This window comes from Lathamus discolor, chromosome 5, assembly GCF_037157495.1.
Source record: "Lathamus discolor isolate bLatDis1 chromosome 5, bLatDis1.hap1, whole genome shotgun sequence".
Classification (NCBI taxonomy): Eukaryota; Metazoa; Chordata; class Aves; order Psittaciformes; family Psittacidae; genus Lathamus; species Lathamus discolor.
In genome coordinates this window covers 100,537,292-100,609,380 of record NC_088888.1, presented here as the reverse complement: position 1 = coordinate 100,609,380, position 72,089 = coordinate 100,537,292, and positions in this window count along the sequence as shown.

The following is a 72,089-nucleotide window of genomic DNA, read 5'->3' as shown; positions in this document are numbered from 1 at the left end:
TCTGACATACACTTCTTTTACTTGCCACCCTATTTATGGGTCTGTAGGAATGTGGAGGGAAAAAAACTTTACTGCTTTAATATTTCTTGTGAGCAAAATCCATACAGGATCCATCTCAGAATGTGAGAGCTGAGAATGAAAGGATGTGTCTCTGTGCCTGGTTGTGATGATTGAGTACAAGGTTTTCTATACTATCATTTAAAGTTACTGGACTTTTTTCCTCTAGGTGTCCTTTATGTATAATAGTGCATAGAGTCCTTCCATCTGAAATATTAAATACAACTTTTAGAGGAAAAATGACTGTTTAGTTATCTAGTTAAATGGATTGGGCTTTTTGGTGGAATTTTTGTTTGTTTGGGTTTTCTTTTTTAATTAAATATTTATTTAGATTGCATTTTTATAGTATTATAGCATAAGTCAAGAGATCATCTGCTACAAATAGTCTTCTGAGTACAAATAGTCTTTCTCTTGGCATATTACCAAGTATTCAGCAGAATGAAGGCTTGTTCTGCCATGTTTCCTTGGGCAATGGAGGTAGTAACATTTCCTTGATATTAGTAGAGGTGCACGGAACAAAGAAAAATTTGGTCTTTTCTCACAGACATCTGCGAGATAATATACAAATCATGTGCAAGTCCATCCTGTATCATAAGGAAGTTTACAGCTGGGCGCATGCAGAGTCCACATGCCTGTGTTTCAGCACACGAAGGGAAGTGTCCAACTGGATTAGAGGCAGGAGAAAGACAGAGGGAAAGATCCCTTTTAGAAAGTGATTCAAATGGGGCGAGAATCCAGGGTTGGCAGAGTATCTCACCTTTTTCCTGATGTAGGATCAACGTGTAAGAGGAAACCTTATGCACTGTGAAAGAACTTTATGAGCCACAGGGCTTGAGGAATACAAACTTTACATTAGAAAACTGAAGACCAGTTAAAATGTGACTGTTGTGATGCTCACTGGGGCTGTGAGAGATTCTGCTTAGAAGGAATGTCTAAAAGGGAGATTGAGCTACCAGCAGAAAAACTTCGTCTCTAATTAGTATAGTTTCTTCAGAGTCCCTCACCAGCTTTTCCCTGTGGCTTATCAAAGGAGAGATCTGAAAAACCTCTTAATCAATTCCACGAGATCTGGCAAAATGAGAAAACAAAAGAAATTCTGCCTTCATAAAGAAATTGCAGCTTTGATGATCATTTTTTTATCATTGACATCATAAGGGGATGCTGGTGTCAGAAAATGCAGCAATAAGAGCTTAGGCTAGCCAAAAAATTGTAATCATGTTGAACAGACAGCTCCTGTTTGGATTCAATAACTACTTATAGAAACAATTCAAATTACTTCTATAAGTGATGTGATCAATTAGAAAAATAAATCCAGTCTATTAGAGCTTTTTTAAATTCACTCTTCTTCAGTACTTGTGCAGTCAAAGGTTCATGTTTCAGTCCAGAAGCCACAGTTCATTTCTTCAAGACAGAAAGTTCATTTGGCCTTTAAATTGTTATAATTCAGAAGCACTGAAGCCAATAGCAATTTTGCAGATGATTCGAATGGAACATGAAGAGGTCTTTTCTAAAGATGTAGTGTACAATTTTGTGGTTGAATAATCACGGAAAAGACAAATTATGAAGTTAAAATAGTATTTTCCTTATGTTAAGTAATTAACCCATAACTTTTTGAAAAAAATCATAGCTCGGATTGCAGAGAAACAGATAATTTTGAAAACTAATAATTTAAGAAAGATGCTATAATTGGAATAGCTAACATCAGTCTTTGGAACACCAAATATTTGAGTTAAATGATTTTCAGAAAAAGTTTTTCCTAGTTCTATAACTGATACATAATCACAGAATATAAATAATCACAATTAAATATAAATGTATAATTTTTCATCAGGCAACATATTTTTAACACTAGCACAGCATGTTAGAATGCAAATAATAGGCATATGATAAAATGATACTATAACATTTGTGATTTTTTAGTACAGTTAGAAGTAGCTTTATTCTCAAATACAATTAAATTTACTTTTTATTTGCTCTTGGGATAAAACATTTACAATCAGAATTGAAGATTAACATAGTATAATAACATAACTGGGTTAAAATATGGTATCAGTTTTACAATGGCATGTTATATGCAGCTGTTTTGAATTATATTACCTTTTTATTGATGCGTTCAGAATTTTTTCTTGCAGCTTAGACATGTGGGGGCTTTTAAACCTACAAAGTATAGCAAATTGTAGATGAATTGGTCCATGAGGATGGTTTAAAAAAAGTCTCTTAAGGTATATTGTTGAAATTAGAACATGAAAAAAACAGAGGTACTGGAGGAAACTTTGACCTTCTGGAATTCCATTTAAACTACTGTAACAGTAGTCAGACTGTGAAGTCAGACTTTTGCAATATTTACTTCTTCATGAGACTTAGACTACTTAGACAATGCTAAGAAATAATTACATTAATTAGCTACTTAATATAGTTTTTTTTCAAACAATGATAATTCAGGCCTTGTCTAAAAGCTGCATTTTTTTTCTTGGATAACTAAAATACACATGCAATCCTGGAGTAAAAGTAGACATTAAATACAAGGTGCTGACTCTTTTAGGGAAACAAAAATGGCCTCATAACCTTACCTGTACCATTAAGTAGTAAATGAACGAGTCTTACCTTGATTGTGTCAAATTGGTGGGCTGGCATTATTTGCACTGAGATGTAGCTGTATTCTTTTACTAATAAAAGCAAATCTTCAGAAGTTGCAATCTGATTTGCCTTCCAAATTGGAAGCCTGCTCATGGAAATGCTGTAATTATGGGTATAGAATCATAAAATTTACATTAGTTGGTTTTCCTTTTTGGATTTTAGTGGCTGCTGGTATTTTTCAAGTTCCATTTTCTAAAGGAATCACAGTGTTCTCTAACATAATATATAAATAAGATGCACAGTATCTGTAGCAGAATTTCAAAGTTCCCAACATTTATCAACAGTAAAAATCAAAACCAATTTGTAGAGGGGCATAGATAATCCTTAACTTTATTACTGGTCCCTTTTCAGGAATTTCTGTAGGTGCACTGGTATTTACATCATGATACTGGTTATTGATACTACAGGATTAGGAATTTCTGAGGGCTCAGTCTGTTATTCACAAGGGAAAAGAATTTACAATATGAATAAAGGTGGTTCACATTAATAAGATAGGAAGATTTTTAATTTCACATTTTCGTATTTTAAAGATATGCAACTTGGTTTTGCATTATGGATATAGATGTATACATTTCATAACACAGTTTTACATTTTAAAAATAAAGAATGAAGGCATAGGAAGATGAAATAGTCTCCTAAAAAAAATAAATATTTTGAAATAAATTCTGTCCTTCAAAAACTCTGCCTCTTCCACTGCTAGTATTATGAAATAGCAACAAGAATAATGCAATGTTTGCTTCTCTACCAGTTTAAGTAATTTTTGTGGAATTTTTTTATATATTTACTATATTAGTTTGTTCCATTTTTCACACAAAAATAAAAGAAGAAAATCCTCCACTTTACAGAGAGGTATGACTATTTTCAGAGCTGTCTGAAATTTCTAATACAGGGACTTCAAGGGTATGAATGTTCAATGGATGCTGGGGAGGGACTCTTTGTCAGGGACTGTAGTGACAGGACAAGGGGTAATGGGTTGAAACTTAAACAGGGGAAGTTTAGATTGGATATAAGGAGGAAATTCTTTCCTGTTAGGGTGGTGAGACACTGGAATAGGTTGCCCAGGGAGGTTGTGAATGCTCCATCCCTGGTGGTGTTCAAGGCCAGGTTGGATGAAGCCTTGGGTGGGATGGTTTAGTGTGAGGTGTCCCTGTCCATGGCAGGGGGGTTGGGACTAGATGATCTTAAGGTCCTTTCCAACATTAACTATTCTATGATTCTATGGTTTCCTACCTCTGTAATATAATTCTATTGGTTCTGTTTATATGGAACATATTTGTATGAACTTTCAAAATGATAAGAGCTTTCTAAAGGTGACCAAAATACAGTAGTCATATTTTAAATATCTTTATTTAAATGTTTGAACCTTGCCAAAAGCAATTCATAAAAATCAAAACAGTATAGCAGAGAACGTATAAGTGTATGAAATAAGAATATTTCAGATTTTGGCCATCTGTTAGCATTACAGTCTGAGGAGCTGAAAAGATTTCTTTCCAAATTCATGTGTTGGATTGACCACTTAAAATCAATAAAAAATATTTCTGATTTATCTGAAATTTTACATAGTGAAGAGGCGTATGATCTGAAACAGGCCATCAAATGCAGGCTCGTGATTTTGCTACCACAGATATGCAAAGCACTGCTTTAATGGCCAAAACAGCACGTTTGGAAGTCTTTCAGACTGCTGCCACATTTCCAAATAAACTAATAGAAGCAGGAAAGAGACAAAAATCTGTTTGAAAAGTTTAATAAGAAGCAATGTAAAATGTCCTACTGCCAGAGACTGAACAACAATTTGGGATTTAGTTTAATTCTGAACAGAAGATTCGTGTTTGTAGACACTGGTAGTGATATGAAGCACTATGGGAAACATACTGAAACTGCATGTTTCTGTCCTGCTGACCTTGATGCTCACAAAACTATGGCATGAGACAAATTGGAAACATGCTCTGCACCAGTTATCCATTTTCAGCTTCAGGGAAAATCAATTACTGGGGAGAACAGGAAGAACAGAAGCATGAGGATTTATTGTGGCAGAACTTAAGATTCTCTCTGCTTGAGTGTCTTCTAAAGACACCACTGCAGTCACAAAGGTATGATTCTTGTTATTCTATGAGTTATTTGCAAAATCAAGAATGGAAAGAAGTTGTTTGAAAGGGAATATATACCGGGGAAAAAACCTCTATATATCTTCGGTTTTGAACTACTAGTAGGAGTTTATTTATATTTATTGGTCTGTGACTCCACTTCTGCGCTACAGAAATGCCATTATTTAAAGTCAGTGAAAAAACTGCACTGACTTAAGGGCAAAACAAATCTGATGGTTGTATGAAGCTTAATGGGCTGATCTTTCCTCTCCACCTGCTGAGTTAGGCACTGTCTGAAGGCACTTGATGGGCATCCTTAGCTGCTTGAAAAATTAGGTGCTTTCTCTCAGCTCATCTTCTAACTAAATTACATATGTGAATGAAAAGATGTAGACATCTCTGGGTATTTTCATGTTTTCTGAAGGAAATATCTGATACAGATGGGGTCAATCTCACTTTGAAAGTTCTTTTCTCAGTGGATTGTAGTAAGGAACGAGGTATGTAATCTACAGTAGATGTATTGCTTTTAGACATCTAAAAATACATAAGAAAAAACCTGCTTCTGTTTTACTCTGGGTTCCTTCTCTGAGGTCACTTGAAGATCACTCAAGATATAAAAGAGAGTATATTTGTAAAACTCTAAAACAACATAAAATTTGCAGTATACAGGTCATTGTTAATCTAAACCATTCCATTATCTTTGCTATGTATTCTTACTGAGAAATTCTGACTATCATCAGATTCATCAAGAAGATGCTTTTTTAAAAAATAGAGATATTATTTAGTGTGTAAGTAGATCTTTACCTGGGAATGGAATGAATGCTTTAAAGGAAACACTTATTTCTATGGTTTTTGCCATCACATACAATATCTTCTGAGTGCTACAGTTCCAGCAGTGGCATGACACAAGACACACAGCTTTTTTTGAATATAGCTTCTTGCATAGATATTTTTTCTTATATGAGCATCTCATAGTAGGCATAGTATCTCTGGTATGCCTCTGCCCTCATAGTTATACATGGCAGATAAGAAAGACCTGGAAGGCAATGTGGACAACTAAATTTATGAAGACCACTCTCTGACTGTAAAACATCTGCCTGAGGATCTCACCAAAAATATATTTTTGGCTGGCTAGCTAGCAATTACATGCAAACATGCTGTACCTGTATGTCAAATACAAACCAGCTGCAAGATCACTAGTGCTGATTCATCTGCAGAACACACCGTAAGCAATTCATTTGACTTATGATGAGACAGAGTTGAGTTGCGTGATGAAGAAACAAGAACAGTAAATTGGCTGCCAGTCAGCTATGCCTTTAACTGAATCTCCTTGGCTAACACACACACATGCTATTGAGCTATTACTTACCTACAGGAGCTTTGAAAGGGTGGAGGAAACAAACTACTGAAACTGTGTGGTGTCTTTCACACCATTAACTGATCAGAAATTAGCTTTTCTAAGGGTCAAGAAAAGCATGTGTTTGCAGTAATATTTATAGTCATCTGCACTATTTTAATGCTAACCATTGCATATGCTCTTGTTGGCAAACCCAGGTCCAGCTTGGTTTGAGCTCTTCCGGACTGCAGTGTAAATCCTGCTACGCTCTTCAACTCTATGGGATTAGAGGCTCACAAATCACATATTGGAGCAGAGGTCAGAGCCACGGTATTTCAGGGGCCTTAAACTGAGAGCCTTAGAATCTCTGGTCCTGCAGATTGCTCAAGTCATTCTGCATTAATGCATAATGTCTGAGAAAATGTTTTTTCCACCATTTTTGTGCTCAGATGTTAAACAGTTGTTAACTAGCAGCTGTTAACTAAGTAACTGTATTCCAGTAGAAATAAACACTGTAATCTCCTGCTCAGAAGACCTGTCAGTGACTCCAGGCAACGGGTTAGAAAGGAAACCATTAAAAACATACCTTTTGTTGCTAAAAGTTGTGGAAGAAATATGCAATATAATTATGCCTGTTCTAAAGGAAGCCATCTGTATAGTCTATTACTAGGCCACACTGATTATGCTCAGCAACCAGTATGTATTGTATTTACATATCATGGTATCCTTGTTAACTTCAAAGGATTTGGGTTTACGACCCTAAAGTCCTAATCTATAAGACCTTTGCTATTTCCTTTGGGACACAACTCTTCAACTAAACAGAAAATGTTATCAGGAATGTCTTTTCCTTTCACTCATATTTCTCTTTAATTCTGCTTTTCCTAACCTAGTCTTTTTTTAATTTCTTTCCTTTTTTTTTTATTTTTTATTTATTTCTTCACTAAATAACTCCTCTTTCGTTAACTGTGTTCATCCTTGGAACAGATTCAGCCTCTGCTTCTCTTACTTAGATATGCTAGGATTCTTAACATTTAAAAGGTTAATTTTTCTTCCCTCCCTCCCCTTAATTTTTATGTTGAGCCCCTCTACTACTAGGTTAAAGCCAAGGCTGGAACTAGAATTGTTGAAATACCATGAGTATTTATGATGTGTCTGGAACTTTCTGAAATACTGTGAGAAAGACCATTCTTGTGAGATTTCCAGCTCGGTTTTAAGATTCAGATAAGATCAGGATAACAATCCAAACTTTTTAGTGATATTTATCTAAATCTTCTGGTATTTCTTCATCACTATTAAAAAGCATATATAGACTACATAGTATATGCATCACTGGTGCATTTTGTCCTCCCCATCTTCTTATCCTGTATCTCATCCAGTTCAGGTCAATGTCCTTTAGCATCATTAATAACTTGAAACAACTTTAGCCCGTTGTTCTTGACACCAAGATAACAAAACACACCAACAGTTATAAGCCCAGACTCTCAAGGCACCCATTTTTGTTTCTGAGATGGTGAGCAAGTCACTGTCTATGTTGTCCCACCCTGGCTTCCTATTTCTGCTCTTGCATAGCTCTTCTGTAGCCCAGTATCTACATTTCCCTCACTTAGTAAAAGACAAGAATATGGATCATAGAAATCATATCTACCAAATTTTGGCAGGAGACCCACTTGCAAGTCATAGAATCACAGAATTAACGTATGGGTTGGGTTGGAAGGGACTTTAAAGGTCGTCAAGGTCGCAGGTTGCTCAAGGCCCCATACAACCTAGCCTTGAACACTGCCAGGGATGGAGCATCCATGGTTTCTCTGAGCAGCTCGTGCCAATGCCTCACCACCCTCACAGTGAAGATTCTTTTTTCTAATATCTAATCTAAATCTACCTTCTTTCAGCTTGTCACATCTCTATCTGTCCTTGTAAAAAGTCCCTCTCAAGATTTGCTGTAGACCCCCTTTAGGTACTGGAAGCTGCTCCAAGGTCCCCCTGGAACCTTCTCTTCTCCAGGCTGAATAAGCCCAACTCTCTCAGCCTGTCTTCATAGGAGAGGTTCTCCAGCCCTCGAAGCATCTTCATGGCCTCCTCTGGACTCTCTCCAAGAGAGAGCCCCAGAGCCCCAGCACAAAATCACCAGCAGCACCACAGCACTGTCTCCCACATAAGCCAGTCTACCGTGAAGGGGCTGTGACCGTCTTTCATTTTACCCCATTGCACACGTATGTATAAGCAATCATGAAAATCAGAATCATAAAAATGTCCACATTTTTATGCCTGCTTAAACTGTCATATCTCAAGACTGTGATCCTTTGGTACCATATCGATGTCAGATAAAATTGCTAACATAAGTGCATTCATAAAAAGCACCCTTGTCTGTTGAAGCAAATTTTGAGGGAAAAAATTCACCTTGGAATATAATAGTTTGAAGAGGACTGACTACAAGGTAAAATTATATTTCAGTTGCACATGTCATCATCACTGTGCCAGTCTCCTGTCGGCAGCTTGGCTGATTGCTTTACCTTTGGCTGTTATGAGCATTCTTTAATGAACTATGTACATTTAAGCAACCTGAATACCTTATGAACTCCTCTACTTATTCTTGGCAGCTTCTCTTCATGCTGAAAGGAAAGAGAAAATTTCAGTGTATGGGGTATCTTTTTGCAGCTTGTTCTCTTAAATTGTATTATACTTTAATCAGCTTCTAAAACTGATGGACTTGTATACCCTCTATTCTCAGCTGCTAAAAATTATTAGAAGGGCTTGACCTGTGTATATGGGTGATATTTTATCCACTGGTTTTCATTGAAATAGATTGTTCTTCATGAAGATAAATTAACTAAGCAGAAATACCTGAGTCTAATTTCAGCTACATTTGTTTTCGATGGTACAATATTTTTTTGTCTGGTTGCAGTAACATCCAACAGATATTGAATATTAGGTGATGAAGAGTGGGCACCAAAATTTCAAATGTTCATCTCAGATAAACACTTAGAAATCTAGCTGTCTGGCATACCTGTTAAGTCCATTTCAGTCCATAAAATAACACAAGTGGAAATTTCATGTCAGCAATGTTTACATGAGAACTCTGGTACATGCAGTTATAGCTGGATTTATGCAGTTTTTGTTTTCTCCTCTTCATCTTTTCATGCCTTCTCTTTGACTTTGTGTTGAATTTAGGACTTCGAAGCTGCTTTTTTTGGTGAAAGACAATGAAGGAAAAGGGCCTCTTTCTAGGCTCAAACTAGATTGTGATCTTTAAATCTGTAAGAAGAATCCTTTCTTTCGAATTCTTATTGATCTTAAGCAGAAGAGGAACAAATCATTACAGCAGAACCTTTCTTTTCCTCATAAACCCATTAATATAGCCTCATCTTAGGCTGTTATCTTATTATGAGATGACAACATATTAACACACTAATTTTTATGTGGACCAAACCATTTTGGCATTAACTTGTTTCTAAGACAGGTCCAAAACCAACTTCACACAAAAAAAGTCCTTTGTAGTTCAGCCTCACCAGAAGCATGGGGCTTAAACACCAGGCTGGAGAAGTACAATCTTGTTAAATGATGATCCTTTTCATATGTTCAAAGGGAAAACCAAGGCTTGGACCACATCTGCAGAGAAAATATCAGATACTGTTAAGGATAAACCCAAAAAGGCTTTTTGATAAGAAAGATGTTGCAGACATATCATGTATAATTCTCCAAATCATAGATATACCTTTTATCCACCAACATGGTTTGAAGTTTCTATATAATTCTTCTGCTTCAGCTTGATTTCATCTTTCTACCCCTCATCCACCATTTTTCTCCAATAACAGCCCAGCTGGTACAGTAGGATAAGAGGGATTGACCTGGGTGAGAGAAGAGTCATTCAGACTCTCTCTGGAGACTGTTCCAAAGGACTTGAGGGGAGCAGGCATGTTAATAGGTCACTTCCAGTGGGATAGTGGAAACCAGAAAATGTAAATGGGTTCACAGTTTGCAGAGATGAATTCCCTTTGCCATAAATCATTCAATGACACAGGCTCACATTCTGATTTAAAGGATGTTTTCTTTGTATTTCTCATGGGTTGCCAATGTTTCTTTACTCAAAGATTAAAATTTATCTGGTTTTGTATTCATTCAGAACAAGAATAGAGAAACACTTCTTATACAGCCCTGAGGATAACTATACATCATATTACATTGGAGAAATGGCACAAGCCGATGTAGAGATCAAAAGATACTTTACAATCTAGTAATCTTGTATGACAAACAACTAGTTGATCAGTATTATTTGTATGAAGAATCTTAGATTAAACCTGAAATGTGCTGTGCTATGCATTAGAAAACATGGCCTGTGGTGCAAAGGAACAATATGAAACAATCTATTCATAATAAAGATAAGGAAAAAGGAATGAATGGTAGGAATAGTAAAATCACCCACACTATGAATATACATTTAATAGTTTGCTGTTCTGATCTGCTGCATGCCAATAGGTGAGCTGGCCCTGTTGCAGTTAGGCAGTGTAAGCAAGTGAAAGAACAAGACAGAAGCACATTCAGTTTCACTAAAATGGGCACTAGTATTTGATATCATACAGAATTCTAAATGTCCTGATGAGATCATAATAAGATTCATCTGATTTCACTAGTTTGCTGTCATTCCTTTGTGCCAAAGCACTTTCTTTGGAATATTTTTAAGTCATTATTCAGAACTCTCTTTTCCTGCATCTGTAAGCGATTTGACACAATCTTGGTGTCAGCTGGCTAGTTCAACATCTCCTGATATGCTGAATGAATCAACAATTTGAAGTAATCAGCCAAAATGTTGTGACTTTATGTCCAAAGAGGAACAGTGAACTGGGTATGGCAGGAGGAAAGTCTCTTCCAATTCAGGAATTCATGTTGATCATTGCTACATAAGACATATTGTTATCTGGCAGAAAATGAAAATAACAATTCCTCAGGAAAAAAAAAAAAAAAAAGAAAAGAAAAAGAAGAAAGTATTATTTCTCTATTTCTGTTTTTGCATTTTTGAAATGTATTTTCATTTTTCTCAGTTTACTTTTATCTCAAAAATCTGTATTTCATGTGCTTCAGTTTAGGGATACTTAAATAAATGTCTCAAACTGCTTGATGATTTAATACAAAAATTCACTTTTGTCTGATATGCCTTTAAATGTAATCCATATACCAAATTATTCTACATAAGGTTCAAATACACAGCTTAAATTCTGACTCACATAAACCTTTGTATATATGCCCATATGCATGCTTGTGCACACAGAGAATCAAGATTCTAATATATGGATGTCTACCCTTTACTCAGAAACATCCATATTACTCAGAAACATCCATACAAAACAGGGTAATAGCAAAGCATCTAAAGGATTTCTTGGGCACTTGCTCTTCTCCCTTACTAGGATATAGAATTCTCTGTTAGAATGTGATTTAAAAGAAAATAAAGAAAAAAAAAAGATATAGTGGAGATGTGATTTATATTGTGCATGTATCACCAGTTATAGCAATATCATTATCAAAGAGGAAGAGTTTGTAGATTTTTTTCCAAAAGACAGTCAGATTCCAGATTCAATTAATCTTTCTGAAAGTTTATGCAGCAGCCAGATGCACTCAAATGAGTATACTCTGTTCTATGGTCTCATATGGTTCCTTCTGGGCTCCATTATGTCCCTGGTCTCTGACAAATACAGGCCTTAGCCTTAGCAGGTCCTTGATGAAACTGCAGTCTTAAATGAAACTTAGACCTGGTTCATCACCAGTTTTGAAAAATAGAAGTTACATCTGGAAATTGCAGAAAGGCTGTAATTCACACTGAAGATAAAGTTTGATGCATAACATAAATAGAATTGAAAAGTTTGTCTTGTTTCAACAGATTGGTCTATTAATGTATGGCCTGGTGTAGCTAGCTATATATAAATATAGATATCTACACATGTATTCGCATATATATATATATATACAGACACTGGTTACAAATAGTGCAGTTCCCAGAATGACAGTCAATTGCGGAAGTGAAATCCAGATTAAAAAGAACTGGTTTTGTCCAGCTCCTCACTGTAAATTATAAAGAAATACTGAGATGATACTTTTTTTTTTGTTGTTGGATGTTTTTAAAAAAATGTGTTTACCCCTGTTACTGGTTAGTAGCTATATCATTTTATCTTAACCTCTCCTCATTCAGTGTGCAAATATTCTAATTACATATCGAATCTAATAATGTGTGGAATTCTGGCTACTTTAAGAAGAAATTTCTGGCCTTGAGTAGCTGAAAGTTTCAAAACTATTATGAAAATTAAAGGAGAAAATAATCTACAAAATAATGTTACAGCTATATGCAAAATGTTCACTTTTATGTTCCGTCTGAACACTAACACCTCATTTGCCAGCACAGTCCCTGAAACACTGCTTGAAATGTAATGAAAAAAAAAAAAGCCATACCAGACTCTGTAAAGTCACAGTATAAATGTATATTTAAATAAATACTTCCAAGAAAGTTTCTCAACAAGGAATGATGTGTAGTCCTTGATGCTGAAAGTTTAAGAAGTGTTTAAATGCTGTATAGTATAGACTGGTAGAAAAAGCAGGCTTTAGGCCTAATGACTTTTCTCTAATTAAATAGTGCATAATTTCTAGCAGATGAAAGCCCCTTGCTGACTGCCATTTGCTGTGTGGTCATTCCATACCTTGTATTTGTCCAAACATTCTTCTGAATTATCCAACTGTTAAACTATTTGGTGTCAAAATGTTTCTGGATTGGTACTTAGAGTTTTTATGTTTCTTGCTTAACTCTGTAGTTTCTCCGTACATAAATACATCAACCTATATTAAAAACAGAGCCTTTATCTGCACAAGTTACTTGGGGAGTAACTTTCCCTCATCTGTAAGACAAGAAAGACTGTTGTTTTCTCTTTGATTTAGGGAGCTGATTTATAAAGGTTTACTTTTAAAGCTTCTGTTTCAAATGTGTTAACTCCAGAGTTTTTATATATTGCTCAGATTTGCTTAACCATATTTAGGGTCTGATTTATAAACTGTGTGCCTTTTGACTCGGCAGGAATCTTTGATTTAAGACAACATATTACAAGGAAGTTTTTTAGTATCTTAGTATTTAACTGAATTCAGAGAATTTATAAACAAGCAAATGTATAGTACGTGTTCCTGTTTTGTTTTAGTTTTCTATTACTGAGCTTTTAATGGAATATATAAGTATGAGAGAATTTTAAAAAGTAAACTAAAGCTGTTCAGTAATGAGAGTTTCTGGGGTGCTGAATGGCAGTGAATCACCTAAGAACTTTGGAAAATACCACTTTTACCTCTGCTACTGAATAAAGCCTTACTGTATGTATTCAAGAATATTCACTGTCTATATTTCCAATTTGCTTCTGAGTCATCAACATTTTGCAGATGATTTCTCCAGCTGGGGTTAGATACACACCCTTGTTTCTCATTATTGGCATAAAAGGGCCCTTCCAGAGATGTCTGGGATGTACGTTTATATTAGCTGGTTCGGAATAAACAGTAAAAAATTGCACAGAGGTAATAGCATGGTCTCTGTTTTGCTGCCAATTAACACAAAGGTACAAATATTTATATATGAAATGAATTATCTATTTTTCATTCTGTTTACTAACTAGAAACTTTAAAGCTTTAGAAACTGCTTAGAGTTTGATAAGGTCTGTAATATGAATGGCCAAAACAGCTTTTGGGGAGTAAAGATTTCATTAACCTCGTATGAGAGTTCTTATTCCTCAAAGTTCAAAGCTGCAATTTTAGGTCACAGGTGAAGATAAAGAAAAAAACAACCCAAACCCATAAGAAAGTAGTCCCATTATTATATCAGTTACACTGTGTTTTTAAAAAATTTTCTTTGTGTTCCTGGTCTGTCCACATTCCCTTCGTGATGCATTTGTGGACAATTTGAGTGGGAATGGTGGCCAGAGCAGCTGTAGAGCTAACCAGAAAAATTCTGTTGGAGCCAGGAAATAGTGAAGGATTCAGAAGACCTAGAAATATTAGAAAATGGGCCCTGCCCCTAGTCTCTTCAGGCTACACGAGACTGTCATTGCTACTTATTGCCTAAGTGATGTGCAGGTAGCAGCAGCAGCAGCAGCAGTTGCAGTAGGATCCAGGAAAAGAGATCAAAGCACTTTGCACCCATGCCCATTCAGCTCCCAACTGCAAGGTATCATAAGATGACAACTCTAGTTATAATGGTATTATAGAAAGCTATCATAATTGAAATTATTCCCCACAGATACAGAAATTAAAAAAGACAGCAGATATATGTGAGCAGATATGTGTGTTCAAGCAAAAGTATTCAGAACTTGAATACAACCACATAGTGCTATGACGTTTAGGGATAGGACAAGACAAATGGCTTTAAGACGGAAGGAGGAAGATTTAGATTAGGTATTAGGAAGAAATTCTTTACTGTGGTGAGGCGCCGGCACAGGTTGCTCAGAGCTGTGGCTGCCCCAGCCCTGGCAGTGTTCAAGGCCAGGTTGGACAGGGCTTTGAGCAACCTGATGTAGTAGAAACTGTCCCTGCCCATGCCAGGGGATTGAAAACCTTTATGGTCCCTTCCAAGCCAGACCATTCCGTGATTCTATGATGGTCATATGATTTTAAGAATCATAACTTATTTTTTGAATTTCAGTAACTAAATTATTGAAAACTGAAGAAACTGAGGACTTTTATCATGCAACATTTATTAAAAACGATAAAATGTGTAAGAAGCTTGTGCTTTGCAAACATATTTGTGGGTTTAAGTAAAATTGTTTTGGTTCAAAATGCAGTCTAAGAAATCTATTTTAAAGAGATTTTGCAACTCTTCAGTGAGTAGTTTTTTTACGGCTTCATCTCAATGGCATGACTTTCTGGATCTCCTTATGTATTTTATATATTCAGTTGTTTTTAAATCAGCCTCTGTCCTTGCCATTATGTTACATACTAATGAGTGTAGAAAGACAATAGCTGCTGTCACTTCAGCATTGACACACGCCATATACTGTTTAAGATTGTTTCCTTGGGGATGGATGCATTTAAATACTCTGGATATAAAAACTCTTTTGTGGATGACAAATATTGCCAAATGTTGATTTTCACTATGTGAAATAAGTGAAATAAGTAATAATCCATTTTGTTAAACAAAAGTACAGAGGCCCCCTATGTTTTTCCAGTCTTTTCTACCTGCTTGTACAACATCTGTTCATTGTCTTCAGTCTAAACAAATATGCACTAGACTTCATTAATTCTTATGTTCTTACATTCATTAATTCTTATGCAGACATGTCAAGCACATGAGACTTGCTAATACATGAAAGTTACTTGAAGTCGTTTTCCTTTATTAATATGCAGTCATAAAACCCGAAAACACTTGCAGTAGAAATTGCAGTATGACAGAGCCAGCAAATGAGGCCATAGTGAGAAAACATCTCCATCTAGTGGTATTTTCGAGATTCGGCGCACGTCGTGCCCAGGATTCATGTGCTGCTGGGTAATTCATCCAGTAATAGCTTATCAGAAACATAATGACTGAGATGTTAGTAGCTCCAGCGTGACTATGCTGGTGTAACTGTCAAGACTTTCTTGTGTAAGCAAAATCCATTTCAATCAACAGAAAACTCCCATGATAAAACTGTGTTGTTACAATGTTCCCTTCCGTGTGCTGTTAAGACTCACCCCAGAAACTGTGGAAATTTTGCAGACTTAATTCTCACGTCCCACTGCGGTCATACTAAGGTAGTTTTATTGACTTCAGCAGACTCAATCCTGATTACAGCCCATGGAAGAAAGAAAGGCAGATTTTATCAAAAACCTCAGATATCAGCACTCAAGAAATTGGCCCAAATTATGAACACAAAAAGTGTTAAAAAAAGATACAGCGCATTCAGCCTTGGGGCCAGAGGATGGGTCCTGACACTGCTTCATTTCCTTGAATCATCTAATGGCATTGGTCCCAGAAGTCCATTACTTAGCTGCTTTCTACAATGGGTTCAAACAGGAGAAAAAAGAAATGGTCCTCTGTTTTTCTGTACAGACAGCTTCATAGGTGGAAAAGACCAGAGCAGTTCCACTGAATTCAAAGAATTCCATAGTTTTGGGTTTTTTTCCACAATCTAAATGAAACCAAAATTTGTCCTTTGCTTCCAGACATTATCCTGAGAGATTCACCTCTAAAGAGCTAGATCATGTAGACACTATAGACCTCTGCACGTGCAGTGAGGAAGGATTATCAATTTCAGAAGTAAACCCACCTATTCCATAAGCTGTGGTGGAATTTCTTAACATGAGACAGATACAGTTATTGTAAAGGAAAATACAAGGAAATCCTGAAGTCATCTATATTCCCCAGTGGAAAAGCACTAATGAAATTCAGAAACTGATGTAAAACACAAGTAGGAAGCTTACTTACAGACCAAAATAACACAGCATCTAAAAAGAAAAACTGAGGAGGCAAGAGTGACTGTAATCCTCCTTACTCCAGTTTCATTTCTTAAACATGTTTTCAGTCTTCATTGTTCCTCAGTCCCTTTGTAAGATTAAAAAAAAGGTAAAAGCTAGATAAATTCTGTTCTTCCATTGTTTCTGTTAGCCTTGCTGAGTTCATTATTCATGTGCTCTTTCATTAACATAGAGTCTTTATAATGTGGTCTTCTTTCAAGATGTGCATTTCTACATCAGACCTTCAAAGTTTAACTATATGGCTCTAAAGCGTGCAGGTTTTCCACAGAATTACACTGAAGATAAACAGCCCACTCAGTGCAAACTTGTTTTTTTTCAAATGTGTAGACTTCCATGCAGTAATTCAGACATTTTCTGTATTAACATCTTTAATAAAATGCATCATTAACAGTTTTTAAGATGAGAGAAGGAATTTTCTTATCCAAGTTTTGCCTGGGAAATAGCTGTGGAAGTCAAATTAATATCTGAATTCCAGTAGTAACACTGAGTTATTACCTACTACATTTCTGGAGCAGTGCACCAGATTTAATAAGCTTGACCAATCTGATTTTATTTGCTCATTTATTTGCTGATTTATGTTTTGGAGACACTTAACTGCCAGACTGTGTAACCCACCCTGGGCAAGGTTAAGCAAACTACGATCAACTTGCCAAGAAGTTATTTCAAATACAGTTCATTTGCTGGTAGGCATCACACTTTAGTGCCAGAAAATAAAATCTTGAACTCCTTGAAGTCATTAGAGGAACTTCTTTTTTTTTTCTAAGGATTGAAAATTTTATCTAGAAGCTTTTTTCCTGAAGTATCACATAGAGTTTCTAATCTAAACCCTCCTACTTCAAAATACAGAAACATAGAGCCATAGGCAGAGCCATAGCTTAAATTAACTTACCATGCAAAACGATATAGGAGGGAAGAAGGGAAGGTCCCAAAGGGACTTTTAAAACAAGCTGCACAGCCCCATAAAGCAGTATGCCAGCCACTTTGATGTGAATTTTCATATTTCTTCTATTTAGCTATTAACTTATACTGTTGTAATGATAGAAAAGTGACAGGAGAGGGCAGCAGAATACAGCCATGACCCCAGAGCTATAGCAAATATAATACTTTTTAAACATGCTGTTTGTATGCTTGATGGCTTTTGAGTGCTGTGTTTCATTCCGATCCAGCTTAGGTGCCTGACTGAAGAGCATGTTGAATTGTAGTTATTAAGTTTTGAGTAGAAAGCTAAGGAAAATACTAACCTCAGTGAAGAAGTTGTGAGATAAGAAAATTCCACTCGCATTACATTTGCCCTTTATTTTACTTAATTAAAGGAGACATGGGCTCAGGCTTACATAAGGGGTACTAAATCCTTATTTTGTATTTACTGATTCTGAGAAGAATGCACCTTGGTTTGCTTTGGGAGAATATTTTAAGACTCTATGTCCTGGATTGTGCCGGGATAGAGTTATTCTTCCTAGTAGCTGCAGTGCTGTGGTTTGCATTTAGGATTACAATAACGTTGATAACACACTGATGTTTAGTTGCTGCTGAGCAGTGCTTACAGCAGTGCTTACTCTAAATCAAGACTATTTAAGTCAAGTGCTGATTCTTTATAACTGTCACTGTTGAGACACCAATGTATCTATTACTTAGAACTGGCTAATAGATTTCCCATGTAAATTCTGGTATCTGAATTGTTCTGGATTTATTACACTGATGAGCTGGTGACTAACTCTACTGGATTTTGGATTTATATCACAAGTTGTCAAGTCACTAAAACAATAAATTGTTCTTTCTGGTCAGCTCCTCTTTCACTTTGAGACTTGCTATCTGAGTTCACCTAAAAGCCCAAATCCAGGATTACTGCTGCACAGTCTCTGTTTAGATTGTCTAATGGATGTAATTCAGCCTGTGTGCCTGGAGAGCACACTTCAGTGTGGGTTTGTTTACCTCAGTCCTGATTTTTAGTGCCAGCTGGAAAAGTCTAGAGATAGACATTCCCTGCATGTTCGCAGAGCAAGGAAAGGAGTAGCAGGAGCTGCGTGAGCCCGGTCTCTTCTTCAGTGAGCCTCATGGACCATGGTAAGGGGAGAAAGGGCAACTTTACCATCTATCAAATGCAGCTTCACTGCTAACATGATCAGCTCCAGCTTTTCGTGTTCTGATGCTACTAGGCGAAGGCAAAGCTTGCACTGGAAACTGAACTTTCCCGCCTTACATCACACATAATTAACAGCTGCAATTAAACAAACATGCACCTTGATTATTAACTCCTGAGCCCATATACTCAGGATGGGATGAGGAAAAACGGTGTAGACAAAGTGAAACCACCAATTTCCAGAAATGTTGCAGCCTACATTGGGCCTTGGATCAGGCTTATTTGTCATCAAACACATGATCTACAGACACAGGCATGAACAAATGCATATTTTCAGGCTAACTGAATGTAGTAGTAGTAACAGTGGTTATCATCATCATCATCCCTTGTAGTGGTATCTGACGCAGTAAGCTGATACTGCCAAGAAGGTAAATCCAAATGACTTACAAGCATTTTTTGGGGGGGGGACTGACTGCAAATGAAAAAGCCTCTGACATAGCTTGGCCAAAGCTACATCAAAATGGGCTTATTGGCTGCATGGTTATATAAATACTTTTCAAGTTATATTTCTGTATTTGGATTTAAAGATTGTTATGAAGCATATACTGGTTTAAGGCACATATTTTTCTTGTTCTGTCCATTTTCAGGTATGGTTTGACTGAATAGTGAGGTGAAAGACAACGTTCAAAAATGATAGCTTTTAACAGGCCTAGTACAGGCTGCCTGTCACTGCAAATCTATAGGCATTCATTATTATTCACAGCTTTATTAAAAAGTGAATCTGAGTTAAAGTTATGCCAGAAAAGCACGACTAGATCAGGACAGAAATCCATCCATTCAGAAGTCAGCTCAACAGTAAGAGTTAAAGTGGCTGTCTAGGGGAGAATATAAGACCAGAATAAGCATATATATTATCCTTCATACTCTCCTGGTCTCCCAGCATTTACAGTTTACTGAGCCAAACATGGTTTCTATATACATAGTAACTTAAGTGGATTTCTGTTCCATAAACTTGTCCAAATTTCCATTGAAGTTCACAAAACTATTAAATAAACCATAAGAAGCACACATACTTGGGTCTTCTGTCTCCTGGATATTATGTTCTTTGAGGAGGAATGAGGAAATAAGGAGAACACTACAAATAGTTCAAGCAGCATGTCATCAGGTAATTGTTTACCTCTAAATATTTAAACTGAGCACTATCATCTTGCCCAGGCATGCAAAACAGACTTTTGGACTGTGATCCTGAGCTATTCTCCTAATCACTGACCTAGCCTTAATCTGCTTTTTCAGAACCAGGTCCAGTTTACTAAAGCAGATATAATTTGTTTTTTCTTATCTTTTTCTTTCCTTTCTTTCCTTTTTCCTTTTTTTTTTCTCATTAGATTTAAAAATATTTCCTCCTTTTCTCTCCTTTTAATTTGCTCTCTAACCTCATGTGTGCAACAGCTTTTGCTGTAAAGATCTCTTCCTAGAAAACCAAAAGTAGAGAGAAGCCAGTTTGTGTCAACAAGATGTAAATCAAAGTAGTCTTTGGCTTTTTATCACGGTACAAAATAATTAATCACTTGGCAATATGTTCAGTGTTTGATTCAGTTCATGAAAGTCCTTCCTTGGGACACAATCAAGAGGCAGGTCATGACTAAAGAAAGATTTACATTGTTGACTGAATCACCCGAAGATCCAAGAATTCTTATTAATGATAGCTAAAACAGAGAATGGTAGAGCGTGATTCATACTCATAATGACTTCTGTCCTTTGGGATCTCTGTTGTGTCATTAATGGATTCTCAGAAGTGTGATTTTTAATTACCTCAAATGCAAGATATGCTGGCATGTTACCCAGCTCGCTCAGGCCAAAGTGGTTTGATGTGTAGCAGTGAATTTCCATTGACTCTGCTGAGCAGGATTTTGTGATCTTGGGAGCTCCACAGGCTGATACTAGTCATTCTCACTCGAGAATCAAAGCTGTGTTCACCTGAAATAGTAAAGCTGCCAGCCAGCAGATGGCTGGAAGTCCAGTGAAAGCCGTGCAGATGCAATACCGGTGCTATGACACAAGTCCTCCTTATCTTTGACGGAATTTTAATAGTCTGAAGTAGAAATTCTGCTTCTATGTCTGAGATTCATTTGGTGCAGTTCTTACCTGTATAGAAATGTACTTCAGAGGGGTAGAAAACACCTCTATTTGTCAATGTTGTGGTTTAAACACAGATGGCAACTATGTACTAAGGAGCCACTTGCTCACTCCCCTCCCCTGCTCTCCACATCCTGGGCGGGATGGGGAGGAGCACTGGAAGAGTATAAAACCTATGGGTTGAGATAACAGTTTAATAACTGAAGTAAAATATAGTGATAACAGAAACAAAACCAATAACAGCAATACTGATAATAAAGAACAACAAGAAAAGACAAATGACAAGTCAGAAAAAACAAGTGATGCACAATACAATTTCTCACCACCCGCTGACCAATACCCAGCTAATCCCCAAGCCATAACTGATCCCTTTTGGGTAACTCCCCCCAGTTTACATACTGGGCATGACATGCTGCGGTATGGAATACCCCTTTGGCTAGTTTGAGCCGGGTGTCCTGTTTCTACTCCCTCTCCACTTCTTGTGTCCCTCCTCACTGGCAGATCACGAGACTGAAAGTCATTGATCAGAGTAAGCATTACTTAGAAGCAACTAAAACATTGGCATGTTATTATCAACATTGTTCTCAGACTAAATCCAAAGCACAACACTCTACCAGACACTAGGGAGAAAAATAACTCTACTCCAGCTAAAACAAGTACAATCAAGAATACAATCAGTAACTGCCAATTCCAACTTCATCCCACCTTACTGAACAATTCAGTCTCATGCTGACTCTGCTATCAGTAAGAGCTTAAAGATTCACAGAAAGAGAGATAAGAAGAGTCAAGGCGTGAGGCTTTTCCCCCCACAAAGGTTAGTCAAGACACTGTGATAAGTAAGAAATCTTGAATCTCCTCTTTACCTAAATATGTCCTTCTAGCAGCAAGTATTTTCACATCTACCTTGTTGAAGAGAAGGCAACGCTCTTTTACTAGCTGCTAATATTGGTCACTTTAGATTATTTATCCACCTGTTTGAGTAGGTTGTGCTTTTTTTCCTCAGGTTAAGTCTACAGTCTAACATAGCTTCAGCAGGTGCCTGATGCTAAAACATTAAGGTACTTAATAGAAGAATTTATAAAGGAATAAAATATTGGGCTGGGTGTCATAAAGGAATGGGCTCTTCTTTCCCTGCTCTGATGTAGTCAAGTTGACATGAGCTCAACATGGTGGTAACCAGACCCTCTAGCCTATACATTTATTTAAACAGGCAGCTGACTGATCTGTTCCCAAAGCTGAAGCAGGCGTGGAGTTCATGGAGATCTTCAGAGTACAACTTAGCTGTCAATGGCAAACATAATCAAGCCACCACACTCACCCTCTCAATGTCTCTGGAATAAGAAAGCAGACACTTTTTCCACTCTGTTTCTATGTTTCCAGACTTTTACATTATGTTTTCACTTCTTACAACTGCTGCAAGATGCAGCCTGATGAATGAGTTATGCCTTTGGTGCCACCTGACACCCAGCTGAACCTGCTACTAGAATTTAAATGACATGGTCAGCAGCAGGATGTTGGTAAGCTTTTTACAGCAGTTCTCAGTTTCGGAAATCAAGTTAAAACAGTCATCTCTCTATAATGGGATCAGCAAGAAACCAATTTTAAAAGCTCGCATTTAAAAAAAAACCCAACAACTTCAACTTGCTAAAAAGCAGCAGAATTGTGTTAATGTTCAAATTTACTGAAAGCCCAACTGTTGCTGTGGTGCCTTATGCTGTGCAACTTACTTTGAAGTAGCTGTTGAGCCTGGTTTAGTGAAAAGTAATCCTTCTGTACAAAATCATTTAGCTCTAGAGATGAGAATACCTATCCCTGTACTGCATTACCGTAGTGGTTAAGGCAAAGACCAGCATCAATTTGAGTTAAACAGAGCTGCCTTTTCAGGGTGATGTTTGCTTTGCATAAAGAAGTACATAGCAAAATTAAAAAAAAAAAAAAAAAAAAAAAAAAAGGCTTAAGGCCTCAGAATTAAGAGATGTAAGCTAAAATACTGTTAATGTGGGATTTTTGTTTGTTTGGTTTTTTGTTTGTTGGGGGTGGGGTGGGGGTGTGTGTTAATAATTCAGGCTCTCCAGAAATTGACTTCTTTGGTTCACTAAATGAATGACTATTAAGTAAAATCTAATTTGTACTTGTGAAACTGCTTTTATAATTTGTAGATCTTCAGGTAAATTTTAGACATCTAAGTATCATGTAAAAGTAGAGGCAACTATTATAAATCATTGTTTTGAGGTCAGACCCTTTTAATTTTAGGTGTCAGGATGATGGAGCTAGGCTTTTTTCAGTGATATCCAGTGATAGGACAAGGGGCAATGGGTGTAAACTGGAACATAGGAAGTTCCACGTTAACATCAGGAAGAACTTCTTTACTGTAAGAGTGACAGAGCACTGGAACAGGTTGCCCAGAGGGGTTGTGGAGTCTCCTACACTGGAGATATTCAAGGCCCGCCTGGACAAGTTCCTGTGTGATGTACTGTAGGTTACCCTGCTCTTGCAGGGGGGTTGGACTAGATGATCTTTTGAGGTCCCTTCCAACCCTTGGGATTCTGTGATTCTGTGATTCTGTAATTGATTAGCTCAATCTGTAACATGGAAGTTGAGACAGCAGTGAGGCTGGAAAGTAAAGCCAGGAGTAGCTGAGAGAAGTGAGTGTTGCCTTTATAAACTAATTTTTAAGAGTCTGTAGCTTTATGTGGCTCACAGCTCATCATCAATCTAAGGACATGGGCAAAGTTTCAGACTAGGTGTCAGAAAAAAAGAGTGACAGAAAGAAAAATTTGCCTTCTAACTTATTCTGTGTGTTTGCAAGGCCAATGTTCAACCACATTGCTCTGGGTAGCTGTGACCAGCTGGAATGATGGGTATTGCCATGGCAGTCACTCCATGAAAACTTCTGGGAAAAGCAGCATCACAGTGTCCCAGCTGAAGGACAGAGAATAGAGGGAGAGTGCCGTACAATGCAATGAGAAGCCCCTGCTGGCCTGTGTGCCAGAGGGAGTTATATTTATTAATGTTCTTTCCTCCCCTCCTCTGCAACCTCCATGGAGTATTAAACTCTGCTAGTAGCTCTGTCAGTCAATTATTGGTGGCTTTTTGCACAGATGCTCAAAATTATGGTTCAGTTGTGATTCAGACATTAATCTACAGACTAATGTGCATGTGCTGAAATAACAGGAGGAAAAGAAGAAATCATAGATATTCATTTATATTTCTTGGTTGCTCAGTAGGACTTGGCCTATCAGCAAGATAAAAAAATCTGAACCAGACAATGTGTTTACCTCAGCTAGGAGTCACATATAAATAGTACCCTCTCAACAGCAGTGCAGATGTGTTGCAATTAGCTACAAATTCTTTGAGATTGCAAGCTTTGATCATTTAACGATAATGATTGTAAGGCAAATTAATTTCTTAAAGCAGATTTTGCTTTTGTGAAACCTTAACTACATAGAGGCTCCTTGATTTAATAGTACTGAAATTAACAAATTTTCTACAGTCAATGGTGATCTGTTAAATTGCAATATAATGTTTCAGAGAGAAGGAAATGAATGATTGCTATTTTATTTTCTCTGAAGCTTATCAGGATGCTTTATGCTTCAAATTAAAGAATTATTTGGCTTTAATTTTCAGCAATATAATTTTATGATAACCAGAATTAATGACTGCCACTTTTTAAGCAAACAGGATAAAAACTTACTCACCTTATCTATAAATCTAACTTGCAATTTTCTTTAGAAATGTTCCCTTCTACTTTAATGTTAGCATAACAAGTAGGCCTGGTTCTTAAAACATAGAAAAAGTCCAAGGCAAGCAATGGAAAAATGAAAGAACTCTGTCTGCAGCACATTTTACCATGTCCACAGAGGAGAAACAAGAAGAATGAGATTACTCAAGTTCCCTTCTGAAACCTGAGTGGAAGGGTAGCAAAAACCTGAGGAATAGACCAGGCATCTCCTAAGATGGGGAGATGTTATTAGAGAAAAGGTTGAAACTGGCAGTTCAACCCCCAGATGGAGATGAGCATAAGCACTGGAAAGCAGAAAAGTTTATCAGAAATCTTCATATAATTAAGAGGGCACCAGAAAGCTCATCTGAAATGTAGCACATAAGATAATGATTTATCATCTATCTTTTCACAGCATCCAGAATACCTAATGTGTTTTCTACACAACAGGGATGCTATTTTGCTGCTCAGAAAAAAATTTAGTTTGAAAAAAATGGCATGGGACAGAAAGAACAAGCAAATCTGGTTTGCATTATCTGCTATACATACAGTTTAACCTCGAGAGCTGTAATTCCTAATAGAGGAACGTCTAGGGCTTTGAACTTATTGTATCATGGCATATTACTTAGTTTAAATGTTATGCTGTGAAAACTGAAAATTAGAATCTATTACCTATTTGAGTTTGTATTAAATGACTTTAACCAGATCCTGGTGTGAATCAATTTTCTGACTTTGTCATTGAATTGGGTTTCAAAAAACCCTGTTTCAAAAAACAGGACGCCCCCTTTCCTTTCCAGCCCAAACCTCCCAGTTTCTAGTGAAAGAGATGACTAATTCTTATGGACAGCCATGGACGGGGGAGGGTTATGTAGATCATATGCTAAGCAGTGCTCTTCTCCCCAGCTAGTACAGGGAACAATTTAGTCACTTTTTACCCAGTGTTCTCACTTCTTGGCTAAAACATTATTAGCAAATTGCTTGAAAATACAGTCCAGTGGGGATTATAGCTTCAAGTCTGTTTTGAATCCTACTGATACAGAAAATCCAGAACAATTTCAATGAGTTTACACTCTTTAGTGGTAGCATTAGACAGCATGCTTCAGGAGTAGGAACAAAATATGGTTTCTATTCAGAAATTGCAGAACAAATTGAAAGAAGAAAGATGATTTTACATCAGGGAAAATAAAGCAATAACTGAAGTAAAAGTAAAATAAAATGAGGCACTGAAATCAGTCAAACAGTGTAATATTAATGGAGACTGTGAATTTTGTGTGGGTTTGACTGAGAAAGTTCAATTAAGGAAAGATGAATGTATATTGGGGGATTTTTTTCTGCTATTACAGACTATTTTCTTTGCTAGGACTGCAGTGATGATGTGAGGTTGCAAAGAATGCCTCTCATAATAGTTTATTATATTTGAACAACCAAAATCTTCAGAATCTTAGACCAATGACTGTGTCTTCTGAAGTGATCACAAATTACTAGCATTGTAAAGCAAGAGTGTGGCTGTTCAGTGTAATCTGCAACATTATTTGGTGCCTGTAGTGGAGAGAGAATGATTCATGTGTCCCCACTAGAAGTCTTCCTGAGGACAAATTAGGCTCCATCTTATCAGACAAGGCATTTTGAGATGTAAGCTGTTCTATCAGCACTTCAATTTTCTACTAGCAGTAAATGTTTGCTTCATGTACATTTAGGATAGGAAATGTTTAAGGTATAAGCAGAACTGGCTACTAACTGACATTTATGAATGGCATATACGTTTTTCTTTGAACAATAATCTTGATTTCCTGGATGTCAGAGGTGAGACTGACTGGTCTATAATTGCCCTGGTCTTCCATTTTCCCCTTCTTGAAAATGGGGGTTGTATTTCCCTTTTTCCAGTCTTTGGGAACTTTGCCTGACTGCCATGATTTTTTAAATATGATGGACTGTGGCTTAGAAGCTTCATTCACCAGCTAATTCATGGAGATGATCTTTCTTCCCCTATGAATACATTCTTCTAGTCCACCAGAAGAAGGATGAAAACCACTAAGAGAACATCCTGGGGATTGAATATCAGTCTACTACAACTTTTTCTTGATTATTTCAACCACTCATGATTTAATTCTCAATGTATAATTTAAATTTCTCATATGAAAGGGCAGATACAAGGCAGCACATCAAGACAAGTAATCCAGAGTGAATTCAGACTCCAGAGCAATCCAGCTGAGCTCCAATGCATGAGCTCAGTTTTACCTTCAGTCTTTAAGCCTTGTTTCAAAGGTACAGCCTTTTCTTGGCTCCTTCCTTCCCTTGCCCCATTTGCAGCCCCTCCAGAAGACCTGTTCTTTTCTTTTCTTTTGATGACCCTTGCCCACATAATTAGTAATAAAAGTGAAACTGGGAGTAATAAAAACATAGGGAACACCATTAGCTACATACCATAACCAAAATAATTTAGTTCAACTATTGCAATTATAGGTCCAGGAGCATAATTTAATGGTGGTTTTGATATGATTATTTTTCTATACAGATAAAGAGTATTCAATAATGTGCTGGATAAATCATGTGTTAGGTCTAGTAATTATGAAATCATAGAGTCATAGAACCATAGAATCAATCAGGTTGGAAAAGACCTTTAAGATCATCAGGTCCAACTGTTCCCCCAGGACTGCCAAGACTACCACTAAGCCACGCCAATAAAGGCCTCATCTTCATGGGTTTTAAACACTTTAAGGGATTATCTGGGATAAACTCAGGTAGGGAGCTTTGCACACTCACGACCCACCCATGGTGCTGGCTCTGCCCCCAGCCATTTGAGACCCATGTTGTTTGGATGCCCCAAATCTTAGATTTGATAGAAAGATAATTGTGGTTTATTGTCCTCCTTTAGGTCTGCACATTTACTGCACTTGTCTGGTTATTATCTCTTACTGAAAACAAATATTGGAAGTTGAAAAGAAGTTCTGGGAAATACGAGCATTTTGTGGTAAAATATTGCAAAACCATAGTGATGGCTGAAATGGTTGAAACGGTAGAAAAAGCAGCGTGTCTTCTGAGGGAAGTTCTCTGAGAGAGATACAACAAATAAAACAACATTGTGAAACTTTAAAGGACACCAAGTGACAGCAGTTCTGACATTGACTGTAAAGAAAATATTTCAGTACATCTTAGGTAGATAGACTGTTGCACCAAGAAACTCTGTAATGCAAGGTGTTAAGTTAGTGAGTTGATCAATCTGAGCTACAGAAGAACTGTTTGTTTTGCGAAAAATAGAATATTTAAATAGATAGATGATATGGTATTAAAATGTTGTTTCTTCATAAATATTAAATCATCTCTTTAGAAGTGAGATACAGAAGTCGTGTGTCACACAAGGGCTCACTGGCAGGGCTGTTCATTTCCCATCTTTCACCAATACTTCATTCATGCCTTTTAATGCAGTTGCTAGGTGGGATGTTTTATGAAGCCTCCTACACTGGAAAGATTTTGTTTGACCTCTGTTACAGGAACAACATTAATTCACATTTATAGAAGTTATGGTTTTGGTGTTTTACAGAAAATAAATGGATTTGGTAAGAATATTCCTTGAATGATTTATAAGACGTAGGAATTTGTGATCTATCTGCAAAATTTGTTCTACAAATTGTCATGCTACATGTCTATCTACTTCATTAGTGTTGCTGTCTTTTGAATTCTAATATCAATGTTGAATAAATAATTCAGCCTCCCTCTACAATGCAGTCTAAACTATGAGAGAAAAACTGCTGATAGAACATTTCCCTCCTATGAAGAGGGACTATTTCACAATGATTCCACTTTCCCTGTGAAGATGCTGTTCAGGTGATATATTTTGACATGCGATACAATTCTTTTTATGGTAAAAGATGAAAGTAATTTATCACTTACCTCTAATGCATAGATTAGAGACAAAGATAAAATTATCACTGCATTTTTCTTCCTTTTTTAAACTAAAAACAATAAATGTAGATAGGTAATATTCAGAATGAATCAGAAATTCTTGTGGTTTAAAATTAAAGTTCTGTGAAAGAAATTAAGTGTCAGATGTTGTGTTTTAGACAACATTGTATTCAAAATTTAAGAAAAGATAAGAGAAAGAGAAAGAAAAACAAATTATTTTCAATGCCCAGAAGATCTAACAAAATTGTGAGAGTTTTTTAATTGTAAGCCACTTCTACAGATTTCTGAAGACAAATAAACATGACTGCACCAATCGTCTCTGCACTCTTGGATCCATCAGTGAGTGAATCAAATTGGATTCCACAAAAATTGAACTGCAAGGATGAATGGATAGAGGTGTGTGTGATCCTCTACTGAGAAGGCTATTAACAAATGAAGGAGGCTTAGCCAGTAGGAGCACAGTGACGATTAGGTATATCATTTTGGAAAAAGTTTCTTACAAGGACAGTACACTGGGTAAGTAGGAGCCAAATTTGACCTTTGCTTCCCATGTCTTTATTTTGCTTGGCTTTCATTATTTTAGGTCCTTTAACTGGACCCACTGTAGAGCACTCACACTCTGCATTTGCATGTAACTTCTATTGCCTGTAACTCCCTAAATGTGGATATGATTGTGAAGATGATAAGCAATCAGAAAAATAACTTCTCTATTGCTTTCTGAACTAATCATACTGCACAGAACAAATACATTTGAGAGGCTTCATAACAGATACAGCAGAAGAGAACACAGCTCACAATTGCTAGTTATTTGATTTACTATTATAAAAAAACAGTTTCCAAAGACAACTTATAAGGAGCTCTAGAATAGGCTCCTAATGAACTAAATATGCCTTACCATGAAAAATTAGATGATCCTTTAATTTAATTGAAACACTAAGGATCTGAAGTTTTTACTTTCAGCACTCTTCATATCCACCTACTGGGCAAAGGACAGGCAAACACTGTCAAGCTAATTATGATTTGAGAGATATTTTCTATAGGTGCTGGCAAAATCAATATGAAAAAATAAATATTTAGTATTAAAGGGAAAAGACAATCCGTGGTAAATATAAAGTTGGTGAAAGAACTTATGCAAAAGAGGGGAACATGATAGTTAATGATTCAATAAAAAGTTTCATGATAATTAGTTAATTGATGATGCTTTATTGCTGTAAAGCAGAATTTCTCAATTTTACTCCTTGACTTTATGCTAAATTATGTCCATTGATAATTTAGCTCATATTTCAGAATTAGGTTACAAACCATTTAGTGTGAAATAGTCAATGTATCATTTTTCTAATTGCAAAGACAAAATGATAGTTATGCTTTTTCCTGCCCTAGAGATTTGCACAGTTTCCAAAACATCATCAAATGTAAAGTTTTTCAACAGCTGGAGTGTGTGCACTCAAACAAATTGTCGTTTATGAAAGAAGTGCTTTCAGTTTGTAAAAAAGCTTTTTTAATGGACAAGAGATAATACAGTTTCCTCCCAGTCAGCTACCATTTCTTCCAAGGGAACTTATAAAGGTGCAACTGAAATAAAAAAAAAAAGGCCTGATATTTACATCCAGATTCTATTTGTCTGCATCTGTAATAAAGTCTGAACGGTGCCTGGGCCTGAAGCATTTTCTGAATATATCTGTATTATCTTACACACTTAATCTCTGAACAAGGGTAGAGGTGTCTAACTGCTCACAGGGAATAGTCCTAAGTCATTGCTGTTGTCTGCATGACCTTACTCTGTTCTGTTCTGATTTCCTAGTGAACTCAAAGCTGGACCAGCTGGTGAGTAGGAGGAGACCTGCACCTGGTCTGAGCTGGCAACTGAGTAAGGGACCAAGCGCCTGGGCATGGATACTGGATATGGTAATACTTAAGGAATATGTTCTGGGTATCTAATGAAAGATGTATAAAAATGTTTAAGCTGAAGGTGGTAAAACACTGGAATAGAAGCTTAGAGAGGATGTGGAAGCTCCATCCCTAGAAACATTCAAAGCTTGACTAGACAAGACATCCATCAAGTTGATCTAATTTCAAATTTAGCCTTGGTTTGAGAATGAAGATGGGGTAAGATGACCTCTAAAGGCCCCATAAAATGTATCCTGGGCTGCATCAAAAGCAACGTGACCAGCAGGTCGAAGGAGGTGATCCTGCCCCTCTACTCTGCTCTCTTGATACCTCACTTGGAGTATTGTGTGCACTTCTGGTGCCCTCAACATAAAAAGGACGTGGAACTGTTGGAACAAGTCCAGAGAAGGGCCACAAGGATGATCAGGGGGGTGGATCAGGGGACCTCATAGCAGCCTTTCAGTATCTGAAGGGGGCCTATAAGGATGCTGGGGAGGGATTCTTAATTAGGGACTGTAGTGATAGGACAAGGGATAAAGGGTTCAGACTTAAACAGGGTAAGTTCAGGTTAGATATAAGGAGGAAGTTCTTTACTGTGAGGCACTGGAACAGTTTGCCCAAAGAAGTGGTAAATATTCCACCCCTGGCAGTGTTCAAGGCCAGGTTGGACAAAGCCTTGGGTGACATGGTCTAATGTGAGGCATCCCTGCCTATGTCAGGGGGATTGGAACAAGATGATCTTAAGGTCCTTTCCAACCCTAACCATTCTATGATTCTGTGATTCTGTATGTCTAAAAAAACCAAGCAATTTAACTGTTTCCCCCCTTGGGGATTTCCCTAGTCATTAAGAATTCCTGATAGATTTGCAGTTAATATTTCTGTATCTTTTTGATACACATTCTTCTGGTCCTCAGCAGTTTAATTACAGATGATTTTAAAAGCCTTACTGAAGGCTGAGGGTGACACTGCAGAGCCATTCAAAAAAAGAGCAATCAAAGTCCCCGGAGAATGGAAAAATCTTCTGTGGGGAAAAATCAAGCAGTTCTGTCTTAACTTTAAGCAGAAACTTCTTTTTGTTTTGGTAGCACCTGATCTGAAGATAGGAAAATTTGAAACACTACTCAGAATGAGAAAACCTGGTTCTCAGTATCCAAAGATCACTTTGAAAAACAAAATGGTAGTTTCATGAGAAAAGTTTGTACTTTCTTGGTACAAAAGTTTTCCGTTTTGTTTCCTGTTGCTTAATAGTACTTTATCATTGATAAGGCAAAAAGAAGTCTGAAACTACCCATATAGCAGAGAAAGGGCAAAAGTGGCAAGGGTGGTCACTACTGAGCTTGAAGATCACAGCAGAAAGCACTCCATAGGTGGAGGCAGTGACCAAAGCTGAGTTTCTGTGTGTTCTTTGAGGCTTGGATTCATGTTCTGAAAAGCTTTTTATACGTAAAATATGTAGTGACTCCTATAGACAATGCCACTGAGTTGATGAAAAATATAAATTTGCAATGAGATTCAACCCCAAACATTTTTAATTAAGCTGCCATTATTTACAGATGCAGTCTTGGCATTATAGGTAAAAGGCAGCTCTTCAAAAAAACATTTATCTATCACTATTTCATTTTCTCTAGAATGTGTTTTTGCCTCCTGCTCTCACTTCACTTATAAACTGGAAAACATTAGCTGGCTAAATAAAGTTATCGTGCATTAGTTATCAGAATTTCTCTGTTAGGCATCTGGCAATGAAGCATGAGGGTTCAACTCATTCATAGTACAGCAATGGAGGAGGTATTTTTTGGTATTTTGGTTACTTCTGAAACTCCATAGCTCATGTAAATTTTAGTGGCATTATTATATATCATAGTAATTCTTGTCATAAACCAGGATTGTACTGTAAAATGTTAAACTGCATCCCAACCCTATGGAATTAAGAATATAAATCTTTCTGTATGTTCTTTTCCTCTTCATTTATGCTGTAACTGTAGAAAACACAATTCCTAGAAATGACAAAGAAAATTCCCTATATATAAAGTGAAAGTATTATTTCCCATCTGACTATTAGTACCAGAACAGGTACACTTCAGAAATTTTATTCTGTTTATTCTGTTTATTGCTGTTTAATATTTTCATCAATGACCTGGATGAGGGAACTGAGTGCACCCTCAGCAAGTTTGCTGATGACACAAAACTGGGAGGAGTGGCTGACACACCAGAGGACTGTGCTGCCATTCAGCGAGACCTGGACAGGCTGGAGAGTTGGGCGGGGAGAAACTTGATGAAATTTAACAAGGGCAAGTGTAGAGTCTTGCATCTGGGGAAGAACAACCCCATGTACCAGTACAGGTTGGGGGTTGACCTGCTGGAAAGTAGCGAAGGGGAAAGGGACCTGGGGGTCCTGGTGGATAGGAGGATGACCATGAGCCAGCAATGTGCTCTTGTGGCCAAGAAGGCAAATGGCATCTTAGGGTGCATTAGAAAGGGAGTGGTTAGTAGGTCAAGAGAGGTTCTCCTCCCCCTCTACTCAGCCTTGGTGAGGCCGCATCTGGAATATTGCGTCCAGTTCTGGGCCCCTCTGTTCAAGAAGGACAGGGAATTGCTTGAGGGAGTCCAGCGCAGAGCCACAAAGATGATTAAGGGAGTGGAACATCTCCCTTATGAGGAGAGGCTGAGGGAGCTGGGTCTCTTTAGCTTGGAGAAGAGGAGACTGAGGGGTGACCTCATCAATGTTTACAAATATGTAAAGGGTAGGTGTCAGGATGATGGAGCTAGGCTTTTTTCAGTGATATCCAGTGATAGGACAAGGGGCAATGGGTGTAAACTGGAACATAGGAAGTTCCACGTTAACATCAGGAAGAACTTCTTTACTGTAAGAGTGACAGAGCACTGGAACAGGTTGCCCAGGGGGGTTGTGGAGTCTCCTACACTGGAGATATTCAAGGCCCGCCTGGACAAGTTCCTGTGTGATGTACTGTAGGTTACCCTGCTCTTGCAGGGGGGTTGGACTAGATGATCTTTTTAGGTCCCTTCCAACCCTTGGGATTCTGTGATTCTGTGATTCTGTGATTCTGTGATTCAGTTTGATTAGATTAGAGATATTGAGCACAATGACTAAATGTAGGTTATTCATATTTAAATATCAGGGTTTAAAAAAAAATACAAAGGAAGGATATCACAACAGCACTTCATTTTTCTGCTCAAGGTTTATTTCACCTCTCTTATCTGGGACTTATATATGGCCTCATCTTCTAATACAGTTTAGTTGCTTTTGGCAAAATGTACAACAGGGATATAAGACGATTTTTGTACAACAGGGATATAAGATGATTTTTGTCCAACAGCACCTTCAAAACTGATCTGAGGCTGTAGTCTTACTAAGTTGGATACAACACAGACTACGTGGAAGTCTGCAATTGAATTTTTCTCATTAGAAAAAGGTGCTTGGAGGCAGATAACATCTCCTGTTATAGTGGAGATGGCAGTGCTGGCTGGCAGCTATTGCAGAACAAAGATAACAGCTGGTCTTTGCCTATCATTGGTACTTAAGAAGAAAATGCATCAGGATAAAAGGGGTTCCAAAGAAGACTGCTGTTTAATTGCTTTCGTTGTAAGGCAGTGTTCACAAGACTAACAAAATATAATCCGAGAAGTTTTTACTAAGAAGATAGTGGAAAACCAATATAATAATGTATGAGAAGCGATGGCATAGATTACTGCTGCTTCCTGTGCCTGGAAACGTTCTCAACTGCTTCATATCATAGGGGTCAGAGGCCCATGGTCCAATGTCTGACATAAGAAAGAACCAGAAACTTGCAATGCTAATGTATGAAATATGGCTACCAAGGTAGAAGAGAAAAAAATGAAGGAAAAAAAAATCCTGTGTCTCCTGCCACGATCTGTATCTATGTATTGATTACACTCCTACACAGCTGACTGAATGACCTTGTCTGTCTGAAGGAGACAGATATTTCTGTTTCCATCTGTGTTTTGTACCTGGGCAATGACACGAAGTTTATGACTCTCCCCCAACAATGGATCATTTCAACCGCCTCAGTTAAGGTACAAGACATTCTCTGAAAATGATGGGTTTCATAGGAGTATAAGTTGTGCATTAGGAAATACTTGGTATTTTGGATGGGCTTAATTTCTTTTACATTTACAGAAATAAAACCAAAGCCTTAATACTTAATCAAATAATGTAATACACTTTATAACCAGCACTGATATACACTACCAATGTTTTATAGATCCAGAATAGGTACGTCTAATCTTCTGCCACACCACTGAGCACCTCATCCTGTTTTAAACAGCGCTCACTCCTTGCTTACTGAGTGAACATTCACTGCACACAGATGTAGGGAGGAGTAAATATCACACGTGCCCAGACTAAAAGAAGACAAGCACTGTTGGTTTACTGATGACACCCCTCTCTAATTTCTGGCTCCCATCAGCTGCAGATAGCATGTCTGAAAGTACATCTCTGAATTAAAAACCTGTTTCTGAGGTGCAAGACACGTAATGCTGAGGTGATCACAGCAAACAGCTCAAATGGTTTCACAGAAATGAAAGAAAAAAGCACTCTAAAGCTTCTAGCTACATATGGGCTTCATACCACCAGGCTGACCCACAAAGCTGCTGGTTAAAGTCTGTGGGCTATAAACCCAGATCTGTGAGGATCTTCAGCTCTTGGTTATTGAATCTACACTGATTAATACATACAGGTTCTGGCTGAGAACAAGAGCCATTTTTGCAGCGTGAGCTCCACTGTGGCAGGGAAGGAATTCTCTGCCAGAATCCAGCTGTCAAAAACAGCAGTGTGTCTTACATATCAGAGTGTCTAATATCTGCCTGTCCTCCTGAGCTTTTAGAAGTACGTGTTCCTGTATCTTGAAGACCTCTAAGACACTCTTTGTTAGCCAGATAGTGTGTACGGAGTTCTAAAAACTTTGGCTTAGATTTGGCTGGTTTTGGAGATAGTTTTCCTCACAATGTGTCAGAGACACTGAAATTACATTAATTTAAAGGATATATTCCACAACAATAATTAAAAAAAAAAAAGCACTGCATTTTCAGGCTTATGTTTCTAGTGAGACAAGGGGGGCACAAAATTACAAAATGGAATATATAAACCTTTAGTATCAGTTTTAAGTAATGTTAAGTTGGATGGCTTTGTAACAGTAGCAATGGAAAATTACTAAAGTACATGATACGTAGAAAAAAAATAGAACGCAGCTAGAGAACACATTGAGCATTCTTGTACAAGATAAATTGTTATAGTTGACACAGTTTTAAGAAAAACAGTCTAGAAGAACAGGACACAGGGATAAGGAGTATATGGGAATGGCAGGTGTCCAGGATGGGCTACAGTTAAACTAACTGATAAGTAGGAGGATAGGAGGATTGTTATGTCTCTGGTGCCAATGAACCAATTAAACTGGTATGAGCACCTACTGTGCGTGCTCCAAAGGCTGCCAGAAGTGATGAAGATTGTTGGAAGAAGTAAACAACCCTCAGAGACCACCACCACAATTCTGAGCGCATGCGGGGAACTTTCTGGAAAATGATGGAATGTATGTATGCCCAGGGACTATATAAGGACGGCTTGTGGAGCAACAGGGAGACACACGTTAGGAGGAGCTATCCCCGTGTCTCCCGGCGCCGCAATAAAGAATACCTGCTTGTCAGCTTGAAAACTTTGTTGGCAAGTTTGTTCCTGGAGTTTTCTCCGAATCACTAGGACTGCTCTGTAAGAGAATCCAATTAATTTGTTCTCTGAGCTTGACCAGAAGACAGAATCACACTTTAAAAAATGCCTTTATCAAAGGACTATAAAGTAGCCTTTTAAACATAAGGTAACCTTCAAATAACTAACAGGATCATGACCTACAGAAACAAAAAGTTATCTAGAACTAGTCGGTAATGAACAATTTCTCAGTAAAGCACCTTTAATGAAATCTGAGAATTAAATGGAGACTAAAACTCTCCATAGGCCTCAGCAGTACTATTGCAATTAGTGTAAAATTTTTATCTTGATGGTCTTTGTACCAGGTCTTAAATTCACAAGCCGAAAATTATTGGTGGCTGGGAGAGTCTTAGGAGGAAACACACCATAATCTTATTCTGTTCTTATTCTTCCATAGCCATCAACATATGGTTGCTGCTCAAGATAGTATCCTGCAATAGAGACACACTTTATGTGTGGACATCCGGGCAGCTGTTCCATCAGTGCTGTTCAGGGTGCAGTTATTAACACAGTGAATAGCACAAGGGAAATGAATAACTTTATTAAGCTGTCAGGTTAGGAGTTTATGATCTCTAATCTTAGGTCTACTGAATTATATTATCATATTTAGCCTACTGAGCTATTACATTATACCTTATCAAAAGTATCATCAGCTTGAGCAATGATTCTGAATGATACCTTGCTATATATTCTTCTCTCTAATTTTCAGTTCTAACAACTGCTTGATGTCTTTATTCCACATATTTTCTCACCTTTTATGATGATCATCGTAAAATAAAACTCCATTCATAAGTTTAAATGCTTCTCAAAGTAGAACAGAGTTGTCAAGCAGTGCACATAAAGGATACTGTAACATTGTGCTGAAGATGGAAAATACTGAAATATGTGTGTGAATAAACTTTCTGTGAATAATTTAAGTAAAACCCCAAAAGCTTAATATGACTGGTGTTCTTTTTGTCACACAATGACACCAGCCTAAGTATCTTCATGGAAATCTTTACCAGGAAACTTTACCCAGCAGAACTCTCCCACTTACAGAGCTCTGCGTGCATACGTGGACCTTTCTGAGGCTGAAAATAATCCAGTCAGTGTTGAGAGGGGACCCTGTCATAAACTCTCAAAATCAGGAAACAAATTTAATAAAAATGGGTTGATGTGGCTGAGGGTTATGCACTTTGGTGTTATTCAAAAGAAACCTCCACCCCTGCCATTGCCTGCCCTTGTTCTTGTGGATGTGTAGCCATCCACAGCTCCTGTTGCAGTTGCACAGACAAGAAATTTGACCAATTACACTGAAGTGAGCCCTGTTTATACTATGTTAGAGCAAGTCCCACAGGGAGCTTAAGCAGTTTGAATGGTTTGAATTTAAAGAATGTTTAATTTCTAATGCTTTCTGTCATTTCAGAGTTTTATATGCAAACACTGAAGATTACTGAACTGATTATTAATTAAAAGTATAAGAACTTGGCATTTTTGCTTCACAACTGGAAAAATTCACATTTGTTATAGAAATTATACCTATCTTTATCTAAAGCATCCATCCAGTCTACAACAATTCATCCATTTGAGAATTTATTTCCTGGGTCACAAAGACGCACTATGTACTCAAATTGCTTATGCAGCATCTGAACATTTGAAGTTCTCACTGGGTGGATAATTGCTTTTTTTGTGTTTAACGCAAAAAAAAAAAAAAAAAAAATCAACGTAACCAAACAGAATGATCAAACCTTTAAATTCACAACAACTTATACTGATGGTTTTGCTTTTTAAAAAAAATGTTTTTTGAAAGGCAAAACTAACAATTAGAATTTTTATGCTTTTTATGCATTATATATTGATGTCAAATTATCAGTAGGGGAACCTCTAAAAAGTATCTTCAGTGCAAACAGTGTTGTCTATTATTATTTCTCACCCCAGTATGACTGAACTATAACTTCAAGTGATTTCCTCTATATCTCATTAAAATAATTTGTTTTCCTGCTCACCATAAAATAAATGCTTGCAGTCAACAGTAAAAGGTGTTGGTTAGTAGCAGCTGCGTAATTGGAAGTAGACTAAGAAACCTGTATTTCACTTTACATGGATAGTCTCCAAATCATGCAAAAAGTAATAACATTTAATGTCTAACCTGTTCTGTGATTAAATGAGAAAAAACCTGAAAGTAGACTGTAGAGGTAATTAGCAATTTCCTAATATTTTCTCCCATTTTCTCCTTTCTAATGAGTTTTCTTAGAAAGCACAAAGAAAGAATAATAAGTAATCTTTACCCTTTCCCCAGGCAAGCGGTGTTATAGACTTAGAAGGTTTACCCATCAGAGAAAACTTTGATGGTGGTCTAATATAAACATCCAAAAAATATGCGTGTCATAGAAAATATTCTCATAATATTGTTAATCAGAAGAATGCTATTTATTTTGGGTCCTAACAACTTATGTTATGGATAGACAACACTGGATATCAGGGAAAGTATTACATTAAGCTCAGCAAAATTATTATGCTCTGCCTTCAGCATCTTTAGATCCTTTTCTATGTGGCTCTGGGCTTAGACCAGTCAAAGGATTGCTCTGGAAGCACAAGTCTAAAGTTGCAATAAATATTTGTATGGGGCATAAATCAAATAGTCTTTGGAAAGGGGCAGGCAGGGAACAGAGCTGCATGGGTGGCCTTCACAACATGTTAAAGAAATGCAGATAAATGCCAAAAGAAAATTAAAACAAGGTGAGCACAGCAGGAGGGGCATTTGCAGACCAGAAAGCCAACCGTATCCTGGGCTGCATCAAAAGGAGTGTGACTAGGACGTCAAAGGAGGTGATCCTGCCCCTCTACTCTGCTCTTGTGAGACCTCACTTGGAGTACTGTGTACAGTTCTGGTGTCCTCAACATAAAAAGGACATGGAACTGTTGGAACAAGTTCAGAGGACGGCCATGAGGATGATCAGGTGACCGGGGCACCCCCCGTATGAAGACGGGCTGAGAAAGTTGGCGCTGTTCAGCCTGGAGAAGAGAAGGCTGCATGGAGACCTCATAGCAGCCTTCCAGTATCTGAAGGGGGCCTATGGGGATGCTGGGGAGGGACTCTTCGTTAGGGACTGTAGTAACAGGACAAGGGGTAATGGGTTGAAACTTAAACAGGGGAAGTTTAGATTGGATATAAGGAGGAAATTCTTTCCTGTTTAGGGTGGTGAGGCACTGGAATCAGTTGCCCAGAGAGGTTGTGAATGCTCCATCCCTGGCAGTGTTCAAGGCCAGGTTGGACGAAGCCTTGGGTGAGATGGTTTAGTGTGAGGTGTCCCTGCCCATGGCAGGGGGGGTGGAACTAGATGATCTTGAGGTCCTTTCCAGCCCTAACTATTCTATGATTCTATGATTTTAAAACCACTGCACACTGATCAACCTCCTGCACTTCCTTTTGCCTCAACAAAAAGGCAGTGTCTGAGTGTAGCCTGCAGCAATGACAAGGGGCTAATCAAACGTTTCTGTTAATTGACAATAAATTAAGTTAAATTCCCCAGGTTTGCTCTATTTTGCCTGTGACAATATTTCTAACGATATGGAGAGAGGGATGCTTTGCACTAGGATATTAAAAATTTGGCTTATGGAATCATTTACCAATTGCATTGGCAATTAATTTACTGTGGACTTGGGAGTTTCAAAAGTGCTTACTATCCTGCAGCTTCTTTCCCTTCTCCCATCTATAAATCTGACTCTCTGGTAATGAACAGCGACAGAGCACCAAGATATGAACCAGAGCAGCATGAAGCTTTTAGGCACAGATTCTGCCATAACTTCAGCTTACACAATTTCTTCTGTTACCGCTCAGGCATATTTGTATATATCTGACAACTGAAACATTAATAAAATTATGAAAATTCATATACAAATTTCATTTTTTTGTAGAGTGGTATTTCCTCATGAAGAAAAATTGCCTTAGAATTCTTTTATTTCCTAGCCAAATTATGGAACTTACACTGAAGGCACTTTTCCACTAATTAGTTTGAATAACTGCCAAATAAAACAGTGTAATAAGAGAGAGGAAGAGATAAGAAATGCTTTGTGACAGAGCTGGACAAACAGAAGACTAGAAGATGTAGTTTTTAAATTTTTATTCTGTTTGCAACACAGTGGTTTATTCAGTTGCTCTCTGATGTTTAGATGCCTGGTGATAAGTATCTTAGATTAGATTGATAACATTGGTTATGAGAAATTTAATGCAGTAATTCATATTGGCATATAGGAAAGAGATACTCCTCTTACAGGAAGTTTTGTTAGCATTCTTGCTGTCATGCCAGAAATAATTCATAATTGCAGCTGTTTAGAAATTCTTTTCCTACGTGTTATATGTAGTATTTCAACATTTGTTTTTGTTTCAAAATAAAACAAATTGAAATATCAGTCTTTCAACTGACTCAAAAGTTCTAAATACATTTCTGGAAGTGTTGCAATTTTTCATCAAACTGTGGCATTTCATTTAAATTCACGACATTTTTGTGTTTCGAATAGTTGATATTTTTGTGCTGAAAAACAAAATAGCACAGACTTATTAGCCAATTTTTATTTTTTGCAGGCTTTTCCCATATTCTAATGGCAAGAAGAGAGTAGAGAGCACGAAACTGCAGCTGAATTGTTTTGACCCAAGTTTTAAGATCTTTTAAAATGTAGTAGAGAGAGAAATCTTTCTTTCTAGTTACCTGTTGGGATACTGTGAATGTTATTTACTCCCTGTGGGCAGTTATTTTAGATGGGTTTAATTTTCCTACTTAGAATATCATGGTACATTTCCTCCTGTACCATTTTCAAACCAAACCAGTAAGAGATACTGGAATATGTCAGGAATTGTGTCACTGGTGGATAAATGACAACCTACAGCTTTCATGCAAAAGTTATTGGTGGTTAGAAGGACTAAAAAGAAATAGCTCGTATTCCAGTAGCCCTTTATACATTTCCAGATTTATACTGTAGATGTTGGAGAAATAATAATAACAGAAGCTCCTTCCCCCAGTAAAGTTGAATCTAGGCACCCATAAGAAGATTGCTACATGTAAATATTCCCAAATACACCACATCTGTTTCTCAAGAGTCCCTCCTATTCAAGATGGGCCAAAAGAGAGCAGGATCACATAAACAGATGTGTTCTGTATGAGTACCAGTTTCAAGATCCTGTTGTGATTTTCAGATTAATCCACTCATTACAGTAAATATTACTTCATGCTCTTCCTAATCCTTTCAGCTTTCATATTCTACCAGCTACAGTTCTCTGGGAGTTTTAACAACTTATATTTAACACATTGTGATAACCAATCCCCAGCACTAGAGGAAAATCTCTTGGGAAACATTTTGTCCATTAGGAGAACAGCAGATGGCACTACAGCCACTTTTCCAAAAGCAGGACATCAGTACAGAACACTCAATCTGGAAAGTGGCAATCTATCTAATTTCATTGCTGTTATTTTACAGATGCTAATCAATCTTCAAAGCTTCTTCTGTCTAATGCCCTGAAATTCAGCCCTAGTTTAAGAAGATGGAGTCTCAGTAATGCTGACCAATGCCCTGAGGCAGAACTCTGAAAGAATGCATGCAGATATGAACTACTGAAAAGCTGCTCAGGTCAATTAAATGTCTATGGATTTAAGGAGAAAATTAGTTTTTTCAAACAATTTTTTTTTATAGTTTTAAATAAAATTAGATGAGTGTGTGCAGATGTGTAGGTGTCAAAAAGTGGAGCTTGTTAATTTTCATATATTTCTCTCTTGTTCAAAAACTGTGAGTGAAACCATGCCAAAAGAATGGCTGTTTCATCTATCTTTCCTTGCACAATTATCACTGTCCTTGTCCAGTACTTATCCTAAACTTTATTAGGTAAAATCCACCAAAACTAGATTGTTCCTTTCAGTTATTTCTGAACAAGCCACAATCACAAACTTCATTGATATTTCTGTTAGTGCATTGAGGAAAGCATTTGTCTTTTTTAATGTATTTAGTGAGAGACATCAGATGAAATCAGATGGAATCCTGCCAGAATGAACACTGCCCTGCACAGACATTTCTGTTTACGGAGAAGATCTGGAATCAATGATTTTAAGCCTAAATGATTTTAAAATTAAAAAGGCAGTTTGACACAAACTCTTCTCTAGCCAAATTTTCTTCTGACCAAACCAAACTTCTTCCAGTCTTCTTGAAACCACCTCATAAATGTTAAGTTTCATATGTCTGAACTACAGCACTTACTGTTTCTTTCACCACCCTCTTTTCTCAGTCGTCTTGTTTATTCTTTCTTGAAAGCTATGTCAAAACCAAGTACATTATTTCAAAAAAAATAAAAAAGGGCTCTACTATGAACCCACACGCAGACCCCTCCTCATATCACATCAGAGTTTCTGCAACTTCTTTTTCCCTGGCAAGAGCTACTCTGTACCACCATACCCATTCAAAATGCTCAGAGGCGGCATTGCTCTTCATTGAGTTCAAAGCTTCTATGTTGTTTTCATGGAGGAGATTGTTACAAATAACTGTTCCCAGCAATAGACAGTGGAGCCATAATTAAGTGAAAGAAACATGGTGAAAAATAAAGCAGATGAGATGTGGCAAGGGTAAGTGGGAGATATATGATAACAAAGATTATTGTCCATCTATTTATCAGTATATTAAATTAGGATTTATGGATTACTTTTGTTACTTGCAGGCTCAATTTTCTCCTAGAATTGAGCATATGACATGTAACATGATTCAATTGAGCAACAAAGGTGTTTAATCAGCTAATCCACTAAGAATCAGCTGCTGCATTTTCAAGACTCTGCACATAAAAAAAGCACCTGTAACTGCGTAAAGTGTAGGTAAGGTTTCTTACTCGATACTGTGAGCTCTGTTTCATTTATCTGAGTGTTAGTGAACAGCATTCAATTGCACAGCAACTTGACATGCTGCAGCTATGGTGCTGCCTGTTCTGACCAACAGATTCATAGAATAGTTAGGGCTGGAAAGGACCTTAAGATCATCAAGTTTCAACCCCCGTGCCATGGGCAGGGACACCTCATGTTAGACCAATCGCACAAGGCTCTGTCCAACCTAGCCTTGAACACTGCCAGGGATGGAGCATTTGCCACTTCTTTGGGCAGCCCATTGCAGTGCCTCGCCTCCCTCACAGTAAAGAACTTCTTCAGCTCAGGCTGGTGCAGACCAGAGAGAAACACAGCAGCTGTAGCTTGACTTGAAGCTTCAGGGTGTCCTAGGATCAGGAGGATGCAGGACTGTGCTCACTGTGTCCAGTAACCTGTACAAACAAACAAACAAAAAAACAGTCTTTGCAGTAATCAAGGGTGACTGAAATACTGCAGCTATAAGGGAAGATAACTTTACTTTTCACCTGTTTTTTTCACCACTCACTGAATATACTGATAATTTGTTTCTCATCTAACTGTAACTAACCTCCTTCTTTTGGGAAACAGAAACTAATTTCCAACAAGCATCACAACAGGAATGTAGTCAGCAGTTTTGTGGGTCCTAGTCTACTTCTAACTCATTAAGTCAGTTTACCAAACTTGTCCAAGTCAATTAGAGCACGCTGACAGTACCAAGCTGGTTCTCCTGTCTTATCGCAGCCTCTCTGAGAAGCACAGTGAAATAATCTGGAAACCAGACACACTTACCCAGCTGTGAGTGCTGCTTGGATATGACAGCCTTCAGCTTGTGGAAAGCTGATCAAAACTGTTTCCTGGCTGTGCTTGTGAACTTGTGAATAGACTCATGCTGACCTCCCAGTCTACTCTAAACTATACCAGGCTGAGAAACACATGATTTTGGCTGAAAACAGTGATGAAAGTAATAGACTTGCAACACAAACCAATTTAGTGTTTCAGTTAGATAAAATGGTTTAGACCATTTAAATTGGTTTAGACCAATTTAGACAGATAATCTAGTCCAAACTGTATTTTAAAGAAAAATTACTCTTACTGAATTTCCTTTAACTTAGTTTTATGCCAGTCTAATACCAGTTTAAGAAAGTCTCATAATAAAAAATAACATCTAATTAGCATAGTTTTGTTTTAAAAAAGTAATTGAAGATCTTCCAAAGTATTACCTGATTCATGTTGGATGTCAAACACTCTGATATCAGGGAGATCAGTCTATTGTCATCTCATTCAGATTAAATTTTGTTTTTACATCATAGAGGGAGATACAGAATGCCTACCGGATCAAATAAATATTGTAAATTTGTTTTAATATGAAGTCATCAAATTTCTACTGAAAAATTGCATAAACCCCTCATTCTTATGTGTCAGCAAGTTGACACAAGACCCACTTTATGTCTATGTATATGAGTATGTATATATGCATAGATATGTATACATACTTAAATACATAGAACCATACTATTATTTCAATTCTTGTCATGTCTTTACCACATGGGAAGGTATATATCAATAGTGAGTGAACAGGAGATTGTGGGTCCAAATGCAGTTTTGCATTTAGAAGTAGAGGTACTTCTATCAACTCACTTTGATTATTTCAGAGAATAACTGTGGACTATGGACTTATTAAATTAACAAAACTGCATGACAATTTGGGGCAAAAAGATTCCCCCCTTTTGTATATGCAAAAATATAGATGTAGTTAAAAACAAGATGAACACTTGCCTTGAAAATCCCACGTTTACAACTCTGTCCTAGAGTGAGGTTGTTTGAATTCAAACACTAATAAAAGGATCTTGCCTAGACTTTTTGCATTTTTTTTCTCCTTTTAAAAGCTTTTTACATATACTCACAGATTATTGTCTTGTTGACGAGTCTGCATGTCAGAGGAGAAAATTATTAAAGTGTTAGTTTTCTGACTTTAATTTTCCAAATACATGTGGTTAAGTCCCTTGAGTGAAATAAACATGTTGTTGGAGGAAACAGATAAAATCTTCAACATTTTTCTCTGTTCATTCTACATACTCTTGAACTCCAACAGCCTTATATTTCTCAAGCAAAACTTACACCAGATGATTTACAATTTATACAAACCTGTTGAGTGATAGCAATGATTTATTTGTAATACACAAAGAAGTTGCCATTCTGTGATTCTAACAGATTGAGCCATCAGAGCAGTGATGATGTATGTCTGCCATAAACCAGACAGCTTTATTACATCAGAGATTAAGCTTTGCAGCTGTGGTTAGAGGCAATTCTACTTAAAATGTGCCTATAACTTCCAAAGCCAAGACCAGCATATCTGTTAACTTTCTTGCTCAGTTTTCCAGCCAAAGGTTTTTTAGGCCAAACTACACCTACACTTGGCCCTAAAACCTATTAATTAAAAGTTCAGAGTCTTCAGCTTGGGAGACATATATAATTATAAAATAACTTTGAAGATTTAATTCATTGAATGATCCTTTCAAAATTACTTTTAACTCAAGAATTTGTGATGTGGTGAATTTACTTGTTATTCATCCTGCAACAACCATCTTGCCCAAAGAGATATCTGAACTAGCCAAAAATCATGGCTCTGTGCTTTAGCTGTTTGAGGGTTTTGTGGCTATGTGGGTATACTTTTGTTTGGTTTTGACTGGGTTTTTTTCTTAATCACCTAACAGCTGTCCAGGTCCTGCAATCACATAAAGTGAACACATACTGGAAGAAGAAGGCAAGCATGAAAATCTGAGACAAACTTCGCCTTGTATGTAACACTTATTGTAAATGTAACGTAAGCACCTAGTCTGGGTTAGGTTCCTCACTTTTTCATTAGATGAATCACACAGGTGATACCAGAGAGGCAAGAACTGGGCTATATGAAAAATGGGTGCAAGTCATAAGCTGTTTGAATGTCTCTACATTACAGTTGACTTGGTCAAGTTTGCATTGACAAAATATTCCATCAGAGTTAGAGGTCTCCCAAAACTAACAGACTTGCATTAGTAGACAGTAAACAAGGATGTAGACCCCATACTAAAACATGAAGTTGATTTTGCCTATTTTGTTTTTATCTCTATACTCAGTTCAGAACACGAGTTCTGCAGAAGGGCGAGGTGACCCCAATGCTGTCCTCAGGACATGAATATATATTCAGTAAACATTAGTGTTTAACACAGCCTGCAAAAGAGCTCTTATAGTGATTATGAAGACAATAATACATCTAGTATATATTCATAAAACCTAGTGTTAAATGCATGCAGTGTGTATCTCCACTCAGCCACCATCTGGCTCGCTCCTTTGTTACTGAAAGTTGAGAATACTAAACAGACAATGAACCAGGGCAGAAGACTAGCAGTCAGATGGTGTGTTTTAGCCCTAAACCAGCAGTCTTAATCCACCCCAGATGAGGTATCCTCTTAAAAATCTCTTCTATAAACTGTAAGAGTTTTAGTTCACTTTCTATTTGGAAATAAAACAGAAATATAATCTCATACAAATATTTATTATTATTATTTCTTGGAAACAGAGGCAATCCCGGTAAGTAATGAACCCACTCATCAAAAAGCTTTAAAAGCAAATGAGACTTACAAGTAAAATTCAACAAAAGGGAAAGAATTGAGATAGAAAATTTGCATTTGGTACGGGAAGTTAATTTAAGAAAAAAAAAAGTCAAAAATGCTTACAAAAACTTTCAGGACTTCAGCAACATATTAGACATTATCTGCTGCATTTAAACCATTTTAAATTACCTGAAATAAACAATATTCAGAAGTTCTAACTAAAACTGCCTGGGAATTTCTAGTCTTTAATTTTCATAATCTCCACAATTTTGGGAGTGTAACAAAAGGCTCAAAATGTGTTGATTCTTTCAATTGCTTAAGTGTCAAGCAGGATAACCTGGATAGTTATAATCTTGACATCAAACAGGAGGTAAATGTAAAAAGGATTTTGACTATGAAGAATAGAAGACTGATGTCTGGCAGGATTTTATTGACGCAAAGGTGTCAAATGGGCTCAGTTTCAGATGATTTTGCTAGTTTTGTTAAACAAAAGAAATAGTTTCTTTGTTAACATTTTTGAAGCAAACCAGCATCCTGTCTCACTTATGGTTTTGTTTTGCATCAGTGCATAAACTGTATTCCTGCTGGACTGTCGAAACCAGAGGATGTGCATTAAAACTAGTCTGAAGTGAATGAATTACATGCACTGAAATGCATGCAGAGTAGACGTAGCCTCTACAGAGCTATTGCTTCTACTGAGTCAGTCCTTTTGCACTATGCTAGTTGCTGGTGGAGAAGTAATAAAAGGTAGCAAAACTGATTCCTGAATAAGGAACACCTCTTAGTATTGAGTCTTTGGTGGGATAATTCGTCTACAACTGCTTAAATAGGAATCAATATTTAATGTGAATGAAGTGAATAGATGTAAAAATTATTAAGAGATCCCAAATAGAAGTAAGTTATTAAGTAAAAAAAGTTATAACATGAAAATGTTTCCTTTGGGATCCTGGAGAGACTATTTAGGACTCTGGGGTGTTCCATATGTTCAGCAAATAACAATAGATCATACATCTTAAGAAAACAGATGAAAGACTAAATTACTGACAAAAGACAACCAGATAGTGAAGTCTGGACTATTTGGTAAATTGGGTCCAATTAAAATCAGAGTCATAAAATAGTTGGAAGGGACCTTAAAGATCATTCAGTTCCAAACCCCCTGCCATGGGCAGGGACATCTTCCACTAGATGAGGTTACTCAAAGTTTCATCCAACCTGGTGGTGAACACTTCAGGGGTGAAAACTGAAGTGCATGTACATAGAAAACAATGCAGCTGTGTCTACCAGATGCAGTACTGTAGAAAAGCAGTGACTCTGAAGTGAGTTGGATATCATAGCAGGGAAGTAAGTGTTTCGAGCTTTTGTAGCTGGCTGCAGGTATTACTAAGATATGATATTACTCACAAGCACAGCTGAGATGGATGCTAAAATTTGCACCACGCAAATAAGCAATACGAGATGTAATATTAATACACAATATTGATTTAATTTCTGTTTTCTTCATTTTCCTTATTGTCATAATGATGGCAGTAAATATGTGTGACTAATGATTTCTGTGAGAAGACTTGACTTAAATAAAAGCTATTTAGAAAAAAAAGAGGAAAAGTGTTAGAATCATAGAATCATAGAATAGTTAGAGTTGGAAAGGGCCTTAAGATCATCTAGTTCCAACCCCCTTGCCATGGGCAGGGACACCTCCCACTAAACCACGTCACCCAAACACTAAAAACCATGTCACCCAAGGACACTTGTCACCAAGTGTTATTAGTATTATTAATGTTTGGCACTTTCAGAAAGTGCTTTCCTAACTTTTCACAAAACTGTAAAATTATTTTATGACAGTCCTATCAGATATTCCCATTCATTTCCACCAAATGTAGTAGAAAAATCAGTAGCCATTGTCGCATTCTTTCTCTCAGAGTTTGTAAGCAACTCCTGCCAGATTTGCAAATTTAATTTTTCCTGTTGTTACTTCAACGGGGGCCACCTGGGGACTTCAGAATGTCAAACCTGTTGCAGTCATCTCCTTGTTTGCCTTGCAGTCCATGATCAATTTGTTCGGCAGCTGATATGGTGATTATCTTAATTTTTCTAATATTAAGGCTTGTAACAAGTTTGACAGGAGGCTATACATCACACACATCCTGAGGTAATGCAGAGCATCACACGAGGATGTCAAATGAATTACTTTCAAGCTACTGTCAATTTTCACAACCATACACACACAAACGTTGCCCTTTCAGGAATTAGCAAAGAAGTTTTCGCTTATTTCTTTAAGTGACTGCTATCAGCATTGACCAGTGATGCCTCTAAACATTTCAGAATCTCAGCAGCAAGTCATTTTCATATGGTGGGAATAATCTCAGAAATAAGCCAGTTTTTCTCATTTCAGATTTCAGGAAGGTCCTACCTAAAAATTAGGAATTTCAGGATTCCCCGGAATGTCTAGTAAATGGGAAAGCACCTGTCACTGCAACGTTCAGGTATCAACCATCCCAAGCTGCACTCCAAAGTTGCAGGACATTGCTGAGGTGAGTAGCTCGAGAGAGGATGCCCTCAACACCGGAGCGGGGGAAGCTCAGAGTCCAGGAGCCTCAACTCAGAGTGGCCAGAGCCACCGAGGGAGCCCGAAGTCCGCCACATGACTTGTCCAGGAGCCGGCAGCTCCGCTGACGTGAGCAGGGACTCACAGGGGGCGGAGCCAGGAGGAGCAGCCCTGAGTGGGTAAAAACCTGCCCCAGGGAGCGTGAGCGATGAGGGGGGTGGTGTGGCAGTTTTAGCGGGCAGGTGACTGTGACGGTGAGCACTCGCCTCATGAGCAGGGCCCGGCCTGGGAGCTCTGCTCTGGCTGCCCCGGCGGTGGCAGCGTAGGCACCCAGACAGAGCCGGTGAGAGGGGAGGCTGCAGTGCAGAGCTCGGGGTGTAGCGGGTGCCTGCACTGGTCTTGTGAGGGAAAGGAGCACGATGGGCAGGGCTGCGCTCGGTGCTCCCTGGTGGAGGCCCTCCTGCAGCAGGGGCTGAGCTGCGGGACGCTGTCAATGGGCTACAAGATGTCAGGGTAGCTGAGAGGAAGCAGGGCTGCTTGCTCCAGGCCCAAACTGCGGGGGCCTCAAGCGTCCGCTGTAGCTCATGGAGGGAAGAAGGAGGCTGTTAACCCAGGAACCTGGGAAACAGCAACAAAAAAAAAAAAAAAAAACGAAAAAGGAGGAAGAGGACAATTAAAAGCAAGGGGCTTCCTCCTAAATCTGTTGTCCCCACCCAGAACCGCTTTGCTGTCCTGCAGGGGGCTGATGAGGAAACACACTCGCACCAGAAACAACTGGCTGGTGCACTGGTAAAGAAGATGGCTACTGGTGCTGCCAGGAAAAAGCGGCATGTCATAGTAGTAGGGGACTCTGCTTTGAAAGGCACAGAGGCACCCATCTGTTGGCCTGACCCAGTCTCAAGGGAGGTGTGTTGCCTACCAGGGACACAGATCAGGGATGTGCAGAGAGGCTGCCTACTCTAGTAAGTCCCACTGACTATTACCCAATTCTAGTTGTACATGTGGGTGCGAGTGATATAGATAGCAGTAGCCTGGAGAACATGAAGAAGGACTACAGAGCCCTGGGAGAGGTGGTTAGGGGCTCTGGAGATCGGATAGTCTTTTCATCAATTCTCCAGGATACAGGGGAGGACCCTAAAAAGGCTAGGAGGATTGGCCAGGTTCATAAATGTTTAGAACAATGGTGCCATAGTCAGGGGAGGGGAAGTTACCGTTTATGTTAGGGATAGGCTGGAGAGTATGGAACTCTGGGGACAGGTGATCAGCCAACAGAGAGTTTGCGGGTCAGGGTTAAAGGGAGAACAGCAATGGGAGATGTTACTGTGGGGATCTATTACAGACTGCCTGATCAAGAGACTCTGTAGATGAAGCACTCTATAGACACATAGGAACTGCCTCACACTCGCAGGCCCTTCTCCTCATGAGGGACTTCAACCACCCTGATACCTGTTGGAGGGATGGTAGGGAACGGCACAAGCAACGCAGGAGGTTCCTCGACTGTGCGGAAGACAACTTCCTTCTGCAAGTAATACAGGAGCTGACAAGGGGAGGTGCAATGCTTGACCTCATGCTCACCAACAGGGAAGGGCTGGTTGGAAATGTGATGCTCCAGGGCAGCGTTGGTTGCAGCGATCAAAAGATGGTCGAGTTCAAGATCCTCAGGACAGTGAGAAGAGCGTGCAGAAAGCTCACTGCCCTGGACTTCAGAGAGCAGACTTTGGTCTCTTGTCATGGATTAAACTCTGTCGGCAAGTCAACCACGCAGTCTGTCCCCCCCCAGCCCCGCTCCCGGAGGGATGGGGAGGAGAATCAAAAGAATGTAACTCCCACAGGTTGAGATAAGAATAGTCCAGTAACTAAGGTATAACACAAATCACTATTGCTAACACCAATAATGATAATGGTAAGAGAAATAACAAGGGAAGAGAACACGATACCACCCACTGAAAATGAGCCTGACCGAGCAGAGTGTGCACTTCTGGGTAACTCCCAGTTACCTCCCTGGGCATGACATGCTGTGGTATGGAATACCTCTTTGGCTAGTTTGGATCAGGTGTCCTGTCTCTGCTTCCTCCCGGCTTCCCCTCTTCCCTGGCAGAGAATGAAACTCACAAAGTCCTTGGTCAGACAAAACATCAATGTTATCAGCTCTGTTCCGAGGCTGAAAGTCAAAAACACAACACTGCACCAGCTACAAAGAAGGAGAAAAAATGACTGCTACTGCTAAACCCAGGACATCTCTTCAAGAACCTGCTTAGTAAGGTTCCATGGGATATAGCCCTAGATGGCAGGGGGACCCAAGACTCTTGGTTGATATTCAAGGATCAACTGCTACAAGCTCAGGAGTGTTGTGTCCTGACTAGAAAGAAGTGCAGCAGGAGGGCCAGGAGACCTAGGATGCATCAGGAGCTGCTGAGGAAAATTCAAAGGAAAAAAGAGGCTTATAAAAGGTGGAAGCAAGGACAGGTGGCTTGGGAAGAATACAGGGATGTTTTCCGGGAAGCTAGGGACCAGGTTAGGAAAGCTAAGGCCCAGTTAGAATTAAACTTGGCTAGGGATGTGAAAGATAACAGCAAGGGATTCTATAGGTACATTGTGAATAAAAGACAGACTAGGGAACACATGGGCCCTCTCCGGAAGCTATCAGGAGAACTGGCTACCCTGGATATGGAGAAGGCTGAGGTTCTGAATGACTTCTTTGCCTCAGTCTTCACTGGCAAAGGCTCACCACCCAAGTCTCGGAAGGCAGGCGCAAGGATTGTGAGAATGATGACCCTAGGCCCAATGTAGGAGAGGATCTGGTTCAAGATCATATTAAGAACCTGAATATGCACAAGTCCATGGGACCTGATGAAGTCCATCTGCAGGTCCTGAAGGAGTTGGCGAATGAAGTTGCTAAGCCACTGGCCATCATCTTTGAAAACTCATGGCAGTCAGGTGAAGTTCCCGACGACTGGAAAAAGGGAAATATAACCCCCATTTTCAAGAAGGGGAAAATGGAAGACCCAGGGAATTACAGACCAGTCAGTCTCACCTCTGTGCCTGGCAAAATATTGGAGCAGATCCTCCTGGAAGGCATGCTAAGGAACATGAAAAACAACAAGGTGCTTGGTGACAGCCAGCATGGCTTCACTAAGGGGAAATCCTGCCTGACCAATTTGGTGGCCTTCTATGATGGGGCTATGGAACAGATGGACAGGGGCAGAGAAGTTGATGTCATCTACCTGGACTTGTGCAAAGCGTTCGACACTGTCCCACATGACATCCTTGTCCCTAAATTGGAGAGACATCAATTTGATGGATGGACCACTTGCTGGATAAAGAACTGGCTGGACAGCTGCATGCAAAGGGTTGCGGTCAATGTCTCAATGTCCGGCTGGAGACCGGTAACAAGTGGTGTCCTTCAGGGATCGGTGTTGAGACCGGTCTTGTTCAACATCTTCATCACTGACATAGACAGTGGGATTGAGTGCACCCTCAGCAGGTTTGCCAATGACACCAAGCTGTGTTGTCCAGTTGATACACTGGAGGGAAGGAATGCCATCCAGAGGGACCTCGACACGCTTGTGAGGTGGGCTGATGCCAACCTTATGAAGTTTAACCATGCCAAATGCAAGGTCCTATACCAGGGTCGGAGCAGTCCCAGGCACAGCTACAGGTTGGGCAGAGAAGAGATTCAGTTCAGTCCTGTGGAGAAGGACTTGGGGGTGCTGGTCGATGAGAAAATGAACATGAGCCGGCTCCAGTGTGCACTCGCAGCCCAGAAAGCCAACCGTATCCTGGGCTGCATCAAAAGCAACGTGACCAGCAGGTCGAAGGAGGTGATCCTGCCCCTTTACTCTGCTCTTGTGAGATCTCACTTGGAGTATTGTGTGCAGTTCTGGTGTCCTCCACATAAAAAGGACATGAAACTGTTGGAACAAGTCCGGAGGAGGGCCATGAGGACGATCAGGGGACTGGAGCACCTCCCGTATGAAGACAGGCTGAGGAAGTTGGGGCTGTTCAGCCTGGAGAAGAGAAGGCTGTGTGGAGACTTCATAGCAGCCTTCCAGTATCTGCAAGGAGCCTATAAGGATGCTGGGGAGAGTCTCTTCAATGAGGACTGTAGTGATAAAAGAAGGGGTAACGGGTTAAAACTTAAACGGGGGAAGTTTGGATATAAGGAAGAAGTTCTTTGCTGTGAGGGTGGTGAGGCACTGGAATGGGTTGCCCAAGGAAGTTATGAATGCTCCATCCCTGGTGGTGTGCAAGGCCTGGTTGAATGAAGCCTTGGGTTGCATGGTTTAGTGTGAGGTGTCCCTGCCCATGGCAGGGGGGTTGGAACTAGATGATCTTAAGGTCCTTTCCAACCCTAACTATTCTATGGTACAGTGATTCTATGACATGAGAAATGTTTCTCATAAAACCACAAATGTGTGATTTCCCCTTTATTCATGTGTGAAATTAACCAAATTTAAAAAATGGGATACTCTGTGAAGTTCATAAAATATTGCTATGTAATCTTTTTCAGAGACAGTTAAAAAGTGTTATTTTTAAATTTGAATGTCACCAAAGGTCTTCTGTCACCCAGTCTCTGCGTCTCCCTCTATGTGTGATTGCTGTTTTCTTTCAAGTGTATCTTGGTAACTTCCCAGCATCAGTGGTTGATAGCAACAGAGTTAATCCATGTCTTTGTTTCAAAGATACTAAGTTTTTATTTACTTTCTTAAAAAGCAAGACAGAAAGCCTGAAGTGTCCGTGACTCTCCTATATGATCAGTTCCAGAATGTGTTCTGGGGTAACAAGGATACTGAGGGCATCATTTTCTTCTTGGCTTCAAGACCAAAAATTTAAGTGGCTGGCTCTTTGGGATACCTCAGTCAATGCCTAACACTCAGTCCAGAGCCCATTCCTGACCCTGCTGATGTGAAGAAGGAAAATTAACTGTCATCTCTAGCCTGGGAGTTCCAACATGATGTGCTTAGCTTCTCTCACTGTAATGGGAGAAACAGCACAACCAGCACTTCCAAGGAAGGCTGGAAGGCTGGGTACCTGAAACATCAGTGAACCAGAAATCTCTGGTTGGCTCATTGGCTTTCAGGTGCTATGGCTAATGAAATATGCTATCCATGGAAGACAGAAGTAAGAGAAACAGCATCTTGTGTAAAGCCTGCAGCACTTTGCAAGCAGCCTTCTTATTTTGTCTGCAAGTTAATTCCCTGGACTACACAGAATTAAAAGAAAAGGTATTGCAATTCAGTAATTCATATCCTAATGTTAGGCATTAGAATGCCTGGGCTGATTAAATGCTAAAAAGCTGACTGAATTAAAAAGAATGGGGTCACAAAGTGATCTTATTGAAAGTTTGCATCTTGAGACTGCAGTTCAGCTAAAATTGGTGTTATTTTGTTGTTATTTCTTTGTTAGGTCTTTTATTTGCTTTGTGTTTCATGTTTCTTCCTAGCCATACTACAATTATATTTTTCCACATTGAAGGACCTGGACTCTTGTCAAAGGTATGCCTGATGGCATCTGCTCCTAAGCACTAACACAAAATGTCCCCAAAGGCTCCAGAAGGGAAAAACAAGATCCTGTAATTATTTACTGAAGCATTAAGTAATTAGAAGAGGACATGGTACAAGACTCAGATGGGCAATAGTAGTTTCAACAGAGTTTGAAGGAAGAAGTAGAAATAATCTCACATTTTTTTCCTGAGGTTATGAAACAGTTTTACAGTTCTTTTAACCACTGTTGCAGAGTCAATGCTGTAACAGCAAAAGTGGCTCCGCAGCAATGCCTGCTCAATCATGTAAGTCCCAGGTGCACTCCATGTTGAGAATGTGAATAGCAAAGGTCACTTGATTTCATTATGCTGTGAATGCTACAGAGCTTTCCGTGGTGTCTGGAAAATCCCAGTCTCAATGCCCAGTGGAATTTTAGTGAAAAATATGCACCTGTCAGGTCTGTATGTAAGTACGCTATAAAGCTGACCAGTCAAAAATCTGTCTTTAAATACAGACATGAAATAATTGCTGCCTGTTCTATTCCAAATAGAATAGTAAAACAACAATAAAATCAGATAACTTGTATTATTTCTTACTTAAGTAACATACTGAAATTGTGGCGAAGAATAAGGCACCATAAAAAGCTTACAGAGGTACAACAAAAAAGGCTAATGGCAAGCATAAGCCACACATCAACTCTTTTTCCATTACATACATTATTGGGAGAGGTAATTTTGGCTAGCCTAGAACCAGAATGCAGTGGTTATTACAATTTATGATAGATTTTCTTAAAGCTAGTAATGTGCTTCATTGTTGGTCTTTTTCTCTTTTTACTAGCTGTTATGCCCTACGTGTATATATATATTTATATATATCTTTCCCAATACCTGATCTAATCTGACTTATGATAATTCCAGAATATATACAATAATCTTACCAAATTCTTAAAATTTCAGCATTCTTTGTAAAGATCTGACAACAGAGGGCCTTCTTTATAATAATCTCCCTACATGAAAAGTAAATTTTTAACTTCCACTGTGATGTCAACCTAAAAAGTGACTTTAAATTGCCATGCTTAGAATGTCTGAAGACTTCATGGAATAAAACAAGGTTTACTGCTTTGATGTAGATTTACTATGTTGAAGAACTGAGATAAAGAAGAAGAAAGCAAGAAAAGTACCTACTCTTCTTTCTTGGGTGTTATCCCCATCATTTGTGTCTTGTCTTGCGAAATCCCACCAAAATCCTTGCTAAGTTCACTCTGACAATTATGATTTTGTTCCCTTCCTGGTTAAACTGTGTAAGCACTAATAGAACACAATGAATGGATCTCTGAATTTTAACGGTTCTTTTGGAAGTTCCTAGATGATAGATAAAGTTTCAGAAGCCAAGAAAATAGTCAATACAGTCAATACAGCTTAATTTTAAAAGTATAACCAAGGGGATTAGAGATAATTCAGTATAATTTCTTGTCTTGAAAAAATACAGAAAAAGAAACAATATATTAGCAGTCACCTAAAAGAAATTGATAAGTAATAAGATGGATTTGTAAAGAACAAATCATGTCAGATAAAACGGTGACATGATTATTTCCTCTGTATCAAGAAACAGTCTTTGGAGATACGGGAGAGACGGTAGATGGTATTTAATCTGTGTGAGTTAAGAGTTTTTACAATGTTCTAAGGATGCTTGGGGAATAGAGTATTGATAACACCACTACAAGATGGTTACACACAAATAGGACTGCTCAGAGAATATCCTTCAATATTTGAACATTTAACTGAATTAACTAAGTGGAAATTCTGCAGTGGCCTTTACTAAGTCTCTAATGTACATTTTATCCATAAGTTTGTAGATGAAACAGGTAACATATATGTTTAAGTTTTCAGATAAGCCTACACAAACACATTTTGGAGGACAATGAAAATCTTTTAAAGTTCTTAAAAAAAACAGACACCCACCCATCTTGGAAAAATCCTTGGATGCAAATAAGCAAGGAGGAAAGTGAGGAGGTTTAACTTGCAGTGAAAGAGATTTTGGTGACTTATTAGTGAAACCTTTCAAACAGTGATGTTAGTCATCTGCTGGATAAAGAGATCAGATTGGGATAAGTTATTTCTATTCATTGAAACTTTTTTTGAATAAGGCCACTGTTAGAAAAGGTTCAGTAATTAACTCTGCCTTGAGACAACCAAAGGACTAGTTGATTTTCATCCATCTTATCAATTCCATCTTCCAACTGGACATTTTTGGAACTACAAGCTACAATTTCATTAACAATTGTATACAATGAACTCATGACCAAGATTCTTACTCAAAAGCCATACAATATTTTATCATCTTGATAAACTCTGATTAAAATGTCAGGAAATTACCTTCCTGTGAGGACTGGTTATACAACTATGACGGGATGCTTTACCCTGTGTTTCAGTGCATATGACAGAAAAACAACCTGTAGGACTCAAATGAATTTAAAGAGACTCTCTACTGCTTGATTTTCAGCAATACTTAGGCAGCATCTCCTCAGACACAAAGTGATATGTCTCATGACTTCCAAGGACACAAATACTGCTGGGTTAATATCTGTCTCTTGGGATTTGAATTTTGAATTGCTAAACACTGTCATAAGCGCAGGTGGTGAAAGGGTTAGCTCTCACATTAATGATCCTCAGAGTCTGGGTGATTTTAGAGAAAGGATCTTCACTGTTTATGCCACAGAACTTCAGTCATTTACCAGCTCCTTCAGATAACTGCTACATTTAGCTGGTTTAAGGCCTCCTTTGATATATTCGGAAGCATGTTAGATATAAAGCAAGAGTGCCATTTGTCCATTGCAAAGAGAGAAGAAAATATGTCTACTGTTGCAAGAGGAGTATGAAAAAGACTGCAGACTCTCTGGTCAAGCTTTGAGAGCATACTAAGAAAACTTCTAGGAAAGCAGAATATCAAGATTATGAAAGGTGAGATGCTGTCTCACACACAAGTTTTCACTTACAATAATTTCAAGAAATTTAAATTTTTATGGTTGGCAAAATTCAGAGATTCACTTTTTTGTTTCACTGAATGGATGAAGATTTTTTAAAAAAGTGCCCAATCTAACAGAATTTACAGCCAATCCGCCCAGATGATGAAGTGGCAGGTTTTTAAAAATCCAGGTATCCAAGAAAACACTTACAGCATGGAGCAGCTAGCTTATGTTAAACATCTATTTTCTATTTAAGATCACTATATGAAGCAATATTCAAAAATCTAATTGCCAAACAGAACTTTGCAATAAAATTGCAATATTGAAAGAGCAAAGAATTTGCAAGCCACAAAATGATCACTAATGCAAGGAGGAATTCAACACTCATCAGCCCTTGATTTTTCATCCAATTACTTAGTTTTATGGTCTTTGCTTTCCAACCTGAATCAAATTAGTTTTAGTTTAGAGTTTCAAAGGGAAAAAATGATGCCTTTGTATTAGCCATAGAAAGTGTTCAGAATGTACTTAAAGTAATAAAGCAATATAATGAAGAGTTGCTAAGAAAAAGATTTTAAAGCATGATTGCATTTTTCCTGCTCTTTATTGCTTTCAAATTAACTTAGACTTGAAGAGCCAGTGCAGATGTATATCTTTTTTACTCTGAACTCTTCCTACAAAACCTAATCTTTTTTTCATCCTTTTTTGACTGTATTTAATTTAGGGTATTCATATTGTATCTTAAACTACCATGAAAAGTCCTGCAAGGGTTAAGATCGGTCATGGTGCATGAGACCTAAGCAGTCAGTGATTGTATGGAAAGGAGTAAACCTCATCTGCATGAGGTAAACAGTAATATCTCTTAGGGCAAAGGTATAAATCTCAATGGAAGACCTAGCCCATAAAAGGTATCAAAGACTCCTACTTGATTAGCTTACCTTAAAGTACATGGTAATTTATCTTAGCTCTGCAGTGACATGAGAGAAAGTAATAGCAGAAAGGGGAGGCTCACAGCTCTGTAAATAGATTTCCTTCTGAAAGCCTGTTTACCCAAGGCGAACTTCTGGCCTCATTAAAAGTGATGGCAGAATTCCCATCAACCTTATCTGTAGTAGGAAAGGGTTTGAAAAACGTTCACTTGTTGTTGAATGCTGTGAAGCTACATTTATCCCAGGATGGATTCAGTACCAGCACTTTCAGCACCACATTCATTAGACTTGGAACTTGTTTCAACACTGAAATTGATTCACTTCATTATGACTAAATGAGGGCAGCTCTCCTATCATTGATTCAATTTAATGAAATTTAAGCAAGTGTAGCTTGTTCCTGTATCAGAAATGGGGGGAAGACACAGTAGAATAAGCCACATTTGTACTGATTTTGCATTTACATTTAATGTGTTTGTGTACCAGGACACGTGTATTCACAGAAGGGTGTTACTGAAACTTGAATTTGACTTTCTGATAAGAGATTGTATCTATCAGCCAAATATTTAAGCCAATATGAAAATTGTATTGTCAGGTTACATAAGAAATTGGAGTGTTTAGACACATATCTAGCTAGGTTCTAAGCTTAGATCAATTCTAAAATTCAAGCTGGTTGCAGTGTATTTGCAAAGAACTCTTTAGAGGTTTGAACAATGTCAATGGGACCGTTCCAAGGCAGCAGGTCTGTATAGTCAGTCCTTTTCTCTCCCAGTGACTGCGTGGAAAACATGCTTCAGGAACAGTGGGAATTTTAAAGGCTACAGAAACTATAAAGTCAACAGTCTAAATTCTCTGCAGTGTGTTCTGGCTGTTTGAGGTCACGCAGCGTTATGCATAAGCTGTCTGCCTTCCTAGGGAGGCAGGGGGCAGGAGAAAAGCTAAAAGGCAATGGAAGTTCAGAAGCAAGGGAAAAAATTAATCACAGTGCAGACAGCCTGTGCCACCCATTTAGCCCTCAAAACAAATCTCCAGTGGTGCATATGCTTGTAGTCAGATGACTTTCAGAATATCATGGTGAGGCTTAATGTCACAGAGCCAAAAAACGCAGAAGAAGAAGTTCTAGTAAAATAATCAGGATCTAGCTGCCAGACCTTGCAAACAGAAAATCATAGAAGTGAAATGGTATTTGAATCTAATGGAACATCTAGATAGGTCACTTTTCTATGAATGTATATACACAGATATAATTCATACATATAGGTTCTGTAAATACAAATTGTATATACCTGATGAAAAGTAAAGTTAATGTGAATTTAAAGGGACTGCACTTGTAACGGTTGTTTGGCTAAAAATACACAAGGTTTACTGCTATTACTTAAAAATTGAAACTAGTTTGTTGTTCGAATATGGAATCCCTGTCCCAAAAAATATGTACTAGAAATGGATTTCTAAACAGAGCAATGTGCAAAAGAAAATAATTGTAAACTTTAAACATAGCTACTCTGAATTAGGTTTTTGTTGAGTTTGTTGGGTTTTGTTTGGGTTTTTTTTCCTAGAAAAACTAAAACAAGAGGTGGAATGTATAGCTGTAACTAATTAAGGTTCCTCATGCTGCACTCAATCTCCACAACCAATTCAATCTCTCCACACTCATTGTTCCCTTAATCTACTGACTAAAAAGGACCATTTAGTGCAGATAATTAAACAATGAAAATGATTCACATATGAATGTTTAACGTAGATATGTAGAAGCAGGAATTCCAACATCTTAAAGTATGATGAACAGTTCCAGTAACTTTTGCTAGTACTTGCTCACAAATCATCAAAGAACTTCTCTACTTATATCTATGAGTTAACACAAAATATGGTAAACTTCTGGTAGCAAGTATAAGACAATATCAGATCAGGTTTCTGTTATAGCATAGATTTATAGTATGCATTAGTCAATTAAAATGCAGTTTTTGCTTAGTACATTGTAGATAGTTCAAGCAATTTTATTTTTTTTTAGTAAATGTAAAATCAATTATAATTGTATGGGTGACTATTCAGGAAATGAACATGCAGTTTTTTATTTCAAGACACAAAATTTTAATGAGGATCAAGATTTTCTTAATATTGGCTGGGTGACTGAGAGAAACTTATGCTGCAAAATAGACCAGATTTGGTAGGAATGCTAAAATATTGGCACGTACTTCAAAAATATAAAAAAGTAGGAAGTGCTGAGTGATTCTAGCTTTGCTCTCAGAGTGATGACTATCTGGCAACAACCAGTGATTAATCTATAGCATACAATGAAATCAAGGTCATGATGAGTTATTGTTAAGCATTAATTCTCAACATTATGAATGCAGCTATATTTAGCTTGTTCTAGAAATACCTAAATTTTTTCAGAGCTTTTTATAGCTACCCTTGAGATACACATTAGATTAAAAATTATCCATACATGTCGGAAGAAATTCTAGAAGCACAGTAATATTTGATATCCCATGATGATAAACATTAATGAAGAACTTTAATGAAATCTTCCTAAACAAGCCACCAGCAAGAAAATCTCTCTGCTTGCATGCTACAGAGTATAAGGCAGTAAATGGTCAGCTTCTGTAACTGTTCTCTAGTTTCAGTACTTTTACTGCCTAATGAAAAGTCACAAAAAAGGTATTATCCATCTAAATAAGTGAAATTTGCCTTTTTGACCAGTAGTTATGCTCAGTGGTGATTTCAGAAATATGCATTAGCTGGGAAAAGCATCTGCTATGGAGTAATGGGTGAATACACGTATTAATGTGGCAGGTGTTTTGTTTCTCAAGAAAGAACTTCTGCAGTGATTTCACAGTAAAAAACAGCTTTAAAACAAAAACAACAACCAAAACCCCCGAATGTTCTGAAAACAAATGATATAGAATCATAGAACAGCTAGGGTTCGAAAGGACCTCAAGATCATCTAGTTCCAACCCGCACACCATGGGCAGGGACACCTCACAGTAAACCATGCCACCCAAGGCTTCGTCCAACCTCACCTTGAACACTGCCAGGGATGGGGCATTCACAACCTCACTGGGCAACCCATTCCAGTGTCTCACCACCCTAAACAGGAAAGAACTTCCTCCTTATATCCAATCTAAACTTCCCCTGTTTAACTTTTAACCCATTGCCCCTTGTCCTGTCACTTCAGTCCCTGATGAAGAGTCCCTCCCCAGCATCCTCATAGGCCCCCTTCAGGTACTGGAAGGCTGCTATGAGGTCTCCACGCAGCCTTCTCTTCTCCAGGCTCAACAGCCCCAACTTCCTCAGCCTGTCTTCATACGGGAGGTGCTCCAGTCCCCTGATCATCCTCGTGGCCCTCCTCTGGACTTGTTCCAACAGTTTCATGTCCTTTTTATGTTGAGGACACCAGAACTGCACACAATACTCCAGGTGAGGTCTCACAAGAGCAGAGGGGCAGGATCATCTCTTTCGGCCTGCTGGTCACACTCCTTTTGATGCAGCCCAGGTTACGGTTGGCTTTCTGGGCTGCGAGCGCACACTGCCGGCTCATGTTCATTTTCTCATCGACCAGCACCCCAAGTCCTTCTCTGCAGGGCTGCTCTGAATCTCTTCTTTGCCCAGTCTGTAGCCGTGCCTGGGATTGCTCCGACCCAGGTGTAGGACCCTGCACTTGTCGTGGTTGAACTTCATAAGGTTTGTGGTGCAAGTTTGTTTCCTCGTTAGTCTCCTGCAGGACAGCAAAGCAGTTCTGCGTGGGGACAACAGATTTAGGAGGACGCTCCTTGCTTTTAATTGTCCTTTTCCTCCTTCTTTTGTTATTTTTCTTTGTCACCAATTCCCAGCTTCCCTGGGTTGGTGGCCTCCTTCTTTCCTTCATGAGCTGGAGGGGAAGCTTGAGGCCCCTGCACAGTTTGGGGCTGGAGCAAGCAGCCCTGCTTCCTCTCAGCTACCCTGACATCTTGAAGCCCACTAATAGCATCCCGCAGCTCAGCCCCTGCTGCAGGAGGACCTCCATCAGGGAGCACTGAGCGCAGCCCTGCCCATCGTGCACCTTTCCCTCACCAGACCAGTGCAGGCACCCTCTACACCCCGAGCTCCGCACTGCAGCCTCCCCTCTCATCTGCTCTGTCTGGGTGCCTACGCTGGGCACCGCCGGGGCAGCCAGAGCAGAGCTCCCAGAGTGGGCCCTGGTCATATGACAGGTGCTCACCATCCCGCTTGCCTGCCTGTACAAACTGCCGTGCAAACTGCCTCGACCCTCTCTGTTTGCCCGCTCTGTTCGCCATGCTCCTGGTCCAATCTGTTAGTGTTTCCTCCTTGAATCCCTCAGATATAGCTGAGGTTCAGTGGGATTGCACACCAACACTCTGTCAGAGTTGGGTGAACAAGTAATGGGATGGAAGTTGCATCAGCTTCTCATTTTAGAAAGCACTCTGGCATATTTGCAGATGGAAAGTCCCATTGAATGATACTGAACAGCACCCAGACAGTCTGGATGTCCAGTTATCAGTTCAAACACTATAAAACCTATGCTTCTCACATTTTAAAATATATAATGTTATGAATACTGAGAACATTTAAAGATATATGTAAAATGTTAATATCCTAGTTTTCCTGGTGTGGATTTGAGCACTAGAGAAAAATGAGTTATTGCTTTTTTCTATAAATTGAAAGAGGTCATCTATTTTTTATGTTCTTTCACATGGCTAGCTTGCAGGTGCAAAGTGCAAATATATTTGGTTAAAGATCTTATTTAAGACAGTTATTTATATTTCTGTGTCACTCTACAGAAAAGCCCTATAAATGCCAAGTCTCTCTGAGCAATTTTATTAAATCACTTTTGCTATGCTATTAAGCACTTTAAAAGCAGTTCTTTATTAAGAATATTTACTTACATATTTTGTTAAACTAAAATCTTACCTCAACATCAACAGCCTGTTCTGATATCCTTTTTGAAAGCCCTTTATGCCTGAATTTGTCCTGGAAATCCTCTTGTGAATTCCACTATCAAGATGAAAATGTTATCTGATGTGAATAAAAACAAACCCTGAAATGTGAATAAAAAAACCCTGAAGTGGATCCATTAAGAGCTACTCCTTGCTAACAGTAAAGAATCTCATTATTTCCAGATATAGCTGTGCAATTAATTCACTATTTATTTGCCTGCTCTCTTTCAGCTTTCTATTACCGCAAGACTTGATAATCTGTCATAGAAATTATTGATTCATCTAAAATTATGGAAAAAGAGACTCAGCCCAAATGACTGAGCAGTTGGCAGTGTCTAGAAAGAGTAAAAGCCTTGATTTTTAAGAAAACCAAAATTATGCAGGGTAAAACAATGAATGGTGCTCAGAGGCTTCTGAGTTCAGACCTGCTGTGGGTCACATGCCAGCCTCACACGAAGCACCACTTGCACTACCATTACTGATGGCATTACCTCTGCCGGCACTGGCACTGCGTACACAGTGGCTTCCTCCAGGCTTTCTTGCACCGCCTTGGATGGGTCACTTTGGTTCAGAAGATAAAAGCAATTTCAGTCTCTGAAGCTAAGGTCCAACACTGCACTCTAAAACACCTTTTCTAAGCAGCTGCCTAAATTTAGAAGTAAATAAAAGCCTTTTAGGACTACCAGAGCTGACCTTAGCCTTGCAAAGCAGTTTTGCAAACGTAAAACTGATTTTACTAGATCTGATACTACAACAATTAGCTACAATGCATTTTTAATGAGAGAGAGAGAGAGAAATAAAGAGATTAAAGAAATAGGTCTTGTCTTTAAAAGTCACATACAAAAGGTGTTCTGAAGGACAGAGATTAAAACAGAGACCTTCTGCAGCTGATAGGAGGGTAAATTCAATCACATCTTCCCAAAATTTCCAAGGGTGAGAAGAGAGACAGGAAAACTGATGTCTAGGAACAGTGCTAAGGTTTCTCAGTTAAGATCTGAGGACTTCTGATTTCCTACCCACATTCCCAAGATCCTTCTTTTTATTGTTACCAGCTAGCGATAAAGTACGTAATACCTAGGTAAGCATGTTCAGCTGTATGAATGTACTATGGAAAATGAGTGTCTGAGCATCACTTCTTAAGTTGTTCCTAAATATTAGTTAAAGCTACTCTTCCTTCAATAAAGGCTTTCAATAGACAGAAAAAGATACCAAAGCCAAATGATACAGGGAGCCCAAGGGATGCACCAGAGACCTCAAGGGGTGAACAAGGCTTGGGAAAACCTCTTTAATATTTTATCTTAACTCAATGGGTAAGACTGGTGAAACTACTCAGGTGTAGTCTCACTGAGATTTCTGTCCTTCAATACTGTCCTGGGTTCAGCAGTAGCAGTCATTTTTCTCCTTCTTAGTAGCTAGTGCAGTGCTATGTTTTCATTTTTTGGCCTGGGAAGAGAGCTGATAACGTTGATGTTTTTAGTTGCTGCTCAAATGTTTGGTCTGGCCAAGGACTTTCTGAGCCTCATGCTCTGCCGGGGAGGAGGGGAGGCCGGGAGGAAGCAGAGACAGGACACCTGACCCAAACTGACCAAAGCGGTATTCCATACCACAGCACGTCATGCCCAGGATGTAACGGAGAGTTACCCGAAGGGCTGGGACTGAAGGGTTGGAGGAGGTATCGGTCAGTACTCGGCTGGGGGGAGTGGGGCGAGTTATCTGTTGGCTGGTGCTGAGGTGTTGTATTCTCTTCCCTTGTTATTTCCTTTACCATTATTATTATTATTGGTGGTAGCAGCAGTGATTTGTGTTATACCTTAGTTACTAAACCGTTCTTATCTCAACCCGTGGGAGTTGCATTCTTTTCGATTCTCCTCTCCATCCCTCCAGGAGCAGGGGGAGGGCAAGAAGGGGGGGAGTGAGTGAAGGAGGTTTGTGGTTGGGTTTAAACCACGACAAACAATCACCCTCAATCTCAGCAGAGATTTTTTCTGTCTGGAAGCCTCATCCCTGACAGTGTTCAAGGCCAGGCTGGATGGGGCTTTGAGCAACCTGGTCTAGTGGAAGGTGTTAGTGCCTGTAGCAGGAGGGTGGGAACCAAATGATCTTTAAGGTCCCTTCAACCCAACCCATTCTATGACTCTATGATTTTATATCATTAAAGAAGAGGGAGATTGTTTGATACTAAACATACAATATAGGCAGAAATATCAGGGTTAATTGTATTGCAATATAGAGGTCAATTGATTTCACATGGCTCTGAGATTCAACTAGTCACCAGTTGGAGGACATGAACAAGGGGCTTCAGGACATGAAAGCCTCCATCTCTCTACTGTGTTTCAGACTTAGCGATTTGTTTTCAAAAACCCAAATCTGAATTCTTTGATGTCAGTGCCGCTGCCAATATAACAGAACATAATTGATTGAGAGCTTCATGCCAAAATGATCTATGCAACTGAAGTCATGAACTTTCTTCAAATAAGTAATAGCTGAGAATTTTTTTTTTTGCCATAATGTTGCTAACAGTCTGTTGCTTTTATTACCTTAGTGTGTAACTTAAAACACTTAGGCATGAGGATGGACCTTCTTATTCTCAGCATTCACCTACAGCTAGCAGATGATTCCTGGCTTTTTGTGTAGGACTTTCTGATTATCGATTTTTCACTCTGTGTGAGGAGCTGAATTGTAATTCAGCTCTTATTCTGCAGGCAAATTTGGAATTCATTTCACTGCAAGCCAGGAACCTGACAGTTAGATGCTGCAGTACTTAAAATAGTTATTTGGCCTGGTCCAGAAGGGTTGGTTTTGGTTTTGGTTTCTTTTAAATATTATGCAGTGTGACTTAAGGATCTTAAGTTAAATCTTTATGTGTCTGCTGAGCAAGAATGGCTTACCAAATGCTTACCAAGTGCAGGCCAATATCAATCAAGCCACCTTCAAATGCATTTTGAGAAGTAATTATGGTGGCACCGACAAGTGAACATTACCATTTAGCTGTCTTTTCATAAATAAACCCTGCCTGATAAAGCTTGCTTGGAACAGGATGTACACTGAGTTATTTAGAGACACTGCTGATAGAATCTGGATGTGTGCAGTTGGGCCACCAGTGGGATTTAATAAACTGCAAAAAAGATCACATAAAAAATTATTTAATTATATATTATTTCCCCATTACCAGAATTACAGTTTAAACATATGCAAGGATCAAAAAATACAGTTATATCCTCTTAAATGGATAAGTATTTTTATGCCTTTGGCACAAGCAAAGCAGTCTACCTTGGATGCATCTGAGCACCGTACATATAGGTAGGTCTCCCACTTCTGTAAGTGTTGCTCCATGGAAGTCTTTTGTTGCATATGTCCCACAGCCAGTCAGTGATTCACCAGACAACACAGCTCCATTCTCAGCAGATAATTAAATACGATTCTCCAGGATGCGCAGATGGCAAATTCTGTGGGTCACAGGGCCATTTAGGGTGCCTGTGCTTGTCTGCATTGTTATACCTTTGTTAAGTGCTGGCAGTGAAGTCAGTAAGAACTATAAAGCAGACTTTAATAAGGTCCTTGCTTCCCAAGTTAAGTTCTGTTAATATTGTATATTTACGGTTCATATTTTCATTGACATTACTTCTTGTTCTTTTAAGACTGCTGAATCAATTGCTCACTTTTTTGTGGAATTTAGCATATATTATAACACTGTGAACTGAAAATGCCTAATTATTGCCTCTTTATAGAACAAATGCATTCAGACATTTTAAAGGAAAAAAATACCAGTATGCTATAAAAATAAATAATTTGTTTTGCTTTTCATGGAATCGCAGAAATAGAGGTCATATAGCTCAGGCTTCCATATAGCAGGCAGGACCATTGCCAGCACTAGATGAGATCAGCTGGCTCTGCTTAGCCAAATTCTGAAAAACTTCTAATAAAGATTCTATGGACTCTCTAGTAAATTGGCTCCAGGACTGCACAACTCTCCCAGTGGAGAAACTTTTCCTGATATCAAACCTGAACATCCCTAACTGCAGTTTGGAGCCACTGGCACTTGTCATAACATTGGACACTACCAAGAATTACCAATGCCAATTCAGTTTACCAGTTGCACTAATCTCCACCTGCAGTCCCACAATTTCTGACAGTTCCTGGCTGTTTTCCAGGTATGTAAAAAGTAAATAAATTATAATAATAATGAAAAACTCCAGTAGTCTTTGACACCCCATGCAAAGCCTGAACTTCCATGAAAAAAAAAAGAAAAGGTGAAGAGCTTTGTTAACTGAAGCAAAATTTAGTAAAAAGGATGCTCTAGTGGCTTGGACTGGTGAGCTCTACTGCAATTCTCAGTCTTACTAAGCCTTCTTGTTAGCTCATAAGCAAACCATCTAAATTCTATAAGAATTGCTCCTCATTGTAAAATTAAGCTATAGTTAGCTTTCCTTATCTCAACGAAGTGCTGTGAAGAAAAAATATGTTTCTTTTAAAGTCTCATAAACTCAGAAAATTCAAAGGTGGAACCATGTAATAACCTAAGAAACATAGCTAGAATTTCTTTGAAAATGTCTTAAAGAAACTGGGGTTTTGTTTGTTTTTTGTTTGCTTGATGTTATCCCTATGGACAATAGGAGTTTCACATTTGACTTCACTAAGAACAACTGAATGCTGGAGTAAAACAGTACAGTGAATCATGTATTACCGTGCGAAAAGACTGGCTAAAGGTCATAATTTGGAAAGCACAGGGGCACGTCTCCTCAGTTCTTATGATCTGAGAAATAGCCTTGAGCAAACCACTTCTATGCCCTTTCCCTCCTCTTACTGCAAAAATGGAACAAATACTATCCACCTCTTACAGAAAGTACTTTGTGGAGGACAGTTGTGCCATAAAAGCTAACAGTATGACAGTATGACAAATCCACCAAACACAAATACAAGCAAAAAGCATTGAATTACTTAGTTTTATCCAGTCTATTTGTTTTTCTTGAATGATGCGTGGGATAACAACTACAAAATCACCCTCCTCCTAGCTGACATTTTTGTTTAAAGGAGCAAGAGGGTATTGCCATTAGAGCTTTTGCTTTCCCAGGTATTTCAGCAAGGATTTGATGGGAAGATCACTGATGTTCACTTAGAATATTACAAAATACAGGAACTGTGAGCACTGTGTTTAACTTAAGATTTCATGATGTTCAAAGGAGTGTTGGAGGACATTTTGGACAGAAAATAAACGCAGTATTTTGCTAACTCCAGTACAATACTGTATAGTCCATTACTGAAAAATAAAACTACTGGATATTTGATTAGGATAATGTTAAATATTAATATACTTTTCCTAGAACTCTTTTTGGTATTCTGGATTGTCAGGAGGCAGGAATAATTTTCTGGATTTCCTTTCTTATCTAAGTCTGTATCAGTCATAAACTTCTGTGAATCACAGAATCACAGAATCCCAAGGGTTGGAAGGGACCTCAAAAGATCATCTAGTCCAACCCCCCTGCAAGAGCAGGGTAACCTACAGTACATCACACAGGAACTTGTCCAGGCGGGCCTTGAATATCTCCAGTGTAGGAGACTCCACAACCCCCCTGGGCAACCTGTTCCAGTGCTCTGTCACTCTTACAGTAAAGAAGTTCTTCCTGATGTTAACGTGGAACTTCCTATGTTCCAGTTTACACCCATTGCCCCTTGTCCTATCACTGGATATCACTGAAAAAAGCCTAGCTCCATCATCCTGACACCTACCCTTCACATATTTGTAAACATTGATGAGGTCACCCCTCAGTCTCCTCTTTTGCAAGCTAAAGAGACCCAGCTCCCTCAGCCTCTCCTCATAAGGGAGATGTTCCACTCCCTTAATCATCTTTGTGGCTCTGCGCTGGACTCCTTCAAGCAATTCCCTGTCCTTCTTGAACAGAGGGGCCCAGAACTGGATGCAATATTCCAGATGCGGCCTCACCAAGGCTGAGTAGAGGGGGAGGAGAACCTCTCTTGACCTACTAACCACTCCCTTTCTAATGCACCCTAAGATGCCATTTGCCTTCTTGGCCACAAGAGCACATTGCTGGCTCATGGTCATCCTCCTATCTACCAGGACCCCCAGGTCCCTTTCCCCTTCGCTACTTTCCAGCAGGTCAACCCCCAACCTGTACTGGTACATGGGGTTGTTCTTCCCCAGATGCAAGACTCTACACTTGCCCTTGTTAAATTTCATCAAGTTTCTCCCCGCCCAACTCTCCAGCCTGTCCAGGTCTCGCTGAATGGCAGCACAGTCCTCTGGTGTGTCAGCCACTCCTCCCAGTTTTGTGTCATCAGCAAACTTGCTGAGGGTGCACTCAGTTCCCTCATCCAGGTCATTGATGAAAATATTAAACAGCAAATGAAATGTTTCCTTTACATCACCAAGTAGCACTCAGATGGTATATGTCTTTCATAAAGAGATAATATTCACAGTTATATAACAGAAATACATAATTGCATCCATCCTGACTGCTTAGACATAAGTTTCTTCAGGACTTTTGAAGACAAAATGAAATGGTTTGCAGCTGGCACTTATAGGCATTCTGAAAACCATCTTTACTTTCTTAAAAGACAAGAACAGTTCCTTTAGCTGATGCCATAAAGGTAACTTTGCTGCACTTCCACAAAACAATAAAATTACTGTTTTGCATCTGCCTTTATGATCATGAATACTCAAAAGTAATGTTTTCCTCATCCAGACATACAGCAAGATCACAGCACAGTAGTGAAACATGCACTTGGGCCTGATTGCAGTGTGGTTCTGCAAAGACCAACAGAACTGCACTATTTTTACTTGAATGAAAATCTTGCTGTCAGCATCAGACCACAGCAACTGGCAAACTGTGGAGGGAAAGAAAAGGGACATTTCTAACCAAAGAGGTGGAAGGTTCAACTGAACCAACCCCAAGTAACATGTTGTGAATTAAAGATAACTAAAATATTTTATTTTCAATTGACTTCTGCAGTAACACATACCTGAATTCCCAACAATTTCTGAGTTGTTTAAATCTGATTTTTGCAAGAACTTTTTTGTGTGTGTGTTACTTGTATTTGCCTGTTTGCCTTTACTTTCCCTAGAGCTCTTGAATCCAGCATAGAGTATGAACAAAATAGTGAAAGATATATATCAAAGATAAGAAAGTCCTGCTACTGAAAGGCAAACAATAAACAGCCAATGTATTTCTTGACTGACAGAGTGCATATCTCCTTTGGTATTTGTCATGGCCAAACCTAGGCAGCAGCTTGTACACTCCCCCCACCCAAGAGGGATAGGGAACAGAACTGGAAGAGTAAAAGCAAGAAAACTCATGGGTTGAGATAGATGGGTTGAGAAGTTTAATGAGTAAAGGAGAAGCTGTGCATGCAAGCAAAGCAAAACAAGGAAATCATTCACCACTTCCCATCAGCTGGCAGGTGTTTAGCCATCTCCAGGGAAGCAGGGCTGAATCAATAATCAGTTACTTGGGAAAACAAACACCATCACTCTGAATATCCCCTCTTCCTTATTCCCTCAGCTTTATATGCAATATATATTTACAAATCCAAATACAACCCATACTCACTACTTTGAAGAAAATTAACTCTATCCCAGCCAAAACCAGCACTGTTAAAAAGATCAACGCTGAATTCAACATCATGCTCCAAATCCATGCAGTTGCAGTCCTCATTAATGTATTTCTCACAGAGGGAGGATGCACTGTTGGATATATTTTAGTCATTGGAATAGAGGAAACATTGATATTCAAGAAAGATAAATTGTCAAATGATTTGTAGCTTTTACTAAATAATTTGAAATTTGAAAATTAAGGACCTTAATCATTGAGTTACAGGGAAAAAGCCACTATTTGACCATCTCTTTTCCCTGAATAGCACCAGTAGCACCTAATAAATCTATCAAAAAATGAAAATATTCTGTTTCAGGAATGTTAAAGTTGAGTCTATAACTGTTTCCAGTTTAAAGATGTGGATGCAGTACTAATCCCGTTCTTCCTAAATTCCCAGATATTCTTGCCTGTTTGCTTTTCTGGTTCATGCAAAATATGCCAACAAAACAATAAATAATATTAGGCTCTAATTCAGAATATTTCTCCACTTTGAGGCCTGATTTAGAGGAAAGGACAAATTTGGCTTCAGTGGTGGAGGAATCCATGGGATCTTCTGGTACTGAGATGAATTCTGGTTTAGAGACAGTCTAAACCCTGTCATAAATCACAATTGGTTGTTTTGAGAACTGCTAAATCGAAGTTCTGTGTGTGCAAGGATGTTTGTTATACAAGAGATTAAATATTTACAGAGCAGTAGTTACATTATCAAAGTTATGTCAACACTGAATAACACAGAGTTAAGGCAATTTAAAAGCTTCTGGTCTTTTAGTTTTCTTTCAGAATAGGGTATTATAACAACTTAGTTGGCCAGGTCTTCTTGCTTATGTTGAATACTGCAGATTGATTATTGTGCATAAAATGTTATCCTATTGTTATAAAAACTATGGCTTTTTGCCTATAAAAATAAACATATATATGAAATTAACCTCTAAGGTATTGTGATAATCAAATAATTTTAAAAGGGAGCTTTGCTCTCTCTCAGCCCTACTGATTTTAGTGTGATAAAGAATTAATTGTAAGCAACTGCTGCAGAATCTGGTCCCTGGTTAGTTCTCCTGTTGATTAACTTTCTTGAAACTTCTCCTCAATTACATAGGTTAGATGGCACTTTCAATGTGCGCAGGTGACACTTTCAAGATGTAGTTGCTCACC